Below are 72,089 nucleotides of genomic sequence, written 5' to 3'. Positions count from 1 at the left end.
TTGCTTCCCAGTTGCTGGTATTTAAGACATGCTGCTTAGGATTCAGGAGAGGGTGAACAACCATCAATGTAGGAAGAGGGCTGGGTTAGACTATAGTGGCAAAAAATCAAGAGGCATACACTTTTAATAAAAATTTGTTAGTCGGAAAAGGTGCTCCCAGCTCTCAGTATTAGTAGCTGCTGATAGCCTGATCCTCCATGAATGTATCTAGTCCCCTTTTAAAACCATCCAGAATTGGCTGCCATTGCTACAACTGGCTGCCACTACTACAACATCATTTTAAATAGGCGTTGTGTTCCAAATCTCCCTGCATTTATTTTCATGGATGTCCTCCACTGACAGTTCTCTTTCCATGTTATCTATGCCATGCTTTTATATACGTCTGTCATATCCCCCCCTTTCCCTTCTTCATTCCACTCTAAAAAGCCCCATTGGCTGTAGTTTTTCCTTGTAGGGGAGAGGTTCCAGCCCCCTAATTATTTTGATTACTCTTTTTTGCAGTTTCTCTAGCTCTATAATATACAAGGGAAATCTTATCATAGATTTGTATAAGGCCATGAGTTTGTTATTATTAACATTTCCATTTTCATTTCCCTTCCTAATTATTCCAAGCATGGAATTTGTCTTTTTTATAACAACCTAGGCTGACATTCTTACTGAGCTTTCTACTGTGACTCCAAAATCCCTTAGCTACTCAGTCACTGCCAGCTCAGATGCTATTAATTTATAGGTGACGTTCTGGGGTTTTGTGCCAATGTACATCACTTTACTCTTATACCCATGGCTTTCAGAAATAAAAGAGCCCCAAGTTGGTCTGGCAAAAAAACATCAGAGCAAGTGGGAAACTTTATTTTGTTAAACCAATTAGCTGTTGAGTTTGGATTTGCAAAACATATGTATTTTAATCAGGATCACCAGTTGATTATTAATGATTAGCTAAGTGATTAGTCCAGCCTCCTGTCTTATTTGATGTTTCACAACTATCCACTTGGTCTTCTCCCACCCCACCACCTTTTTCTCCATTTAAAAATGTTGAGGTTGGTAAATAAATAGGACAATTTTTTTAGTTAGAATCACTACTGAGAATTACAAAATAAGATGGTTTTCTTTCCCCAGCCATAAGAAGGTCCAAACAGAAATTCACTTTCCAGAAATGACAGCCTGATCTGACTCAGTTCCCATAGGAAATAGCCATTATTTGATCAGTTTCCAAGAATTGTATTCATCTATGAACTGAACCCTCAAAATTAACTTTCTATATATTGATTTCCATCACCTTCAATGCTTTCAGGTGCAAGCCCATTGCCAAATGACCACACATGATGTGTACATGTGTGTGAACAGCTCTCCTCTAATTCTTGTTCTCAGTGTAAAATTAAGCCCCTTTTATGACATCTCTCCTATCATTTCATGATAGAATTTCAAATTGAATTAGCTTTCTTGCATGCTTTTTCATTACTCTCCTTATCTTCATTTCCCTGCTTTAAAAATACATGTTGCAATATAATGTGGCTCACCCCTGAGTTTTCTTTTAATTGTCTTGAACCAGGAACCTTGTGATAGGGTTTTTTCAATTATCTTTTTGTGCATATATACCAAGTTGTTAAGGCATTATTATTATGAACTTTTAAACTATTATACTTTGGGTTTATAATTTGAATCCATGGCTATGGCAAGGTAGGCACATTATTAAAAGAACATCAGAAGAACTTATCCCAGAGAGCTATGACTAATGAACACACGTGTTGCCAATCATATAGCTAGTTCTAGAATGCAGGATTTTTAAAACATAAATATGTGGTTCAGAGCCATATTTAAGGGTTGTGTTGAGGGTATGAATGGACAAACTCTTCTCCCATCCACAGCTTGGACACAGCTGCAATTTCTATTATGAAAACCCATTTTCTCCAATGGGATCTTTTCTCCCAAAGTCAATTGGGAGGTGGTGGGGACTGCAACATTCCTGTTTGGTACGTGGCATCTTTCTATGATCATAGGGATGCCCACCTCTCCTAATGCAGTGAGTTTGACTGGATGCACCCAAATCTCTGGCCCATTCAGAATGGTACAGTGCCGGGGCAGATATTGTAATATGCCTTGCCTTGAAAGCACAATCTTCTGTTATCTGAACTGGCTGAAGTTTTGACCTGGGAATGGCAATGATCCATGGGCACATATGGACAAGCCCCTGATCACAAAAGAGGGTGATTGGCTGAGCAACATGAATCTAGAATGGCCCCTTGGAACATCTGCACCTTTGCACAGCTTTATTGCGTCTCAGTCACAAGTTGGCTCAGGCATGAGGCAATTTCAAGGACAGGCAGGTTGTATTATTTGCACAAGTACAAAGAAGCTGGATTAGTATTATTACAGGTCCTTCCATGATGGTGTAGTATTCTTGCTTCCAGGACTACAGGACAGTCTGCTAGGCCTCCTCAACCTTCCTCTCATACTAAAGCAGGACCAGAAATGCTAGTAGTTGAATGGCTTATACTGTTTTGCAACTTTCATCTTCTTTTACAGAATGCAAATGTGATTCTGTCAGACTTCATTAAGTTAATAGGATGTTTAGCATCATTGTCCAATGAACAGACAATTTTAAAAAATGGGCCCCAAGCGTAGTTACAAATTGTAAGGGGAAAGCAGAAACGGAAGTGCATATTGGTACATTTTCAACAAATTGCAAAAAGGGAGGAAGGAAATTCTGTGGCTGGAGTTGTACAAACCAGTCTGCTAAATTGTATACAGATCCTTTATAGTTGTAGCCCATCCTCTCAAATGGCAATGCATCAAAAGGGTTTTAAACCTTTGAGCATTAACAGTTCCCATATGTTTGGGAGGAAATAGGATATCATTAGCCATATACTAGTGCACTTAGAGTATTACTTTTTAAATATTTATTTTTGGTAACTTTAATTTAAACTTTACTTGATGAAGTTTATTGACCTCTCCTGTCGTTTCTGTAAAAAGAAAGAACGAAACTTTTAAAGATTGTCTTTATATGCATGTAGTGCTATGAAACTGTGATCATTATGTGACATTCAAAAATTGTATTGTCTTGTAAAATATGTCTAAAATGTCTACAGATTTTAAAGCAATGGACCCTCCCTTCAGATGACAGAAATAAAAAATATGATTATTAAAAGTGAGTATGGGGTTCATGTCATATTTATTTCCTATGCATATTTATTTCCACATACATTTAATTATTCCAAAAGCAACTTGCCCTGTCCCAGTGGCTCAAAACCTATAACAAGAGTTACAAAAACAATGATTTTGTATGCCAAATATTTAAAATTATAAACAAGTATATGAATATGAATGTAGACGATCATTTAAAAACTAAAAAATATCCCTAGTGCTTTCTATCCTTTCCCAAATGAACCCACAATTTTATTTCCATCACATCATTAAATAAGCACATTGATAGCTTGGATAGAGAAATACTATGCAAGAAATGTAATCTTCTTAAGCAGTTCACTGGGCAGTTTTCACAATGTAGGAAGAATGCGGCCCCCTATGTTCAAAGTGTGCATAAGTGTGAAGGGCATCAAGAGTAGAGGGTTGTCCTCTGTGGGCTTCTCCAGAGGTACATGATTGGCTACTGTGAGAAGCAGGATAGTAACCTAATAAGATACACAATTCAATGTAGCTTTGATTCATAGGCATTGTCCACATAATGGCTATAGGTTTATATGAAATTTCAGGGGGGTGTTTGGGGTCTACCCATTCAATAGTGCTAGAACGCCCTTCTGGTTATATAAAGACAAGTTCAAACTCATAGCAACATGCATTTGATAGGTTTTATAGTGCTATATAATATCATATACAATTTCTTATTAACATCTAATTTCAATTTATCAGTTTATAAATGGGGGTTGATAGAGTGGGGTAATCAGTACGTGAGATTACTCATAACTTCTTAGTATAGTTGACAGATCACAGCTGAGCAGCAAATGGCATTCCAGAAGCTGCTGAGCTTCAATTCCTAGCAGAAGGAAGCAAGATCAGTGTTGAGGATGCTGGGACTTGTAACTCTTCAACATCTAGAGTGGCACAAGTTAACAGCACCTGTAATGACACCTTTCTTCATTTTGTTTCTCTAGAAGCTTTCAGTCTTCCTTGTCGAATAACTTTCTTTTCTCTGCAGGCAAAGAGTGGCATATCCACACAAGAGAACAATTCTTATAATATTTACAAAGCAATCATTACAATTCTAAATTAAAATTGCATGCTTGTATAGCTTTTATGAGCTTTCACCCAGCTCATGTTTAAAACAAACTAAAGGAGCCTTATTCACCTTGCATTATTTCTAATCTGAATAATTTCAATATCATTTATCTCTGAAACTTCTTAAGAAAATATTTCAGTATATGAAGTAAACACAACATATTGACACTTTCTCGTCAAGTGCAAACCACTTCTGACAATATTTTAAGATGCATAAAGTGATCAAATTAGCAAAGCATTTTGCAGCCTTTAGTTTAAATGTAAAAGTTAAATGGGAACCCAGAGGAAGAGTTCTACCCACCTGATAAATATCTGTGTACCATATTTGTTAAGGAGGTGAAGCTAATCCCATGTGTTCACCAGCCTGCTTCCTAAGGCAATGTGACTGATCATGATTCTTATACTGAAAACGCTTCACTCATATAAGACGGCTTACATTGGAATGACTTGTATGCATCAGAAATAGGACTTGGCTTGCAAGGTGTTAAGATGGTAACATTAACCCCTTGTTAATGTTTATTTGTTGGATTTATATCCTGCTTTTCTTCCAAGATCTCATGGAGGCATACGTAGCTCTTCTTCCTCCAGTTTTCCACACAACAAGATCTCTGTTGGGCTGAGAAGTGATTGGCCTAAAATCATAGCACTGTAGCTCTATATCCCTTTTAGGCTATGATGATGCTTTAAAGAAAAAATATTATTGCATTATAAGAACTGTAATTCTATAATACTTTTTTAAAAGGGGGGAGGACCTGGTCATTGCCATTAATCATTTTGCTAAAATGGCAGTGAGTATAACAATGTACTGCCTTTAATTTCAATGAATATTCTGTATAATGGTATAATACAATATATAATTCTGTATTTCTCCAAAAGGAACATGACCCTAAATTAATTCCACCATATATATATGTGGAATTAATTCCACCATATATACACACACACACATACACATACATACACACACACATTTATGTATCTATATCTATATCTAGAGAGAGAGAGAGAGAGTGCAAGAGAGAGAGAAAGAGAGAGATGCTAGTGATAAATAGAGATTTAAAAATTCCAAAAAGACAAAATTGAATGTGATGCCCATTGTCCCCACCATGTGAATTTAAGTTTGCTGCTGAAATTAATCCTGGAGACTCCCAACCACTGATATTACCCGATAAATGTGTGCATTATGATACATTTATATGTATGAGTATATACTAACCAGAATCCACACTCCAAAATAAGTACAGGACCAGGAAAATATAATTTTATATTTGTTTACCTAAAATTATGTACCTGTGAAATAATAAATCCCATACATAAAATGAAGTGGTCCCCTTCTGCATATAACAACCATTCTCTCTCATACAGTCAAACTACTTTCATGGAGAGAAACAAGAATACACATAGGCAAACAGCAGAAGGAAGTGGGGTTAAGGTTAGGGGATGGGATTAAGGGAAGGGGACGGGGAAGCTGTAATGTGAAGTGGTGTAAAGAGAAAAGGGGAAACCAAACTGGATGGAGATGAGGTAAGAAAAACAGGGAACTGGACAGAGGAGGAGATAAAAAACAAGAAACCCTGTAGAGGCATTATTAAAAGGGTTAAATTCACCAGGCAAGCAACCCCACCAAAATCTTCAGGTTAATCTTCAATCCTTTCATGCTTTGTTGCCATTTGCACTTCTTATGCCTTTGTTTTTAACAGCTTCTTCTATTCTCTGCAAATGCAGAATGATCCTTGTCCAATTCACAGGTAGTTATTTGGGGGAAAACTTTTATTATCCTATCAAATAAATATGGTAATAGGTGAAATTTTGCTATTAGTTTCATAATTGTTAGGATAGCCAGAAAAGTATTTGAGTACTATTTGAAATGTACATTAAAAGAAAAATAATAAATAATAAAACTAATACCCACTGGTAAATATATGCTGTTCTATGACAGTTTTAATTTGCTAAAAAGTCACTACTCACAACAAAACCCTTCCAGTTGAAAGAGATGGTAAATGTGATGGAATGGAATTATGAAGGCCAGGCTCAGGGAGATAAACATTTTCTTAGCTCGCCAGAACTGCGTGAGAGGAACAAGAGGATGAGACTGGCACCTCCCTGAGGAATTCACACTGTTGTAGCTGGCTGACCTTGGGAGCTGGGGTTTCAGTCTGGGAAGATTCTTGCTAAAGGTTGTAGCTAATAAGCATAGCTGGACTGAATTTGCATTGTCTCTTGGAGTTCCTTGGGCTAGGCCTGACATCAATCTTCCCACTGGATCTCCAAAATGCCCCCTGAATGCTGTGACAAAATTCTGGTAGTTGTTGAGCATTGGATCCCCTGTCTCTATAAGGGGGGTAGCCCACTTGGCTGCAGCACCCTTTAATAAACTCATCACAAAAGCCACTCTTGTTTGATCTGTAGGAAACTTTCCCGGTCTGCCGTCCATGAACAACTCACATTGTGCCAGGAAGGTTCTCATCTGCTCCACCTCACCTCCGTACTTCTCTGGCATGCTACCAGGTGAACGTAGCAACACCAGCAGTGGGGGAGGTGGTGGCTGGGCTCCTGGTCCGAGCTGCTGTATTAATTGCCCCATAGCTGCTTGTAGGTTATTAATTTGTGCATCCACTTGCTGTTGATGCTGTAGCAGGGCTGCTGCCAATAACTGTGGTGTCAAATTAGCTCCCTGGGGATCCATTGCCATGATTCAAACTCCTTCGTCTTGAAGGTAGTATGAGTCTGGGAAGATTGATGTCAGGCCTAGCCCAAGGAACTCCAAGAGACAATGCAAATTCAGTCCAGCTATGTTTATTAGCTACAACTCTAGCAAGAATCTTCCCAGACTGAAACCCCAGCTCCCAAAGTCAGCCAGCCACAACAGTGTGAATTCCTCAGGGAGGTGCCAGTTTCATCCTCTTGTTCCTCTCACGCGGTTCTGGCGAGCTAAGAAAATGTTTATCTCCCTGAGCTTGGCCTTCATAATTCCATTCCATCACAGTAAAGCAGCATAAGGGCATTGTGTGAAGAGAATGTGATGGGAGATATATCACAATAACTACAGTATCCACTGATGATGTGGAAAATCAGCTGCAATTGTTGTATCACTGATTTATTAGCACTAGGAGTCATTTGTCCAGGTTATATATCTAACCCAGCTAAATAAAAAGAACAATATCTTTCTCCACAGGTTTCCCATATTCAACCATGCTTCCCACAGCTAAGCAGCAGTTTAAGTGGTAATTCAACAGCCTCATTCTTACCCTCCAAACAGTCCATCAACTTGTTGGTAACATGGGTTGAGAGTATAATCCAAGGTGGCAAACAGAAAACTTTAAGCTGCTAAAACAGAGATGGAAAACCTGTGATCTTCCAGATGTTGCTGGATTACAATTCCCTCACCTCATGTTAGCCATGCTGGTTAAAACTGCTGGGAGTTATTTTGTAGCATATCCGGAGGACCCTTCCTTCCTCATCCCTGTGATACAATATCAAGTCTGCTCTGATTCAATAAAACATGGGTTTCAGTTGAATTTTCCTGCCTCTGCTATCATCTCTAAGTAGTTTGGTGAGTTTCTGCTCCTGCCTTTTGAGAAATGGGCCGTCAACTTCCTAGCCTTCCCTGAAGTTGTTGAGTTCTCACTCTAATGATGCTTCTATCACTACTTCTCTGATTTCAGCCAGCAACCAGAAAGCAAATTTCAGCTTTCTAAAGCACTGAAAACCCCCCATTTACTCCATAACAGTAATTTAATTGTGGAGAAATAATTTTAGTCTTTCTTAGACAGACTTCTCCCTAGAAAAACAAGCGACTTTCACAGGAAAGATTCCTTATTATAAGAATGGCCATTGATCCGTATAGTTCAGTCCTGTCTGCAGTGATGGAAATATTTTTAGTTCCCAAACTCCCACACTAAGCCTTAAGGCTAATAAGCTTAGAGTAGGACAGATGGCTCTAAATCCTAAAATTAGACACTGATATTTAAGCAACTGTTCATTTCTATGCAATGAGTTGGCTTTGGACTATTATATATCTTTACTGTATTTTTTATATATGTACAGTATTCTGTCTTCTCTATAGAAACAATTGAAGATTCCAGCATGTGGCCTCCTTTTATTCCTCCAGCGCTACAATTACATATTTGAACTTTCAGAAAAGAGGACATTGTGTTAGTTTATGCACTTCTCCCCCCACCACCGGCACTCACTCTGCTTCTTAAATCCTAAAGGGATAGTTCCAAGAGAACAGAGTAATAATAATTGGAGCTGAAATTGTCTTTCCCACTGTGGGAACAGTGCGGTCGTGGGCAGCTGCATACATGGGCAGGTCAGGGCCGAAGGCACTTTGGGCAGATCAGCAATCAGTGGGACATGCATCGGCTCCATATTTCCCATATTTTATACACGAAAAACCTCTTTTGAGCAGCTTTCAGTTCTTGATTCGTGCTAATTAGCCTTCCAGGACAAAAGCGGTTTTCGTCTTGATAGGATATCTCAGAAAAAACAATGAAACTGAATTTCTTGAAAATCAATTGGATTTTTTTTTTCCGATGTGCACACACTACTTCTGAGCAAAGGGTTAACCAGATTTGCTCAAAGAAGATTGAGGAATCCATTTTATTTATTTATTTATTTTATTTAGCAGACTTGTCCCTGCCCATCTCCCCCCAATGGGGGACTCTGGGTGGTTTACAACAATTAAAACAAATAAATACATAATTAAAATTTATAAAAAGAGAAAAACACATTTACCCAAAATGGAAGGAGGAGAAAAAATCCAAGAGGCCGATGGAAGCAACACCAGGCCTCTAGGGGGCTAGCCAACCCCATTTCTGATGACCTCCCTCCCCGCCCCAGGCCAGATGGCAGAGCCAGGTCTTCAAATCCCTCCGAAAGGCTGAGAGTGAGGGGGCCTGTCTCACCTCCGGGGACAAGATATTCCAAAGGGTGGGGGCTACAGCAGAGAAGGCCCGCCTTCTGGACCCCGCTAGTCGGAATTCTTTTGTCGAGGGGGTCCAGAGCATGCCCTCTCTGTGAGATCGGGTGGGACGGGTTGAAATCGTGGGGGCGGAATCCATAAGTTTTCCTCAAAAGCAGAGTGGTCCCCAAGGTAAAGACTACCTCCCCTCCATTTTAAACTTTTTGCAGATGGCTAAAATTGGCAATTAACCCTAAATTATGTTGCAGAAGCAGCCTAAATACTAGGCTGTTCTCCCAAGGCTGTTCTCCCAAGGCTTGTTGGATCCTGTCAGCGGTTTGGGGTGTTTTTTGGGAGGGGGCGTCTTGTGTATATGGGATATGGTGGTCCAGATGCTTCAGATTCTCTGTAATTTTTCTGTTTTTCAGCCATAAGCTACCCAGCTTTGTTCTGGAATCAAGCAGCCCCCGGATCTAATAAATAACAAATCCTTGAGATAGAATAATTTAATAAAGTCATCAGCAATCCAAACTGCATTCTTTAATCAGTCAGGTACCTAGATTAAGCAGTTTAAAAGTATGCAATTATAGGATGCTCCCAATTATTCATATACTTATTTTAGACATGCTAATGCAGACTTAGCTAAATAATAAATAATTACTTCAATTTATTCATTTAATCAACTCAGATATTTTTAATGGGATGACAGTACTACCATATATAAAAACAATTCATACCAAATCTTTAAAAGGTCAAGAAAGCACTACCAATTACCAAATACTTAACCACAATAGTTCCTCTTGATTTTTAAAGCCATGCTCCCCAAGTCATTTGTTGATGGTCTTAATATTATGTTGCACCTATGCACTTAGACCTCACCCAAAGCAGCAATATGGCAGGAGACTCCATATTCTTTTAAAAGTTCCTTAGTAGGCAGGCCTCTGAATGTGAGAGTTAGCTTACCAAGCATAGCTTTTCCTGGGAAGGAGATTAGGGTCATAGCCCACGTATTACAGAGCTCTTTACACAGAGACATCCTGCTTCTCAAGAGATGACAGTGAGGTGAACTGTTGAAGCCAGTGGGATAGAATGTGAAGAGCAGTGATGGGAACACAAGTGGAAGTTGGCCGATTAGCAAGGATGGGGCTTCTGCTTTGATTGGTGATCCATGAGGGTCTGATGGTGACAAAATCATGCTGCTCTATATTGGTAACTGGCAGCACCATGCCCAGTCATGGCAAACCAGCAAGTAGTGCCAACATAACTGCCCCAAAGAAGCCCAGCAAGAACCACTATCCTTCTTTTTACTGACTATTGTGTTGGACCACAAAATGTTGCCACCACTGTTGCTCCCTCAAAATTCTGAGACGTTTGACAATGGTTCTTCCCCCCCCCCCCCCAGTTGGATCAAGCATTTCTGGATCCTATAGAGAAGGAATCATTCTGGCTGAATTAATTACTGCAGAGAATTGCATAGGACCTATACATTATTAGCCTTATTCTTGGGCAAGGTCAGGAAGGGCTTTTCTGAATGCATTCTAATGGGACAACCCCAAGTCACCACAGAATGCTAAACACCAGTGAATGTTTGTGTCTAACATTTTACCTTCCCTCATTGGCCCTGTATAATATTGCTCTAGGCCATTGCAGGTATTACAGTTGCAATGCTCCAAAGTGATGTTGCGTTGGCAGCTGGACCTAACTGCCCAGTATGGCTTGGCAAGATGGGCTGGGGGAGGGGAAGTAAAGAGGAAGACTCAGGACTGGCATAACTGGTGGACGTAGCTGAAATTGTCAGGTCCAGATTGTGTTCTTAAATGCCTAGTTGAACTGAGATGACATATTCTGTTAATTTCTTCAATGGTTGATGTTATGACTTAAATTAAAAAATGGAATGGTTCTCCAGCAACTGCTCCAATATGGGCAATGAAAAGATAGTTTCAGGTGTTCCTGGAATGTTCCCAGGGATTGTAAATGAAGTCAAAGGTGACTGTGGCCATGGGACAGATGCAGATGTTGGCTGACAAGACAAGGCAGTTGTTAGGATAGATTTCTATTTCAAACCTTCTAAAGATGACAGTTAAGAATAACTGTTAAGACACAGACCAATCTAGTTAAATGCAGAAATGGACAATATTATATAAAAACTAATTTCCATTATCTGGGCTTCCATTAGAGGCCTCTTTGCTGGCATGGTCCACAATGCCAAATACTGCAATAAATTAGAGGCATTAAGATATTAGTTGTTATGGTCTGGAAAGAGGAGTCTTAAAACAGTGCTTTCCCTTTTGAATCCTGAAAGTGATTTGCTTAAGATGTGACCTGCTGGAACTCTTTGGCGGTGCATCAAGATAGGCATTACCTTCTCTAGATGACATGCCATTATACAATCCCTTAAAGTGGGTGATGGGGGAATAAACTAAAGTCTAATGGAATTTAAACACAGCAAAGGTTCCAGTTTGGATAATGGCAAGAGTCCCAACACAGCATGAATTCTAGAATGAATATTTTAATGGATAGAATATGCAAGAATGGACAAGAAAAGTTTAAAATGAGCTTTAAAGCATGAGAAAAGAAGACTGAACATGGGTATCATATCAAATTCATGAAGTCTTGTCACATACAAAAAGGTCAAAATCAATTCTTTATTATCCCAGAAAGCAATAAAACGATTTTATATTACAAGAAATCAGAGTCTGGTTGAACACTGGAAAACACTTCTTAAGAGTAAGAGGAATTTAGCAGTGAAACCTATTATTGAAAAGGTAATGGGTTCTTTTTTTGCTAATGCATTTAGGGGCTGGACAACCACTGTGCTGGATGCTTTAATTTGGATTTCTGTACTGAGTAGAGATCAGATCTGGTGACTCAGTGGGCCCTTCCAAATCTTTGATTCTATGAGATATATCTTTCTGGCAAGAAAGAATTTAAAGAATGCTGACAGATCCATGTAGCAGATAAGTCATGGTGCACTCAACACAGCAAGATAACACCATTTTGTTGACCTCTCTTCTCAAGCATAAACCATCTCAATAATTTCAAGGAAGGAAAAGTAAAAAAAAAAGACAGCATCAGGAAAGATTCTGTACTATGCTAACAGTTAATTCAATTTTTAGTGTCTTCCTCTCATTAAAAGAAAAAAATCAAAATAAGCCTTAACGATGCCACCATGCTTGACAGAGGGTGTAATATTATTAGTTCCCACCTCAAGTATTAAAGTCAAGTCTTCTCATTTCCTGAATGTAACCTTGGGTGTAATGTACCTCTTCACACCATAAGCCAGAGTGGTTGGAGTCCTCTAATTAGGTTCTCCTCCCACAGTTCCTTCCTCCTGCCATCTGTCCTGTATTACATGATACATCCTTTAGTCAGCAATGCCAATAGGATGGCTACCACCAGCCAGAGATGAATTCAGAATTACAGCAGTCCAAAACTACTTACCTGCCACTGAGATGTATGTTGTTGTTGTTGCTGTTGTTGCTGCTGTTTTTTCCAGTTTGTCAGTCAACTAGAAAGTTAACATGGAGAAATTAATCTCCATTTCATAGGTCTGTGCACTGTTCTTGCTCCTAGCTTACTGTTGGGAAAACACATTTGAACTTTTGCCAGCATTAGTAGGATATCATGAAGATATGACTCTTTCAGATCTAATCCAGAGATCTCATAGTTACTAAAGATTTCAGTATTATGTGTAAGGTTTGCCCCGTTCGACAGAGAAACTCCCGTGACACGTGTGGTTCACAAAAGAGGTTTACTCATGCGTAACGTAGCAGTCACAAGCAAAGCCAGGACTGGCTTGGTACAATTGCATCACTCGTTATATTCCCCCCTTCCCGTGCTTTCTCCGCCCCGCGATCGCGTTACCGCTGCGGATTATCGGCCCCCCAATAATCCCTCTTGATTGTCCATGATGGCAGGTTCGGTCAGGGTCCATTGTCCTTGATCGGCAGTCCCCCTCCGGCTTGGGTTGGTCCCCCCCTGTTACGTGCAAGCCCGAGGGTTCTGTGTTGCGCGGCGATCTTGTTTCGCTGCCTGCGGCCCTGTTCATTGTTGGCTCGCGCCGTTATCAGTGTATAGTTAAAACTTCCGCTGCGGTTTTCCGGTTTGGCTGGGCGCAGGTGGCCCATTAATTAGCGGCGCTTTCAGTTCCTCTTTCCCTCGCTAGCTGCCGCCGGTGGAGTTCGCGTGGTCTGGCTGCAAGCTTCCCCGAAGCCCCGTGCTGACCGAACCTGACATTATGTACATGTTTGTTTTAACCTAACTCTTCAGCTGCTCACAAAATACGCAATGCTTAAGGTCTAAAATATGCAATGCATAAAGAAGCCCAGGCAGCCATTCTTAAATATAACTTTTTAAAATCTTGTTCATCTGTCTCAGGTGAAGGAGGAATATGATGAACCAGACCTTCCTACATAGCAAATGAGATAGGCCTCTTTCCATTTAAACTCCCTCTGATGCAGCCTGATAAAATTTGCAATTAACATGTGAAGTCTCCCTTCTTCCTTGTCTGAGGACTGCCATCTGACTCATTTACACTATACTTGTATCTCATTTACACCAGGAGATTTGGTTGAAAATAACTCTTTTTTTTAATATTTATGTGAATTATACATATAATACTCTTCAGACTGAGAACCAGTTAGGTGTAGTGGTTAAAGGCACCAGGCTAGAAACCAGGAAACTGTGAGTCCTAATCCTGCCTTTGGCATGAAGCCAGCTGGATGACTTTGGGCCAGTCACTCTCTCTCAGCCTAGGAAGAAGGAACTGGCAAGTCACTTCTGAAAATGTTGCCAAGAAAACAGCACTGTCCATGTAGTTGCCAGAAGTCACAAAAAAGGCACACACAACCTCTTTAGATTGAGCAGTCTCTGAGAAACCCCCACCCAGGTTACTTCCTGCCTATACTCAGTCCTTGGAATAAATTGGGAATGCTAAAAATCAGAAGGCAAGTAGCATTACCCTCGTGTGGAACTTTCAGATTAAAACAGCACAATCTCAAGAAGTGTACCTACTAAGCCATTTTGTGATTGGTCTGGGTTTTCATGTTTATCTACAGCAGAATGCTGAAGGCTGCACATGGGAGGAGAAGGTCCTTCAGGAATCACAGCAACCTCCATCTCTCTGTGCTGCCCCCCCTCCATGCACGAGGCAAGGACATTGCCAACATGTTAAAAATTCAACAAGAGCAACATGATACACTATCCTTGATTGGCCCTCATCAATAGAGAACTTAGTAGACAAAACTAAAATAATGAGAATTTTGGAGAAAAGTGGCCATGTAATATTTATTTACTTATTTATTTATTTATTTATTTATTTATTTATCTATCAAATTTGTCGCCACCCATCTTGTTGAACGACTCTGGGCGGTTTACAAAATAGTTAAAATCAATTAAAATGACAAAATTACAATAATAAATAGAAAATAAATAGATCCAAGAATAATTGGCAGTCACTCAGGGAGCATCATCAAGGTGCTAGCCATCCCCAGGATTGGGTAAGGTTGTTATCACCCCATGCAAGCTGGCAGAGCCAGGTCTTTAATTCTTTCCAGAAGGCCGGGAGGGTAGGGGCCTGCCGCACCTCTGGGGGGAGAATGTTCCAAAGGGCAGGGGCAACAGCAGAGAATTCCCTCCTCCTGGGCCCCGCCAGCCGACATTCCTCACTGACAGGATCCGCAACATGCCCTCTCTGCCTGACTGGGTGAGACGGGTTGATGTGACAGGAGTGAGATGGTAATGCTGGAATTCTTGACAACAAGTAGTTCCTTCTATTGAAATCTGCCGCTAATCATTCTAGATGGAATTCTTAATTTAAGGGAAACTATATTTGAGGGTAGCCAAATGCATTATTTTAGATTTCAAGAAAGCAGATTTCTCAGAGCAACGTTAAGTTGAATTCCGTGACAGGAGAAGCTAATGGGAAATGGAGCCAAGAGGAGTCTTTAAAAAAAGAAATAATAAAAATGTAAGGAAGAATGTGTTTCAGTGAAAACAGCAATAACCAATGTGCCTCTACAAAAAACTTTACTGAAACTGAAAATCAAAAGAGCCACATATAGGAAGTAGAAGGATGGCATGTCACCAAGAAAGAGTACACAGAGATAACTCAGAATTAGTCTTTTGTAACCTGCCCTTGGAAAACTTGGATTTGTAGGTTGGCATACATTTTCAAAAAAAAAAAAAAAAGTTGTCAAGAGTACTAAAGCTCAGAATGAGCAGAGATTGGCAAGAACTACAAAGATTTCTTCAGATAAGTTCAAAATAAAATGAAAAGAAACAGTATACCAGACACTCAGTGAAGAAGGCAAATGGGAGACAGAGAAGGCCTTAGTGTCTTTACACAGTCTTCTCTTAGAAGAACATTTGCATTGCCCTTAGTTGTAAAGAGCAGGCTGAAGGGGCAGGACTCTAGTCTGAGCTAGAAACATAGAGAATATTACTGATCATGACCTCCTCCAACTTTACAAGTGACAGAGGACCCTAATAAGACATATAAAAGACAACAGGGGGTTTCAAGATGCTTAATCAACTCATTTCATTTGCCTTGATGAACAAAGAGAATTATGTCATGCCTGTGATGTAAATCTCCTTGTTAAGGCAAATCTAAGTTGTCACTTGCAGGCTTGTTAGAAAGCTATTAAATATAGACCAGGTGGAACATCTATTAAGTGGATCAATAGCTGGTTTGAAAATTATATTCAAAACATACTCAAAGAATGCTCATCAATAGTTATTCAACAAACTGGAGTGAAGTATGAGAAAGAATGCCACAGCATTAAGTCCTGAACTTGGTATTCTCCAACATTTAACTTCTGCACGCAAATCAAAGTGCTGATTTTGACCTTTAAAGCTCATGGTTTGATGACAAGGCGTCTCCAGGAATATCTCTTTCACCTGCTTTCAACCTACTTGTTACCAAGTTTTTAGAGGAACCTGTTAATAATAATCACCCATTTTCATGAAGTAAGGAGGCAGGTGGAGACTGAAGATGTTGTTTCTCTGTCAGGATGCTTATATTTTGGAACACTCAGCTCCATGAAATTCTAGTAACTCCTATTTAATTAGATTTTAGGAGATTATTAAAAAACAGATTTGTTCAAGAAGGCTTTTGGTGTCTGAATACAACCAACTAATTATTTATTTCTTGTCACTTTTGCTTGTTTGTTCTTTTTAGAACTGCTTTTAATCTTGTGACTTTAACTTTGAACCATCTATTTTCATTGATTATACCACATAGTTGACATTTTATTACAAATTACTGATTGTACCCATCCAAAAATCAACTGATTGAGGTGGACTAGAACTGTACAAATAAATAAGTAAATAATTTTTCATTAATGACTTGGATTAAGAGGGATGCTTTTACGGATTACACAAATCTAGACTGTAAATCTAGACTTAAGAAGAAATAAAAGTCAGAATGTTCGTGATCGGTTAGAGAAGTTGGTTCAGAATAGCAGAATGAAATTTAACAGAAGCCAATGCAAAATTCTTCACTCAGGAAAAATAAACCAAATGTGTAAGGTACGGGATGGAGGATATTTGGTTTGGACATAGCACTTTTGAAAGGGATCTTATGATGATAGTTGATCACAAGCTGGCTGTGAGTCAGGAGTGTGACATGGCTGCCAGAAGGCTAATGCAATGGTAGGCTGCATCAGTAGAAATGCAACTGCAGGAGTGTGGCTAATATTCAACCCAGCCTTGAATTCTCCCTTCTGTCTACATTTTTTTCCTATTAGAGCAAAGCCTATTTTCTCAATTTTATGTCTCAAAAATTTTGTAATACACAATTATGAAAGATAGCCCAAATCAGCTTATTTTTCATAATATTTTTTTACCAAAATATGTCTCTTTTCTTCTGCATCCAATGCCTCTGCTGATCTTTCAATTATGGCTTTTCTTTACCTTTTAGGTCTTAGGAGAAGGGGAAGCTAAGAGTGGTGGTGTACTAGATGACCAAATAAAGGCTCTTTTCCATCCAGGAGCGTCAACAGGGGGATTGAAAAAATCAAGATGGCAAATGCATCTGCAAGAAGTTTGTTTAAAAGTGGCCAGGCTTTGATCACATCATCACAGTCACCATCTTGACTTTTTTTACCACTCTCCCCCACCTCCCACTGTTTCCAGCTGCTTTGAAAAGAACTTCAAGGACTGGAAATCAGTATTCAAGCTTTGGGATGCTTGTGTGATAATTTCTCCACAAATTTACAGAAGTGGAGGAGACCAGCTCTTCCATATTGGATCTTTCTCTCATGAGAAAAAAATCTTCTGAATCTATAAGCAATGAGAAAATCCAAGTTTTTCACAACTGAAGTGTGAAAACTTGGAAAATCAGAATTGTGGTTCAGCTATTATAGGCTGCAGGATACCAGAATGGAAATCATATTTGCTCATTTCATCTATTTGTTCATTTATTTATTCATGCAATGGTTATGCTGCTCAGTTCCCAAAAAAAGTCTCTAGAGTGGTTTACAATAATACAAAAGTAAAGGGAATTAAAAGCAGGGGGAAAACCCCCAAAATTCAAAAGCAAGAATCACCAAAAGCAGGGAGGGGACCCACTATTTACCTCTATTCTGAAAGTCACTGACTTACACATGGAATACTTTCCCCAAGAGTGGAGAGTTATGACAGCCTGAAATTATTATTAAAATAACTTACTACCCCCACCACCCCAAAGAACCAATTATAATAGTGTCCTTTGCCATGAAAGTGCTGGAATAAAGAGGCATTTGGCTGCAGCCTTTCTATTTTATGCCTTTAGGGAAGACAAGGATCTCATGTAAATGGTGCTTTTCATTCAAGTCTTGTATTTTGGGGGGGGGGGAAATGCTGCCAGAGCATAAGCTGAAAAGAGGTTACTAATGCTGCAAAGCTAAGGATTCTTGTGTTTCAGGTCATTCATCTAATGCATATCAGTGAAAGAAAATTAAAAAAAGATTTGTTTATTCATGATGGCTGTTTTTCTAACACAATGGAATATGGCTGAATAATTCTTTCTCTCCTCCACCCCTGTATGAGATAACAACTTGGTGGCCATCTTGTCTGCATAAAGATTTCTCCTTTATACTTATCTCTGTTCAGCTTTTTAACTCCTTATATTTTATTCGCTTCTCAGCTGTTCACATTCTATTCTACTCTACTGCTGTTTACTAGGATAGTGTTTTAATAATAGGTGTTATAATTCTGTCTAAAAGGAAGAGAAAACTGGATTTTGTTAAAAGTTGCTCCACGGGGAATCCCACTCTTATAAATCTTGCAGTTTTATGCTAGGCTTGAAGATCCTGCTGTTATTTTGAGCTTTCTTTTCTTTCTTTCTTTCTTTCTTTCTTTCTTTCTTTCTTTCTTTCTTTCTTTCTTTCTTTCTTTCTTTCTTTCTTTTTTAAGTTATGGGGTTGGAGTTTTTTGGTATAATAATTATTGTTGGAAACTACTGGTTATTGATTTGAATGTCAGTCTAAGTCTGGTCCCCAGTCTTATGACGTATGGGGTCTTTTCAAATGAGTATGTGCCAGCTTCAAACCTATCCTCTATCCCTATGTTTCTCGACCTCAGCAATTTTCAGACGTGTGGACTTCAACTCCCAGGATTCATGCTGGCTGGGATATTCCAGGAGCTGAAGTCCATACATCTGAAAATTGCTGAGGTTGAGAAACACTGTTCAATCCTATCACAGTCCTGAAATTCTGCTGGGCTTTCACTCTGATCAGGCTGTATGCATTGCCTTCTTCTGTTCTACTGGGGCATTGCAAAATTGCCCCCTACATCAGTGTAATATCCTTGTGGGACAACTCAGTAGAGTCCTTGAGCCATATGCTCCTTTATTCTGTACAACGTTTATCCATCCTATCCTGAAGACATTTCTTGCTTCACCTGTATGACCAGTGTTTGCACATACCTTCCCAGGCTGCCCAATTTTGTGTCTGCATTTGCATCATCCATCTCTCCTTGTGCCTGAGAATTTTTGAAGCATCTATCTTCTTTGTCAGTGTCCAGCTTTCACAGCTATATAAGAAGCACCATCTTGCAGATATGCTAGAAATAACAAAATATTTTTAGTCCCACTTGTACTATTTCTGATTCTGGAAAGACAGATACATTTCTCATCAAATTAACCCAGCCTCTTTTTCTACGCAAGAAATTACCAAACTAATTCAAAATCTTAAGTCTGCAGCCATTGATGGCTTTACTGATTAATCTTACAAATATTTAAAAAGTGAATTAACCAATTATTTTAAACTGCTAGTATTCTATTGGAAGAATGTGATTTACAGTCACCAGAACAGATCAATATTACTGTTAAATTGATTCTGATTGATTGTGTGCCATTGAGTTGGTGTTGACTCTTAGCAACCACATAGATAGATTTCCTCCATGATGATCTGCCCCTGCTTAGCTGGTCTTTCAGGACTTCCAATGGAGCACCCATTAGAACTTTAGAATCTGTACATCTATTCTTGCTTGGAGGATCAATTATTTTATTACTAATTACTGAGCAATTGATAATCAGGCTTCGTGCTGGGTTGGTAGATTCAATTTAAATGTCCATTTGCTGTGTTTGTTAGCATCATACAGCAAAATTTCTTTTAGCATCTCTCAAATATTTTCAAAGCATTTGATAGCCTAGAACAGCACTGTCTTTCATAAGTATTTTTAGTGATGGGTTTGTGGGAGATTTTTTTTCAGTCTTAGAATGTTTCTATATAAGCTCACACATTTGACAAAAGTAATAATAGTCAGAAATCTAGAGCAATTGCCTTAAGGAGAGGGACAGGGCAGGGATGTCCTTTCTTCCCTCTTTGCAATTGCCATGGAATCGAGAAATGATCCAAAATGACACTGCAATACAAAGGCAACACTGAACTTTTCCATATTCATATTTTATTTCCTGCAGTATCAAGCTTGATAATAAATGCAAACATCTGATCTTTTCTGCTTATCAGTGTCAATAAGCTTAGAACAAAATTTGGGGGCTTTTTTCCTTTTTTTTCCTTTTTTTTGGAAAAGATCAATAAAATTTGCCCCAAGCTGTAAGTTAAGAGAAATTTGGTACAAAATATTTTACAGATGGTACATAAGTCCACATGTAATTGCAAAAATAGATAAATAATATAACAGTAAACGTTGGAAATGTTGTAATACAAAGGAACATTTTATCATATGTGGTGGCCATGTAAAAAAATTCAAAAGTACTGAAAAGAAATACATGGCAATTTTTAAAACAATGCTTGAATTGAAACCTCAGTTTTTTCTACTAGGAACCTCTCCAGAACAAATAATTTAAAAATATCACAACCTAAGCTCCTCAAGACTTTATTCCAAGTCCCAGATAGTGTTTCAAATGCAATCCTACATTGTGGAGCTGGCAGTAGTAAGATTGAATCCAGTGCCTGGATACACATTTTCATATATTGCACTAAACTGCTTTCTCCCTGGCAGGTCTAACTCCCAATTCCCTTCCGATAAATTTGTTTCCTCTTAGGCCAAGATGTTACATAAAAAAATGGAACTTCTGGGTTTTTCCTTAACTAAAGTGTGCATGCTAGGCAAGAATGCACTGCAGAGGTAATCAAGCAATGCCTCCTGGTCATCGATATTCAAACAGACCTGATGTCCCTCCTCAAAGAGGTATTTTTAAGTAGCCCTCGTACCCCTTTTAGACCAGCCAGATATCCAAACCAAATTACTGTTCCCAAACTAAGGCCCTTAACCTTGGCATAGCTCAATGCCCTTCCATCAGTGGTCTTAGAGGGGAGATACAAAGGCATCCCATTTAAATCCAGATTTTGCCCATGTGGTAAAGAAGTCATTGAAACCATCAAACATGTTTTATTATACTGTCCATTTTATGTTAACACTCGCTCTGAGATGTTAACCTCACACCTACTTAAATATCCTGGTCACTCTGACCAGATTTACTTAAAACTTTTACTTTCTGATTCAGATGATTCCATGGCCAAATTTTGTCATGTAAGATGTAAGATGTGCAGCACTCTGACTGATACATTTACCCAACTGGTTAGTCAGTATCGGTTTTATGTATGTAACTATCCATTAAATTCAATTTGCACATATATAATTCTGCAAAATATATTTTCTAGAAAGTGATCAATGGTTTGATTCCAGTCCCTTTCAATTATGATATGATCCATTGACATACATACACTTTGTAATTCTGTAGCATAGTATATCAGAGAAAGGGAACAAGCATGGTATGGTATGTGGTGTGGTGTGATGTGGTACAGTATAACATAGTGTATCAGAAAGAGAGAGAGAGAGATTTCACTATAATGGTTATGAGGTGTTGGATTGCCACTGCACGAGGGAGATCCAGGTTGTAGGCCATGCTCAGGCATGGAAGCTTACTAGATGTCTTTGAGCCAGTCCCTTTCTGTCAACCCAGCCAGCCTCACAAGGTTCTTGTAAAGAAAATTAGGAGGCAGGATCACTATGTACACTGCCTTGAACCTCTGTATAATTTAAAAAGTAGGCTAATCTTACAAGTAAATAAAAATCATCATCATTGGCTTTGGCTTTGATCCAGGTCCACCTGGCTCCTACTTTGGTGGAGGACGGGAGAAGAACGATGGCCTGCTTCAGGAACGGGTGCTGGAAGTTGTAGTTCAGAAGGATCATAGACTGTCCCTGCAGCTCTATACAATGTGCTTGCCTAGGAAATGTACCAGTTTTAAAGGCCAGTTACTCTACGCCAATAGCGAGAGGCATAATTCAAACAGTTTGTTCTCTTTAATTTATTGAAACACTGGTGGTGAATTAAAATATTTTTTTTAAATGTCATGTTTTATGGTTTGGATATGTAAAGGTTTTATTGAAAGCTTTTAAGATGATAGTCTACAAGTGAAGTGTCACTGTAAAAAAATACTCTCTTCCTCATTTACTGCAATCCAGCATTTATATTCCCATAACTACTCCCCTCTGATTTATGCTCCTCTGCAGGACTGTTTCCTTTGTTTAGACTTCACTTTGGCCAGATGCCTCTCCCAAAGGGAAGAGGCATCTGGCCAAATAAGGTGCAAGTTAGGAAGCCTGTAACAATGTAAGCAAAATCCACACGCACCACTCAAGTCAAGACCTCTTGTATATATCAATCTCAGGGTAGCAGACACTTGCTAAGAGCCTCTCTACCACTGGAGAGCTAACTAGAATAATTGCATAGAATTTTTTGTGTTGAATTGATGGGTGCCTTATACTTGTTATCACTTTACTTTTAAATGATTACAATATGCTCACATAAGGCCATCCTTGTGCTAATTCCAGAAGTATGCAAATGGCAGCCGGGTTTCTGAGTGAGGTAGCCACATATGACACCAGGGCTGAAGCAACTGAACTAACACCTATTTATTATAAACCAGATTTAAGGTACTGGTGGCAACAACAAATCATAAATACTAGCCAGTACTCCGAAATTGCAATATCTGGCTATTTTCACTTAATTGGTTCTTTTTTTTTTTTAATGGAAGGAAATACACTTAATTATCACACGCATGTATCACTAAAAGTGATTCCAACAGGGATTGGCTTCTCAGAGCATCTATGAACATCACATTTGTTCTTCTAGGCTAGGGAATCATGTACAGGTAGTCCCAGAGTTAAGAATGCCCAGTTTAAGGACGACCCATAGTTAAGAATGGAGTCTATTGTAGCAAAATTCAAGTTAAATATACACTGATTTGAGTTAAATACACAATGGTTCGAGTACACTACACAATATTACTTATACAGTATTATATATTAATACCGTTCCAGGTTACATACAAATTAGACTTGAGGACAGACCTTGGGAACGGAACTCATTCTTAAACTGGGGACTACCTGTACAGTTGTACTGCAGAAAGGCAAACCTTTCAAGTTAATTTTACAACATAAAGCAACTGGATGGAATTTCTCTAAGCGCTTGCTCATTCTGCTCATCGTAACTGTAGCTCCAGCAAATAGAATGACTGCCAAGAAAAGCACCTGGAACAAAAGGTTAACAATGCCTGACAGTATGATATGCATCCTCTGGACTAAAAGATATGCCACAGAAATGCAGTAGAGAGAGAATAAACTCATTTATAGGTAATGGAAACCACCAGCTGAATAATGCTGTCTGGGCATAAGAGCCTAAATTGCTGCTAAACCCCCAAGCCAAAGCAATCTCTTTTAAATGGTCTTCCAAACAACAATTATCTCTGTAGCTGAGTCCTACTATGAATCAAAGCTAGCTAAACAGTGCTAAAATGTTGTATGGAACATTCTTCTGCCATTTATTTGATATGACTGCTTCTCCCCAGTTACATCTACCCATCCCATCAGATCTGGCAGAAAGGTGTGTTACAGGTCCCATCTAGTAAGGAATGTCATTGGACAGGACCCAGGAGAAGAACATTTTCTGCTGTGGCACCTGCCCTTTGGAACATCATGTCCCCAGGACCTAGATTGCCCCCTACCCTTCTGGCTTTTAAGAAGGCCCTGAAGACATGGCTGGGCCACCATGCTTGGGGATCTGGTGGTAGCAGTGAGCCTTTCCAATGGTTATACCGAACTGGATGTATTGATGGTATTTACCTGTTGACTATGATTATATTTTGTGTAAAGGCAAGGAGGGAGAGATGTACTTTCAGACTTGCAAGATTCAGTTAATATAATCTTCCAATAAAGTTAGTACATCTGGGTGTGCTTCTTGTCTGGAATACCTCACAAGGCTAACATCAATCCTGCAAATCTGAAAGTACATCTCCACCCCTCACCTTTACAGTCCAAGAAACTAGGGAGGGTCCATTCTGAGACATTTGCCATGCCCCCATTGCTTCTGTGAGCTAAGCTGCCTCTTATCTGACTGTTGTGTAGTCTGCAGCTCTTCCTCCTGTGTCCCAAGGTCATTTCCACATACCATTACAGTTTCCTTCAACAACATCCCATAAAGTACATTACAACAATCTGGGAGAGAATCAGCATCAGAGGATCAGTGGATCATAGAAGCCAGGAAGAGGCAAAGTTGGTATGAGATGCAGGACCAAAAAAAGACACCCCTCACTGCCACACTCACCTATGGCTCCATAAATAATTCTATTTATTCTGAAGTAACCTCAGCAGACTGGGTTCCACTAGAATGTGTATTTCTTAGCTATACATCAAGTAATTTTCCCCAAAGAAGAGCATTTGGTATACTTAAAACTTACTGGGAAATTTGAAAACCAGTTTATTAACTAAGCCATCATGCATCTGTAGACTCTTCATATTTTTAATTCTAATATGTGATTTAACCCCCTTTGCAATAAAAAGAGAGCGATCACAAGATGATAGCTAACCTGTCTGATACTATAGTGCAGTGTTTCTCAACCTCAGCAACTTTAAGATGTGCGGACTTCAACTCCCAGAATTCCCCAGCCAGCTGGGGAATTCTGGGAGTTGAAATCCGCACATCTTAAAGTTGCTGAGGTTGAGAAACACTGCTATAGTGTATAACTCCTAATGCCTGGTCACCAGCAAATGTCTGCTGATAGATGTTTCTACTTTAAGATCATTAATAAGTGTTCAAGTTGAGATAAAAAATGAAATGTATGAACTGAGATTGTAGCAAAAACAGCAATACTATGGCCAATCCAACTCTCTGGGTAGTGAGCAAGTGCCATGTTCTGCATGTGGCTTGGCAAAGTAAACTATTTTTATTGCTACATGCAAAAAGTAGGCAGAAATGTATATTATGCTTTTATAATTTGATCTCTTTAAGATCCCAGGAAGATAGGTGGCAGTAAAAGGGATAATAATGGGGAGGACATGAAGTGATTTCTAAGGAAGTTAGTTGTCTAATCATCCTTCATCACTCTGGATACTTCTCCCCCAACCATTAAAGAAGATGAACTCCACCTCAAATTGAGTGGAGTGCTTGAGTTTCTTGTTTGTGTTAAGTATGTTTCTATCCTTTACAGGACACAAGATATGAAGTAGCATGCAGGCGTGGATTTTCTATCAACCTACAATTATTTATTAGGAAGGTAATCCATATCCTGAGAGCTAGGTTGATGTAGTGGTCAAAGCACCAGGGTAGAAACCAGGAGACTGTGAGTTCTAATCCCCCCTTAGGTACAAAGCTGGGTGACTTTCTTTCAGCCTTAGGAAGCAGGCAATGGCAAACCACTTCTGAAATCTTGCCAAGAAAACTTCAGGACTTGTCCAGGCAGTTGCCAGGAATCAATATGGAGTTGGAGGCAAGAAAAAAAAAATCTATATCCTGGAGATTCCCCAATCCTACTTTCAAGGCCATATTGATGTATGTAAAAGCAGTATGCCTGTGGCTTATCTTTAATATTTACCTAGTTTTATAACCATAATATTGAGAACCTCAATCCAAGAAGCATTAACCTGCCACCATTGATGCTCTGGAATTTAAACAGCATGCCAAAATGTCCTTTCTACCACTCTATCCAATGTTTTAAATTAGAATACAGGATGTTAAAACAGATTAGTCAGCCATTGAAGAAACTCAGAATCTGCCTTAATGGTTAACTCTTAATGGTTAAGTTAGACATGAGTCATTTGTGACTGATTAAAGAGGATCATTCCAGAATTTTGCTGTCTTCATCGTGCTGTTTTGACATACTAGTTTTGAAGCTGTCACTTAATTTAGGCATGCTTGCTGATACAGGAAGCAAGGACAAGTTGTAAAAAGAGAATCCCCAATCATTTGAAATGGCATTTTAATGAGATAAATATGACACCAAATTACTCCTGCATCTGAATGTGTTTCCACATTTTGGGATGAGATCACACATAGTAGTCATTTGGTAATTTCCATGTCAAGTGAGGACTTTTTAATGTGGAACAGTCATTGGAGATCCAAACCCATAAATGAAGCAGCAACATAATTTGATATTATTATTATTATTGTTGTTGTTGTTACTATTACTGCTATATGACTTCCTTTATATAGTTGGAGACAACATGTACTATTCTCCCCTTATGCATTTTATCTTCACAATAATTACTTGAGGCGAATTAGATTGAGAGGCAGTGAGTGGTTTAACGGCATGGCTGTAAGGAAATTTGATCCTAGCTCTTTCAGCCTTAATCTTATTTCTCCACCACACTGATTTTTTACCTCAAACTCAATCACTGTTTATATACTTTTTATTATTTTTGAGAGAATAAAAATGATACACCTTTTGAAAAAAGAGTAAAGAAAGTAAACAAAAGTAATAAGTGAAAAAGGTGCAAAGAAAGAAAGAGAAAAGAGAAAGAAGAAAAGTTATAAAGAAGCAGCTTCCAATCTTCTTAACAGCAGTTACAAGTACATGTATATTTTACCCTCCCTCTCTAACGTTACCACATAATTTCCTTCTTTCCATAATCTACTCTTTCTAATCATCAAGCCCATAAATCACACATTCGTTTTTTCTTTTCTCAGCAAAAAGTCCATAAGGGATTTCCAGTCACTAATAAATATGATTATTGTCCTTTCTCTAATCAGACAAGTCAATTTTGGCATCTCTGTTAATTCTGTCAACTTCACCAGCCGTTCCTCCATTGTGGGAATTTCAGAGTCAAACTCAATCATTTTTTAATGAAGTAGCTCAACTGTGTGTGATCAGATAATACATTCTGCCTGTGTAAATCAGGATGGATTTCCCTGAATACCTGTGATTTCAACCATGATTTCAACCTCTATTTTGTGATATAATTCAACAGTGGTCACTAGAATCATACTGCTCTCTCATAAAAAATTGCATTAAATCTAAATTTTTAAAACTTTTAAGCCAAACTATTATAAACACCATTAAATTCAATTAAGAATATTTTACAAGGGCATAATTCATCCTTGGGCCAAAAGTCTTTAACTCTGAGAAGAAGCAAATTTATAATTTCTCTAATAAGAGAAGTCATTCAGAGAAGGAATAGGAAAGGGTTTCACTGAGATTTATAGAAAGGGTAGATAACTGTTACCTCATCTGAACCATGGTGTGTAGGTGGGTGGAAATATGTGTGTGACTTTTTAGCTTGACTTAGCTATGTGATATTCCATTTGACAGTTTGTTTTGTTTATCAGTAAGGTAATAACTCCACTGAACACTGAGATACAAAGTTATTGATTTATTGAGATAAAGTGAATGAGGTATACATGTTCATGATGCAATTCAACATTCTAAGTTCAAATACTAACTTGAACCACAAACTTTGGTCTCAAAGGAATGAGAAGAAAATGCAGTGATGTGAAATATTTCTCTTTAGATAAGAATTAATGTTGAAATGTTGCTTAATTCAGAACTGCAGGTGATTCCCTTTGCACCAAATGAAAGACTAGCATCTCTCTGCATTTCAACATTCTTGGTGTCAAAGAAAGGAGTTTTGCAGCTTGGCTCCAGGGAGATTTGACTATTTATTTTCCATGCATTTTGTTTGCTGCTGTCAAAGTCAAGTCTTTTGGGTTCAGCTTCTTGTAAACGGTTTTACAAATTGGCAAAATGTATTAGGGCTACCAGATCTGGGCTATAAAAATCTGGATCACTAAATGGCAGAGAAAGAGAAAGACACACCCAAATCTGGCAGTCTCCAGATTTTTGCAGCCTAAATTTCACTGCTATAAAATGTATAGAACACTATTCCTCAGTTTCCAATTTGCTCCTATCCCGATCGCTCTGAACTTAAGGACTAACTACCCCACTATCTGCCTTCAAGCAGACCAGAAAATTATACAAAATTCAATGTAGAGGCAAGCCCTGTTTTGAAGATGGACCAATCATTGATTCTCCAGTTCTGATGTCTAATCAGCTATTTGACCTCTGTGTCTATTTCTGGAAGTCCAGAAACATGTGAAGCCTGCTAAAGAATATGCCTTATGTTTTTTTTAAAAAACAGCCTTTACTGCTGCACTGGAGAAACAACAAATATTGCCTTTTTTCATCATTTAAATGGTGTATAACACCAGTTGTTTTCTTTTTATCCCATTTTCCCTTGCAGTGGAGAATTGTATGTCTCATGGCACTTTGGGTACATTATTATACTGAGCCATTTCTTTTGGAGGAAAATCTAATTAACTGTATCTGCCTGTGCCCAGCTTGCCAACTGCCTTGTTTTATAATTTCTGAACAACAACTGATGTATTAGCAGAACTGTCCTACAATAATGAGTGTATGCAAAGGTCAAGGTGAGGAGCATATCTAATTCTTCCTTTATTATCAGAGCAATTACAGCAATGTTACCTACATGCCTCGAATCTTGTCTAAAATTAATTGTCTTAATTAACCTTCACTCTCTCAGCATTGCTCCCTTTAATTTTAGCCAAATCTCCTGAACGCAGTCACTGGCTGTGTTCACTTAACACACTTAACTTGGTCAGATAAAGACCAAGAAGCTGCGTTTGTAAAGTATGGAAACTTTGTTAGAATTAAGTTTGCCAAGATTTTAGTGGGAGGCTTTTTTTCCTTTCTGGTGATATAACATGTTGTTTGCATCCAGCCTTTTTGGTTAGTTTTTCGTTTAATATATTAAATTCAGGAAATTGATTAATACAGTTACCAAATTAAGTGCATTGAGTTTAGACATCAAATTAAGTCATGTGGTTTCTTTGATTTTGGTTTAGACTATATAGTGAACTACAAACTATGTAAACATAGCTTGTAAACTATGGTTTATGGTATAGATGTGTGAAATTAGTCATTTTGGCTATTTACTGGATTACAGTAAAAACAGTACTTAGTACAATGGATGAACCCAACTACTAGCTAGAAGAAGGATACGCCCAGGGACTTAAAAGCCACTTGATTGTAAAGCAATGCTAAATTATTTTATTAAAATTAAATAAACTTGTCTCAATGCATCTTTGTCCTCAGTCTATTTTCATGCAACTGACCTTCATTTAAAGGCTTTCTATGAACAATCCGTTCTGATCTTTGGGAAGAGGGATGTATCCGTTTCCCAGCAATCTGGTGGATGAGGAAGAAGAGTGGAGATGGGGTGGGTGAGAATGATGTGTCAGACTGATGCAGAGAGAAGATCTGATGCATTCACTTTTGTCCCTGCTCTTGTTCACCACAGGTTTCATTTCTGTCCACTACCCACCACTGCTATACAGAAAAGCTACAGAAAAGCTTTCCTACCAAAAAAAACTATCTACTCAATCATACAAGATATGCGCATGAAGGCTTCCTAATCTCTGCCATATCATGTGAAGTATGAAAACTCATAAACAATGATTTAGAAAGCTAAGACTGCAGGAGCAACCTACTTTTAACATAAGATATGATTATTCCTAGATACATCTATATTCTTGACTATTATGGATTTGTTCTGTAAAATAAGTATATAAAAAAGACCCTTCCAAAACAACAACAATAACCATCCAAAATACCCTTCCCCCCATTTCAATGGGGCATCTCTGCTATGCAATAGGAATGGCAAACTTACCATTTTTAGTGATATCATCACAGAGCCACTGGAAAGCCAGGTCACAGTCTGCATGTGGCTACAGTGAGGGGATGAGTTTTCTTTCAGTGTCAGAGTTTGGATAAGTTTCATAAAGGCCCCTCTCTCTTTTCTCCCACAAAGCAGGTCCTGTATCCAACTTCCATGCTTTTTGCCGAATAGGAGACAGATATGCAGTTTGTATCATTTGCACTGAATCCTGAATTCACTTATTCAGTGAAATCCATTTCCTATTTTATAACAATAATTACGGGTGAAATATAGTTGTGTTAGTAAAACCAAGTCCAATCATCAGCTTGGTGGAGGTTATTAGCATGTGGCAAGTGTTGAGTGTGCAACAGCTGCCCACCTGAGCAAGATCATTTTCTTCCTCATGTCAAAATCATGTGAAAGGGGCTCTGAGTAATAACCTAGAAGTGAGTCTACAAAAATGATTTTACCGGTTTTTATTGGGCACACCATTATCCCTGCATCCCCAGACATTCCTCCATCATCACAGGCACCTGTAGGAAGGAAGCCCAAATGTGAACAGCCCTTGAGAATTTGGTATTACAGGACTCTAATTTTGTTTTACTAGTTTTTTAAGGAATGTTTATCAAGCCCATCTTGGATTCCTGAGATGTTGTTGAACTACAACTCTCATAAACTCCAATGGTCAATGAATTATGGGAGTGTTTGAGATCACAAGGGAGGAAAACAAAGATCTCGTCAGAGAAAATTTTTTAAATTCCATTCTTTAATCCTTTCCCACTGTCAAGGCAATTTGAAGCCTGATTTAATGTGTATTTATTCAGAAGTAATTTCAACTTTATTATTCTATGTATTTACTAGGTTTACACGTCACTCTAATCATAACTGACTCTGAACAGCTTACAGACCACAACTAGTAGAAAGATTAAAATACGCAGAAATCTCATAACAATACCCACTTCTAAGGACTAACCCACACATTCACCCACCAGGAATAAACAAGGCAAACAACTCTTCAGACCCCAAAGGCCCACTGGAAAAGCCAGGTTTTAATGATCTCATCTTCAGATCTAGGAGGACCCCCAGATTATGGACCAATTCTGCATGACATGTAACCCCGTACAGAGTCAAAGTTGGAATATATCCAGAATTAGATTGCCTTCTCACCCAAAGCCACTCCATCTCATTGTGATTGAGTCTGAGTCTGTTATCCCCTATCCAGATCTGGGACAAAATTTCAACCATATCTCTTGTTTCGCTAGAATCAAAATATATGGCTGGTTATCATTAGCATACTGATGATACCTAACTTTATGCCAGTGGATGATCACTCCCAAGGGCTTCATGTAGGTGTTAAATCCCTGTGAACTGTCAATCCCTGTGAAATTATGCTACAGGAAGTCATGTTTCAACAATGTTAACAAAACGTCCTAATAACAGTTTGACAATAGAACCAATTAGTGATGATGGGTTCCCCTTCCTTGGATCTCTTCAACTGGAGCTACACAGCTATTTGTAATGGATGGTTTAATTTAAATTTTTGCAGTTTAGACAAGATGACCTAATGTTCTATTGCAACTCTATAATTCTATCATTCTTCACAGCCAAGACTGCACTATGGTTGTACTACAGCTATTTGGATATTCACATGAGAGACGGGGGTCCCTTAAGTGCAATTTTTTGCATTTGAGAAAAGAAAATCAAATGCACCTTTCTTTTTATTATTTTTCTCTAAAGGTCAGCTAAAAGAAAAGATAATTGGGACAATGGCTTGGGATTCCCAGCTGAGTTTATTATGGGTTGAAAGAGACAATGTATTTCCTGTGGGCCCCAACTGTGCTTCCAGACACCCCCTTGATACCCATCAGGTACCAAAGGTCCCTGCCCTGCTTGATTTTTTTTTCCTTGAATAAAATATTTAAATAGAAAGTCAGCATACTGCAAAGCAAAGCACCATTCTGACCTCCCTTTTAATTGCAGTAATGCTTTGGGTTTTACAAAGTTTCCATTGAAATACATAGTACAGAACATCCTATGGACCAAGTTAGTCTTATGGGCGTCTTGTATCTGTTTCTGCCCATCACAGCAACCATTTTGTGAACAGGCAAGTCTCTCATGGCAACTATTCTTAGTGTGCCACCATGTGCCCTTTAAATTCCAAATATGTCCCCAAATGGAAATCCAAAAGGATTGTCTGTCCCAGACTAAAGTGGGGCAAACTAAGTGTGGTTATCTATTGTATTCTTTCAGTGGACTCTGGTTAAAAATGGCTCCCATTGTTAAGAAAATCACTCTTCCCCAATAATAGTTCCCTAACTTTGGTGCAAAGTATGCTAGTTTCTATTACAAACTTCCTTCTTTTATGCTTCTTTCATGCCTGCATTTTTCTTATATTATTAAGGGGGATTCAAATCCTTTCAGGTAAATATTATTTCCTGCCAAGCTACTCTGTTCTCTACTGCAATTTATTTTTCTACTGCCTTCAAGGGTTTTAAAACAGAGTGAGGGAACTGAAGCAAGATATCAAGGCTTTGTACTACTGCATTAACTGAAGGATTGTTGGGGGGTGTCTAAGGAGCTCCTTGAAAAAGTGCTTGGCTTTCTCCCTTGCTTCTGCTATTCTGTTTTCTGTTTTGCCCCTTCTTTCTGCTAATATACAAAGCCATGTTTATTCCAACTGATCATAATCAGATATAATGACTAGCAGCTTGAATTGATTTAATTGCTAAGGTCAACATTTGTTGGAAGAAAATATACACATGGACTCTTCATCAAGTTTGGTGGTCAGAACAAAATGACAAAGCAGCTTCTACAGCAAGTAGCCCAAAACTGGATGTTTCAAAATCTGTAATCTAGTGCAACTTTTTCTGCACATCACCTAGAATATGTTTTATGTTGAAATTTTGACTGAAGCATTTAGATGACAGACTAACCAAAAGCAAAGCAAAAGAGAAGTCACTTGGATGGAGGTTGGATGGAGAAGTCAATTGGATGGAGGGAACTTTGGTAAAAGTATCTTTTTTTGATCATGGCAAAATGAGGTATATAGGAAAAGTTGGTCAATGCAAGGATAACTGCTTCTCCATTCTTGGAGTAAAAAGATGCACCATTTAGATTAGCCTTGCTTAATTTGTGGTCTTCCGAAGCATCGGACCTCAATCCCAGCTGGCATGGCTATAGTCATGCTGGCTAGATATAATAGGAATAATATCTCATACTTCTGGAAGATTTTACATTACAGAAATCTGATCTAATCTTTTTTTTTTTTTAAGTAATTTTGTCTCTTGTTCCTGATAAGAACCTTAGAAACTCTCTTATATAAGTGATCCTGTTTGTCTGTCTAGCCCCATGTTGTCTACTCTGATTGGTGTCAGCTCTCCAAGGTCCTAGTCTTTTGCCATTACTTCCTACATAATCCACCCATGGAACTGGAGACACCAGGATTTACCTTCTATGTGCCAAGGCTCTATTATTCACCTGTGACCAATTTCAGAGAATTCTGTATCTTTACGATGACACCAAAACCTTTTGTCTTCTATATCTGTTAAGGCCACAGCTTCTGAAGAACTGGGAGATATGGTGGGCTGGGAAATGGCTAAAAATATCTGGGAAATGTGGTTTCAGCCCAACTGCAGGGCACTACCTGTTGTAGACTTCTAATTCTGAAATATAATTTCAAAAACAATTGTGGTAATAAAGGTTTGTTGCTGTTCCATAAAAAACTGTTTTACTGTTCTAGAAAATAAGTTAAAAATCCTAAAGGCCTTCACTGCACATAGCTCTCTGCACTATATCCATCAACATTTCCTGTTCCACATTTCTCATTCCATGGATACAAATAGCAGTGACATCCTGATCTGTTATAACAGATTCTGAAATCTGAGTCAAATCATTTTGCCTTCTGCTTCAAATTTTGTGCCATATTGCACTTCCTAATAAGTTTCAAATTCCCAGCAGAATTTACAAGTATATTATTAGTTTCATTTGTGTCTTATTTTAAACACTGCAATTTTTCCACCCAAACAGATCTCCTTTTATTGGTAATATATCTATTTTCACATTGTCATTTCTTGCTTCCAGGAAACCTGTATTTTCCACTCTTAATATTGTGGTTGTGCATGTCAAAATGCAACCTGACAGATAATCTGAATGAATCTGTAGCCCTTGCTTCTCTTAACCATCTGTCTCTCTATTATGTGACAGAAACTCAAGCCAAGTGGCTGACATGTGCTAAGAACAAAATTAAATTGTCTTACCAACACTGAATTGACCCTGATTCCATGCCATCTGATGTAGCTTACTTATGAGACTTTTTTTAATAAGAGGATTTTTTTAAAAAGCAGAATCATCTGAAAAAAATGAAATGTCTGAAAGACCTTAATTTGTTTTTGTTTTTTGTTTTTTTAGTATTTCCATGGAAAATGAAGAAAAAGGCAATATTTTTTTCCAATGAAATTTAGATGGACCATAATTAATTTAGGTAATATTGGGAAATTCAGTTTCCCTTGTTTTCATAATTTTGCAAATCTGGCAATATGGTTTTCCTTCTTTTTTCAGCAGATCTATCCAAACTCAACTATGTATATATTTTTCATATATCCTTCCAAATTTTGCCTAATGTATGATACTTCTTCCAGCAAATTATCCTTAATATAACACATTTTTATACATTATTTTCACGAGCATCACCTCCTTCTCATACTTTTAAACATTATTGGTGAATTGCATTGCAAAATTCAGAGATGTACACAAATGATAACTGGGTTTTCTTTTTTGTATGTGTTTAAAAATACACCGTTAGATATGTTTGCATTCAAATGTACGCTAAATGAGTTTGTCACCCAGCCATAGTGGTAAGTAGAGTTGTCACTTACCATTCATCAGGAAGAGAAAACGCATCTTCAAAGTAAAAGACAAAAGAAGTCATGGGTTTGTATACAACTGGCATATGCTAACTTAACAATGAAGATGCATACTTAGTAATAGTGGCAAAATCTGCCAGGAGACCTATGTGTCTCCTTAGTCTGCTGCAGAGAAGCTAAATGTTTGTGGGCAACTCCAAGGCCCCTGCAGTCTCTCCCTGCAGTCTCCCTGAATCTGGACTGAACAGTCCTCCAAAGTTCTCCAATTCTCCAAATTCTCCAAAGATTATCCTCTTCCAGACAAGATACCCAGCCATTCTAGTTGTAAGGACAGGGGGATATATTTTAGAAGCTCAACCACATAAACCCAATGATAGTCAACACAGATAAATAAGTTTTAATTTCCCTTCCTCTCTGGTGACAGTGATTAAAAATATTTTGAAACAAATTTGGGCAGCAGTTGTCAGATATAAGCATTCATGTTTTCATGCAGTCTCACCAGTGATTCCCTCCATCGCACATAAAACATAATCCCTCTTCAAGCATTTACCTGAACATGTGAAGAGCTTCAAAATGGGCACAGAACCAAGCTAAATTCGCTGTCCAGCCCCCTACTGTTCCTGATCAGCTCAGAGTTCTGAAAGAGAGATGTTCTCACATTGATGGGCAGTAATATTTACATTCAAGCAAATGCAGCTACAGCTCTTTGATCTCGCAGCTGGAGGTTTGGAGAGAGAAAGAGGTGGGACCGGCAAGGGCATCCAGTTCTCTGCCTATCTTAAATCCCTCCAGGCATTCAGCAGAAAGCCTGAAATGTGCTATGGTTTGAATGCAATATCTCTTCTTCTGCAGCCAAACTCACGCTTTGTTTCTTGAAATTCTGAACAAGTCTAGCCATCCTGTCTCTAACAGAAGTGAATATGTGTAGCTCAGGGCTGAACTGTGGAGTCCTTGGGGTTCTCTGAGCCTGGTTCTTTTCTTGCAAACATTTCGTTACCTGGCTAGGTAACATCCTGCCTCTTTTTTAAAGTAAGATCTGAGTACGTAGTCACATGCTTCTTGTTTGGTTTCCTGTCAGATCTTTAAGAGTCTGCATAGTCAGAAACTCTCCAGTTTGCTCATCCTTGTAAACAGTAACACTCTCTTTGGAAAGATGTAAGCTCTTCTGTTTGAAGAAAATAAATGTATTGCATTGCCATTTGCTAAATTAGCAAGGCTGTGTTCGTATACAGTGCAAGAGTGCAGAGAGGGGCTTAGAGCCCAAAGGGGGATCAAGTAGGTTGATGTTCTAGATACTCTACATAAGAGACCTTCCCCGTTCTCTTTTTAGAAATCCCAAGTAAGACTGAAAAGTATATCTGCCTGAAAGCTCAGCATGTCAGTGCCATTTTGTGTAGCACCTTCTCACAATTTGGCATCTTCCAGATATTCTGAGCTACAACACCTGTGCAGCATAATCAGCGATCAGAGATAACGGAGATTACTGTCCAAAACCTTTGGAGCATGCCTGATTTAGGCAAACTGATATACTTCTGGTGAGATGAGTGGCTATATAAATTTGATTAATAAATAAAATAAATAAAATAAATAAATAAATAAATGATAAAGTTACATCAAGTCAGGCTGTCTACAGAGTGAGGTCAAAATTGGCAAGTTGGCTGATGCAGCATCACTATTGAAGCCTCACCCTTTAAAATGTATATTCAAAAGGAACTGAGCTTGCCTCATAATGCTCCTTCTACCATCTTGCTGACTTTAACACACACACACACACACACACACACACACCACAAATACTGACTGGGCCAAAACAATCTTTTGGGCTGGGATTTTGAGGATGTGCACGCACAGGTATAGATACAAAATCACGTACAGCCATATACATTCACACCAACAATCCCAGCACACACAAAATACTTTCTCCCTATAGAAGCATATATCACCTTTGCCCCCAATTGTCCAATTAAAAGCACCTCTTTCCCCCCAGTGTAGGTTTTGCTGTAAGGCTTCCCCTTTTCTCTCAGCAGAGCAATTCTTTGAAATCTACCAAACAGCTGATCAGCACAGAACATTTTGTACTGTTTTCCATAATGGTTCCTTAGCCTGACGTTCAGCTTTATCAAACATTCTGTTTCCTATCTTTTGACCTTCCAGAGCCCAAGTAGATGCCTATCCTTAAGGAAAACAGGCTAGCTTGGTAAATCAAGTCACAAGAACATTTCTCTTATTCTATTCTTCAGCTCCTCTCCTATAGGCGTCTCCTAAGCACAGCTCCAAACACACACGGACACCATGAGCCAAACTACAAGGTTGATTTCTCACAATGTACAGTAACTTGTCCCTGTCTTTCCCAAATTGTAACTGGGTTATATCACACAACATTCAAGTCCAGCATGACCAGTAGTCAGAAAGATAGGAGTTGTAATCTAATCATATCGGCGTATCCAAGGTTGGAAAAGGTTGCTTACAACTAGGTTTAAGAACAGGCTGGCTCTTTCTTAAAATAGAGAGGGAAAGGATGATCAGAATAAGTAAAAGGACAAATGGGGACCTTGGAGGCATATACTTCACATTTGTTAATCTATATGTGTAAATGCAGATATACTTTCTCTCCCTACTAGAAAGACTGCAATCTGGAAATGTGGATGCTGGATCATTGTCCTCTGTGGTTTTTAACTGTTGACAGGCAATTTGAAAGCCACAGAGGTGCAGTTCGAAATCTTTAGACTTGAGATGTAACGGTCTTTTGGCAGGGAGGGTGGCTTTTTAGTTGGAATTGCATGTTACTTCAAACCAGGAGGGAGGGGGAGATCTTGCTCCTGAATTTGTGCAACAAAGTCATGGCACCATTAAATTCTCTCCTTTCTTGTGGTTCTTTACCTTTAAAACCAGATTTGGATTATCCCTTGAACAAAAGATGCCCTCAGAGAGAAGGTGCATAGGGCTTTACAGATAAACATCAAAGACAGGACACATCTAAGGAATTTACAGTGTAACATTAATTACAATAATGTTTTTTTCACTTCTGCAATCTGGCACTCTGCAGATTGTATCAGGACTACAATCCTCATCATTCCCAGCAAGAACCCTCTAGAGGTGAGGGAAAGTTGACCTTGACTGATTTGGTATAATAACATCTATGGGTAAATAGTCACCCCGTGGAATCAAAAGGCTTTTTAAAATTAACAATAATAATTCTGTATGAAACCCACCACAGACAAGTTCCCCAGTTGTCTTCATTAAAGTCTGGTCTTCAATCATATTCCTGTGAATACACTTCACCGGGATGCCTTTCTGTATTATACCAATGTGATGGAATTGGAATGGAATCCAACAAGAAACATGGCTGCTTCTTTGCAATTACAAGTTAAATAAGGTTATAGTTTCAAAGCCAAAAATTACATCTTAAAAAACCCAAGTTGTCTCAGGCCACCCATAACACTAATTCCTCAAAGGCAAATTAATAGTGTCAGTTTTTGCTTCTTTGTTTTTGTAATTACTCTAAATTCCATATAAAGCTTAGCTATATTGGTATTTCTAGAAAAGGAGGAAGAAAGGGGAGGCTGAACCATGGGAAAACATTTTTCTAATTGGGGCTGCTAGACATAAACTACCTACCATCTGGGATAAAGAAATAACATTTCAATACTCCATGACACTAATTTGGAGTCCTTTCAAATATCACATATAGTCTGTGGCAACATTGTCCTACAATAAATGTATTGGTCTGCTGCAGTGTTTCTCAACCTTGGGTACTTTAAGATGTGTGGACTTCAACTCCCAGAATTACCCAGTCAGCATACTGGAATTCTGGGAGTTGAAGTCCAGACATCTTAAAGTTCCCAAGGTTGAGAAATACTGATCTACCGCATATTGATGAAAAATATTCAGTGAGGCTGCATTCCTATACATATTAACCTGGGAATAAACACTACTGTATAGCTTCTGTGAAGCTTATTTCCTAGTAAATATTCATAGTATTGCATTCTTCTTGTTTCCACACCATGTGCACACTCATCTAACCAGCAGATCAGCCTCTGCAAATCAAATATCCAAGCCAAGTATTCAAGATGATATCAATCTTCAGGGTTCTTTTGCCCTCCCCATCTATTTCATTACTTTGATGCATTTACTTAATCATGAATGAGCCACAGAGGCTTAGTTCACACACAATAATCCATAAATCCTGGTCACAAAGCAGAATGCTAGAGGTCATGCATCTTCCCAAACCAAACCCAAATGAATCACATTATGATGTACAGATAGTCCTCATTTAGCAACTGCCTTGTTTAGCAACCATTCACAGTTACGATGGTGATGAAAAAATAACTTTGCAACCAATCCTCACATTTACTGCTCTGTAAAGCAGAGGAAAGCTGAAGTCAGATCGTAAGCACAGTTGCAGTTTCACATAGTGACCGCTTCACTTAATGACTGAGTTGCTGGTCTTAATTGTGATCACTAAACAAAGACTACCTGTAGTATGATGGGTGACTCAAACTATTGTATCTCTGAAACAGTTGATTGTTTTTCTGTCTCATACAGAAACACACACGCCCATACACACTTATTCACTGGGAAGGTCACCTTCTCAAGCTGATCCTTTTGTCTTCCAAGCCAGCCTGTGACAATTAGTTTCCATACAAGGACACTTTTTTGGCTTTCACAGGTCATTATCAAGTAATTTGTCTGAGAAGGATGCAACCAGGCCAGCTTTTATAACAATACAGCTACATTAATTACAGATAGAGAGAATATGAAAGTTAGTTTTAGGATACTCACTATAGTTATAAAACATTCACGTGGGGGGTTGCAATATATATATAATAAACAGTTTTCCTAATTGGTCTGTGCAGCAGATGCAAAGCCAACATTCAGTTCTGTAATCTGAGGCAGCAACACAAGCATTATGGATTAGGCAACTTTTTGTAATATGAGAGAGAGAGAGAGAGAGAGAGAGAGAGAGAGAGAGAGAGAGAAATGCATATCCTTTAATTCAGTGTTGTCCAAACTTGGCCACTTTAAGATGAGTGGAATTCTGGGAGTTGAAGTCCACTCATCTTAAAGTGGCCAAGTTTGGACAACACTGCTTTAATTTATGACATTTTCACAGACAGCTTCCTTTTAATGCTGTGGAGGGGACCATTTAGGCTCCGACCTCTTCTTAGTGCAAGAATTTGAAAGCATCTCTTACAGATGGCTCTCCTGCCTCTGCTTGAACTGTCTCCCTCAGTAAATGGTTCCACTGTTGATCTGTATACACATAAGAAAGAAAGTTAATGTGATTAGGTGAGTCCTTGCAAATAAAACAAATATACGCTTCTCAGTGTCTCTGTCTGTGTCGTGTGTGTTTGTATCTCCCTAACACTGTTTTCAGGTAGCATTATGTCTCGCCTGGCTGACCTTCTTTGGGCTCAGATGCTGGGCAGGATCAAGTCTGATTAGGACTTGAACAGGAGAGTATTAGGAAATACTAGCCCTTAGGATTAGGCTGGGAAGTCAAAAGACATCTCAAAAGACAATGGCCAACCATGTCTATATTATTGTCAATGAAACTGCATAGTTGTACCCATTTAATCCCTGGGAATCAACCTTGACTTGAAGGCATCTTTATCTTCACCATATATAGCATGGAGGAATTACCATGCAAGGTTTTTGTTTTGTTTTGTTTAAAAAGCATGAAAAGAGTTTTGGAAGAATTGTTTCTTATAATATCTTTATCAGGTAAACTGTATCTGATACTACATATTCATAGAAAGGTAATAGAAAGCCACTGAAATAAGTGGTAAAATAAACAGAAAGCCTTGCATCTCATTTTATTAGAGAAATTATCCTAATTCCACAATATAAGAAGAGCAAAATCAAACCTGCAAAGGCCACATAAGAGATTCAGTTGCAGTTTTGGAACAAGGAAGCATCTTGTGAAGCTTTCCAATCAGATAGCATTAGCTCCATCTCCAATTTAAATATATGACTTGCAGACTCAAGGGAAAAAAATGAAAAATTGGCTCAATTGAAATAAGAATGGCTATAAACATGGATAAATCTCAAGTCCATTAGCTCTGGCATTCTGCCACACACTCCTTCCAGTAATTCATAATGCACAATTATTAGTATGAAAGGCTACAGGCAAAAAAAGAAATCAAGTAAACAAGCACTAAGCATATAATGTAAAACCAAATTTTTTTACTCTGAAAAGCAGAAATGTTGACTTCAGTACTGAGGAGACTTCAAGGTGGCAAAGGGATTCTACCAGTCAGAGTGTGTTTATGTTTCTTGGAACTGTTCAACATTGATACATTAAATTTTGTCATATATGCATTCTGTTGTTTGAGACAAGAAACAAGATGGCATACTTTCCTGTTCCAAAAAAGAAAAGCTGATCAAAGAACTAGGTGAATCTTATTTCAGCCCTGATGAAAGGTAGCATTCTTCATCACACTCAAGAGCAGAAGGCCACTTTAGGAGAGCAGAAGAGTCTATGTGTACATGCAGCTTTCTTCTCAAAACAAGAGGAGAAACAAAAATCACTGGTTCAAGAGAAACCATGAATGGGTTTCCACCATTGCCCCCATTCTGTAACCTCCTCTTAAGGCAAGTGACTTGTTCTGCTACCACTAGGGCCAATGTTGTTCAAAAGAGCCATGGTTTAGAGTATTTTTATAGCAATAGATGCACGAAAGATATGAAAATCTTCCACTAGTTTACCCCAGCCTTATGTTTATTCCAAGGACTGTTTGGCCAGCTTTGCAATCCTCCATATTCTAGACAAATACAGAGAAATCCTGCCCTCATATCTTTAGTCAATTTAGCAGATGAGAAAAGCTGAGAGAATAAGCTTGCTTTATTGCAACTTCTACAGCGAGTGTGACATTTACTAAGTAACAGAATCTTTGCTTGTTAAAGTGGGAAGGAGGGAGGAATCTTGTCCATTCTCAGTATCCTTTCCTCACATTAAGCCATAATCTTCTGCTTGAAATATCACAGCCATCTCCACAGCAACACCTTTGTTGCCATTAGTAGCCGTACATATTCATAGTAATGTGAAAAACTATGCCCAATGATTACCATTTCTGACATACTTCTGAACATAAGCTAAATGGATTGGGTAACCAACCAGTCACGCAAACAGCTGTCATAAGGCCATTCACAAGATGAGAAGCCTTTAACAGTCACTTTGGCAAACATTCATTTCTGGGAGGGAGAGGGCTAAAAAAGAGGGCTTGTGATCACCACCTTAATCCCATGAGGCTTGCCATTATATGAGCATCATGACTTATAAGCTAGAGCAATAAATAGACTTAAGGAGCATTAAAACTCAGCAGCCACACTGCTATAGAATTGACAGGGTTCTGTCAACAATTGCCTGCAGAATTACATACACTCACTGGTCCCATGCAAAGGGACTGACTGGGCCAGAGAAAGACTTAACTTTAATCTTAGCAACCCCAAATCCACAGCACAATATGATTTTTATTTATATTTTTTATTAAGCATTTTTAAGGAAAGGAGAAAGAGGAAAAGAAAAAGAGGAAAAGACACAGAACAATACAAAAAGGGGGGAAAGAGGCAGAAAAGGAAGAAAAATAAATAGGTAATAGATAAACAGAGAATTTACAATTTACTCTCTAAAAAAAGAGATGGGTAAGGGGAGACATGAGAGCAGTCTTCCAATACATGAAGCAATGTGGCAGGGAAGAGGGAGTAGAATTATTCTCCTAGCACCTGAGGGTAAGACAAGAACCAGCAGGTGGAAGCTCTACAGTGAGAGATTCAGACTTGACCTAAGGAAGAATTTCTTGTCTGTGAAAACTGTTAAGCAATGGAAAAGCCCAAACGTGTGGGTGCTCCATCACTGGAGGTGTTCAAGAAAAGTCTGGACAGCCCTTTGACTAGAATCGTCTGAGGATTCCCACACTGGGCAGGGAGTTGGACTAGAGGACCTCCAAGGTCCCTTTCAACCCTATGATTCTACAAGCATTACAGAATGAGGTTAAAATGTTCAATATTTCATTAATTAGTTTAAGTCAGTGTTTCTCAACCTTGGCAACTTGAAAATGTGTGGACTTCAACTCCCAGAATTCCACACACCTTCAAGCTGCCAAGGTTGAGAAACACTGGTTTAAGTAACCGAATATACTATAAAACTATCCATTTAAAAACTACCAATCATTATTAAAATGCAAGTAATACAGTATAAATCATAAAATTATATTAGAAGTTACAGTAATTTTTGTTCAAGCAATAAAGACTTTTTAGGGTTGACAATGAAGTTATTGAAATGGTAGATCGATTCTGCCTTTTAAGATTAACTATCAACAGTAAAGGAGCAAGCAATGAGGCCATGAAGGCCTTGGAAAAGATATTCAACCAGATTCAAATGGTCAATACCTCAGATACAGTATGCAAAGACCCAGATCTCTGGAAAAGGCTGTAATGCTGGGAAAGGCGGGAGGACAGAGAAGAAGAGGATGACCGGCAGCAAAGTGGATGGACTATTACAGTGGTGACGGGTGCACCATTGGAAGACCAGGTTAGGGACAGATCGTCATGGAGAAAATCTATCTACGTGGTTGCTAGCAGTAGACACTGACTTGATGGTACATAATCAATCAATCAATCAATCAAATCAATAAAACTTTTATATTAAGAGAAGCCCAAATTTCAGATGTAATATAAGCTTGTAGGTAAAATTCTAATCCAAAAAATGGTTTCCATGTTGAATTAAATTCTGTGCCAAATTTACTTTTGAAATACAAAGTTATTTTAGATATTGAGGCCCAGTGATTACTTTCCAATAAGAAGTGTACAGCATCCTTGCAACAGTTACTATATGCAAAGATTATCCAATGTGCTTTGAGGTTTAGTAATATTTTATAGAAAAATAGCAGGTTGTAAAGGAAATTCTATTATAAATCATTCTTCAAAATTACTGAGCTTTACAACATTGCCACCAAGTATTGGAAAAATTATTCGATGTGGTCAAATGGAGCACATTTTTAAAGCAACCTTGCCCCACCCTCTCAAGGGTATTGGGCAGGAAGCAAAGAGAAGCTGGTGGTGATGGGCCAGAGGTCTCTGGGAATCCATAGCAGAAATTGTATAGGGTGAGATTCTTGGCAGAGACCTAATGATGCCAAACGGTGATTGATTGGATGAGGTTTAGTGGCTAGATGGTCTTTAATTATCCCTGAGGTTGCTCACAAAAATTGGTTCCACTATTCACTCAGAAAACAAATCTCAAAGTGATTATTTATGTACTATTAAAAGTATGACTTGCTTGCTGGACAAGTAGCTTTCAAAGCAGCTTTCAATATAATAAAATCATAAAAATTACAGTAAAAGATTGCTAAAATAGCTATTAACCAACCGCCTCAACAGGTAGTAGGGCCTAGTTGACCTTAGCTGATCTTGGAAATTGGGCATGGTCAGGCTTGGACAGCGTTTGGATGAGGAACCATATGGGGATTCTTTTTGCTGAATTAAAAAAAAAAAAGAATCCACGAAGAAGGCACTTTCACAACTCTACTAAGAAAACTGGACTATGAGTCACACTTGACTCAAGGGTGTCTTTACCTTTTCCCTTTTATTAAGCAACAAGACTAAAAAGGAAAATCATAAAAACAGCATGAAGCAATAAAATGGGAAAGTTAAAGATAAAACATCTACTTGTTTGTTTTTAAAAAAACAGCAAAATAATAAAAATTAATAGCCAGTTAAATGTAGTTAAAACAGCAGGACATAGAAAAGGAACAAGCAGGTACTAAGCATTGTCAAAATTCCACCAGAAGGGAGATGAAAAAATATCTACTACTTACTTACAAGATGGTTCCTGGGTCATCTCAATCTTTTTTCTTTGCAACACCATTAGATGGCTACAAAGAGTTTTCTGTATCTATTGCTGCCATCTAGCTGTCATCCAGAGTTTTTCAGCCCAGATATGATACCACTAGCCACCACATTTAAAACTGAATGCAAGGAGAATGGTGACAGGTTCCTACCCAAGCATCTAGCAATGGCTGTTCTTGGGCTACATCATCCAGCTGCTAGCTCCACAGACTAAAGCTGAGTTATGTGAAAAAGACTTGATAGTACAGTACATCTCTAATCTCACAAGAACTGGATTCACGCAACCCACTGAACTAGGCTGAAATGAGTAGTTTGGGATTCAAAGCACTGGGGGAACCCAGCCATTGTCTTTGCATGTTGCCTGAACCAGAACAATTCCCTAAGCCATATCTGGAGCAGAATCCCCCTAGAAATTCGTATGTTGCCCATCCTACCCACCTTCATTTGGTTCAAGCCTTGGATTAAGGTATCTGGCAGGCCCTTTTAGGTTGGGAGTGATGTGGGAAAGTGTTTTTTATCTGTTCCCTTAGGGTAACTGGTGTTTTTCTGACATAATGTTGTTCTCTTCTTGCTTTTAAAATTGTAAAGCTGCCTAGATTAATTGTGGAGTTGGGACATCTAGAAATTGGATGGATGGATGGATGGATGGATGGATGGATGGATGGATGGATGGATGGATGGAAGAGACAGAGACAGAGACAGAGACAGAGACAGAGACAGAGACAGAGACAGAGACAGAGACAGAGACAGAGACAGAGACAGAGACAGAGTTGGGCACAGTGTTTTGATTACCTTGGCTTCAGGTTAAATGTCTTCAGGGTCCTCAGGCAAGAGATGATCTTGCTAAACTGTGGCCTCACAAGAATTGGGGTGCCTTCTCTTTGTATTATCAGTAACAGCTGGGTAGGAGTTTCTTTTTCTCCTTGTGGCAAAACCCAGTCTTGCATCAATGTGTTCTGAGTTGTGCTGTGTTTATTACAGATTATTGATTGCATTGAAGGAGCATCTCAGCATCAATTAAACAAAGCAAATTATTTAGACTCCATGGTTCCTCTTTATCCAGAGGCTAGCAAATATCAAGATATAGCCCCCTACTAGAAAACAAGTCTATCACACCTGATAAAATATTTGGATCAAGACTATCAGCTTCATCTCTTCTTTCATCAATAACCAATAGCAAAAGAGACACACGGTTGCCATGGGAAAGCTCTCATCTCTTTAAAAAAAATGCTATAAGAAAAGCCAGCAGTCTTCTTCATGCATAATGCAATTCTGATCTGCATTGAAAAAGAATAACTACTGCAATTTAAAGATGGAAAGACCTGGAAAAAGAGGCAGGACTGTTTTTGTCCTTCTGCCTCCACTGTCACTGCTCCAAGTCCTTTTTACTACAGTATATGATATTTCCAGAAATGTGGAGGCTGGGGCAAGGAGTGGTGGTGGAAATAGATTGAGAAGAGTAGCATTTTTTTTCTCGAATGTATCTCCCTCTCTCCCCCCTCCCCCTGCCATTCTGATTACAAGTATAGACACAACGTACTGGAAAAGCTGGTAGGGAATTATTAGTTAGGTTGGACGTTAGTTCTTGACATTTATAGGTTAAAAAAAAAATTGTCCTTCGTGATAGCCTTTCCATCTCTTATTTTAATATTAACTTTCTATGTATGATTTCCAGACTTTAAAAAAATAAAGAAAATAGGATTTACTTATATGGGGCTGGTATTAAAAGAAGAGAAGAGAGCTGCCCTCTTGTGGAATATATTAGTAGATGTCACTGCAGTACCAGTTTCAGAGGTGCACATTTTCTCTTTTTGACCTCATATTTCCATTATTCTACAGCACATTCAGTCTGCAATGCCTTCTGGTTCTGATGACTGTGTCCACAGCATTTTGCAAAGTAAATGGCCTGTAGTCCAAAGAACGGAAGTTGAGAGTCAATTTAATAATGCAGAAGACTGCACCATCTTGAAATGCATACAGACCTCTTGCTTGAACATTTTATTTTAAACCTTTGTATCCTGCTTGTTCTCTACTGAGTTCTAGAGAGCTCACTCCTGTAAATCAAATTTTAATAAATGGATGGAAAGGCCTGGTTCAAATGATTGGTATAGCCACAACCAATCTCCTGTAGGAGTGGGAGGGGCCACAGACGGGCAGCAGCCCCACGGGGATAACATAGTCCTGTTTAATTGTATCTCTGCTATGCATTGTGGCACCTCTTTTACACCCCAACAAAAACATGATTGCATCATCTGCAATATGGACTCTGCACTCATGGAAAGAGATACGAACAGACACAATTCCTATCACATGAGCTCTGCCTACTCCAGAGATGATCCCAGGAAAAAAGAGTTTGTTTGCACAGAAAGGACTGGAACACATTCACCTTTCAAATATCTGAGTAACTTTGCAGCACGTGATCTTTAGAAGGGTCATGGACTGCAAAGAGACCTAGAATTATCTTTCTTCTTCAAGTTCAGCACCACCTACTAAGACAAGCCATTTTACAGACGCTTTTCTTATAGAAGCTCAATTTCAAGAATTGGTTATTTAGAGACAACTAGAATAGAGGCGAATCTTTTCCCCTGAAGTGTCAATTTTAAGCATTAAATTTCTTCACAGCTGTGTTCCTTGTACATGAAGTTCTAGTTGTATGCATTTACTGTTTCAAATACACAACAATAATTTCCCAGGTAGGTCAATACTGAGGAGCAATATTTGCAATTGCCTGGTTCTGGCTTAGGTCTGCTGGCTTCTTACCTAAAATGTACACACAGAAGATAAATTATAACATCAACATTTTATATACATGTGCTAGAACATATATTGGAATCTCATATTGCTAATCTGCTTCATTGTACATTAACAGTTTTCACACATACAGATAAACAGAAGAGTCTTGCATAAAAACACTCCATATCCATAAAAATATGCTGCATTGAAAAAACAGCTCTTTCCATTGCCTGACTATCCAATGGCCGATAGTTAAAAGTTCTAAACAGTCTTTATCAAACTACTCAAGTCTAATGCCCTTTAGGTGAGTTGGACTTCACCTCCCAGTACACACTATCTATGTAATGCACAACTTGGTCCAAAGGGTTTAACTATTTATTTAATATTTCATATTTGTCACTGCCCATTTCACTGCAGAGTGACTCTGAGCGGTTTACAGCAAAAACTGTAAAAATTTACCTCCTTGCAGTTGAAGTCCAATACTCTGGAAGACACTAAACAGGAGAAGGCTTATCTAGAACATGCAGAGGTGTATCTAGACATACTATAAACTGTATGTATATATGTATATAACAAACTTCCTGCACAGGAAAAAACTGACTGCTGCTTTTTGATTTCAGCATTGCAAAGAGAAAATATTCCCAATATTTCCTGGTTCAGATGGAGAAAAATCCATACTTCACAGCTACAAGCTCCTCTTCAACAGAACTCAATGCCTGGACTGTAGCCTACAGATGACAAGCCTTTATTGGGAGTAAGTTCCACCTGATCTTAATGACAGTTGGGGAGATGATCCATTGAATAGCCAAGTACTGGCTGTTAGTGGATGGCAGGATAGGGTCTGTTATACCTATGGTAAATAAATACGCCAACCTGGCTCCTTTCATAAAAGGCTGGCTAAAGAAAAAACAGGTGTTGCCACGGTGTCTGTTCAAGGATTTTGTATAGCACCAGCTCAATCTGGAGCACAAACATGGGAGAAGCATTAGTTTGGAATGGACTTCCTAAAATTGAGCATCCATATCTGATGCTTGGGTATCAAGATAGACTTGAGATTTTCATTATGTACTATCCAACCTATTTCACAGTCTCCTTGGCACAAGTGATGGAGGTGGACCTGAGCATGATGTAAAGGACGGTTGCCATCTTTGGTACCTTGGTATTAATATTACCTATTAGATGTCACTCAGTATTTTATAGTTATGTCACATGTGGACCCGTCACAAATAATGTCTGAGTAGCACATACAGTAGGGGTACTTTGGATCTAGTTTTCTATACTGTCTACTTGATCAAACTGGAAACTGCAGCTACTTGTAATTTCTGTGGAATGGAGAACAAAAAGAGATTGACTTCTGAGAATGATGGACCTAATGCTTCTTTGCAGTCTCTTGGGGATTTTCCTTCAGAGTCTCACCAAACCTTAGGTTATGATTGGAAACAGGGGATGGTGGTTTGCTATGTGAAATTTACTGTGAGTTTTTCAGATAATCACACACTCATTCCAACTTAGAAGTACTAAGTTTTGATAGAATCTAAAATGAAAGGAACAGTCTTGTTAATGTTGCTATGGCTACCTGTCAGCTTATATAGCCCAAGCAGACAAAAAGCTTGGGAGATTTCAACCCATCTCTTGTCCTTGTCCATCCTTGCTTTTGAAATTTGCCAGTGCTGAGTTTGGAAATACGGATCCTCTTAGAAGATATGTGAAAGAGCCAGTGATCATGATTTAATAAAGAAACCAAATTTATATTCAATTATTTTAGTAATCATTGTCTACATTTTAATTTTCTTTTGGGATAAATTACTGGAAATGTATGGTGGCTTCCAATTTCAAGCAGTATTGAAGATTCATTTTTCATTTAATTTCAAGCAGTATTGAAGATTCTAAGAGAACCAGTTTTGGTTCTAGTGATTAAGGCTCCAAGCTGGAAAGCAGGAGACTGTGAGTTCTAGTCCTGCCTTAGGCATGAAAGCCAGCTGGGTGACGTTGGGCCAGTCACTCTCTCTTAGGCTCAGGCAACAAGCCGGTCGTCAATTCCTGTCACAACCTTCGGATCAACATTTGGTTGATCCGAAAAAAAGCACCTGCAGGAAAAACACTAGGAAGAAAAAAAATGGAAGATTCTAATCATTTAGATCTATTCCTATCTGCTTCCAAACCCACTTGACAGATGGAAAGAGCCTGGATCACTCTGAAAAATTATTTATGCTGTAGAGCAAATCATGTCCCTCCGCTAGGTTTCCTGCTCTTCTCAGGCACTTTCCATATGATCAACCACAACCTTCTGAACGATTATCTGCTTGAATTTGGAAAGCGCCGTATTAGAGTGTATGAAGGTAAGAAACAATTTTAACTGGAGAAAAGTGGCAAGAAGAGTCAGTCAAACAAAGCAGACTGCAATGTAATCACCAACATTCAATTCTGGGAGCCCTTGCCACAATTTCTGTTTTAAGTGGAAGGTAATGCCCCTGAAATATTTCTAACAGGGCACGTAGGATTGTCTGCGTAAAGCACTTCATAAAAAAATCAGGCAATAATATTCACGTTCCTTAGACTCTCCAGTCTGATACTGTCATAATTTTGAGCAGGGATGGACAACCTCAATCAGAGGGGGAGCTGCTGTGTCTTGGAGCCCTTCCAAAGGCTACCGCACCCATGGGTGAGGACACCGTGGCACATTTCACCCCTTAACCCCCTCCCACGTAGAACCAAAAAGGTCTCAACACACTGCCCCAATTATTTGCAGCCCATCTGCCTTACCCCCGCTCTAGAGCATTCCCACATATCAATGTGTGAAAAGCCAATCTGTTGCAGAAACATCTGACTTCCAGCTTGACCAGTGAGTAAAAACAAATCAAAAGATACCTCATGTTCTTATTCATCAAAATCTAAGGAAGCCACAGGGAGGTGTAGGAGAAGTACAAACAAAAGATGCATCAGGCAAGAATATCCATGATTGAGTTTCCCAGCAGAAGTGACCGTGGAGAGGGGGCGCATCTAGAGATTAACTCATTCTTGTATGCAATTTTCCCAATCTAAATTGCCTCCCTAAAGCTGCCATTAACCTTGTAGGGGCCAAATCAATCATTATTGTCCACGGGCCAATGTTTCTTTGACTGTTTGTTTTGTGCAGAAACTTAAGGGAAGAGTACCAGTATGGCAAGGAATGAAAAGACAGCATATTTTCCAGTTTCACAAATAAAGCAGGTGACTTAAATATACAGGATTAGCTCAGATAGTCAGTTTAGTTGAATACGTGCAGAACAATCATGAAATTCTGTATAAAAGTACAAACCCTGAAATCTATGGCTGGTGGAAATTATACAAAAATATGGATATTGGAACTACAATATACATTTATTCTGCTTTTGCAATTTAAATATAAAAGAGGGGACTGCCTAGGAACAGAAAGTTACATGCCTGGAAATCATATCCAACAATCTATAGCTTCCAAGATTTCAACAGGCATTAAAAGTTCCAAACAGAGTTTTGCAACAGCCATAAAATCTAAAAACTTGCTTTTGAAATATAAGAGGAGGAGATTCTTGGGAAGCAGAGTTATGTGATCAGTATCACATCAGTGCTTTATCTCTGCACATGCAGAAACCATCCAGTGGTAATTATGAGTGATGTTACCAAAGTTCCCTAGGCTCAGGCTTTGATATAAGACTTAGGAGATCATAAAAATCTGAGGACAAACATATTGCAGAAAGATTAGATCACGTTTGCTCCTCTTTTACTGTCTCAAGCTTCACTGCAGCTGCCCCAGGCAGATAAGCTTTGTTGAAATGGAAGGAGAAAAAGGATAAACTCAGAGACAGAACTAGGTGGGCAATATGTGAACACTAGTTCAGCTGAAATATTTCAATTTTCAGAGGAAATTGCTTCATGCACTTCCAAGTCAACCCCGGTTGAGCACTGACAGGGTTATCCATCTGTATTCATCAGCGTCTACCTCCAGATCAAAAGCTTACTATCCTGGTTCTCTCTTGCAGTGGTTCCTCTCCAAGCCCTGCTATTCAATATTCTTTGAAACATAAAATATTGGAAGTGAAATCTAGGGCTTCAGACATCATAAGAATGTTGAAAAGTCCATGCAACAGGTTGCAGCTGTTCAGTGAATTTCTGTGAATGAGAACTAGTGAGGAAATAAAAGTTGATGGCATTATCTGAAAGTCAGATGAACAAGAAGCTGTGGACTGAAGGGCAAGAGCAAGTGTCCCGCTGGCGAACCCTCTTCCAGGTCCCTTTACACCTTGGATTCCCCACAGCCTGCCAGTACAGTAGCTGGTTCCTGTAAAACAAAACAAAGCATGCCATCATACAATATTTCCATTTCTCCAAAGATAGAAGGATAAGAGAGGCATGAATACCAGAAAGCTGCTGCCAACAAGAACAGAAATTAGTAGGCTTGATGTAACTTGTCATAAAGCAACTTCATTGCTTTATATGCAACAGTGCACATGATTATCCTTTCTGGAGTTAAGGGTTCTGAATCAGCATCCTTTTTATTCCTAGCAATACAGAACCCTTTACCATCCAATGGCAGAAACATATGATGAAGAAATTTTGGATCCAATAAAGTAAAAAGCTAATTTTTCTTCACCCCTACATTAGCAAGGTAGTATGTGCAGGCTGGCTTTTAATCTGTTGCAGATTTGGACAGTGATGAAAAAATGCAAAGGTTATTCCTAGAAAAGCATTTCCTTTCTTCCTTCTTTCCCCAGTTGCATGCACACGAACATCTGTTGCAAACCTGCATTCCATAACTGCCATATCTTCCTGCAAATCCTAAGGAACAGCTAATCTTCTGTGCCCAGAAAACCGCCCAGAGTCACTTGTCTGAGTCGAATAAATAAATGAATAAATAAATAAATAAATAAACAAACAAACAAACAAATAATCCTTGCGAGAATGAGGCACTGACTTTTCTAATAGTTCCCAACAGATGCTTTTTGCAAATGTCAGTAGTGCTTAATCAGGCCTGAATCTTTCAGTAGTGTTTCATTAAAACAAAACAAAAAAACCACTCTAAATTTCACTCCATCATTTTAAAGACTGCCTTTTTAAGTACCAGTTGAACACACAAAGATGCTATGGTGTATAAACTGATTGCAGCTCTCAGAATCTACTTCTTAAACCCACATGTACTGAACAAATTGGTAATGCACAAAATGGACTTAGACTCAATTAACCCAAGATATTAAAAATGTGAATTATCTGTGTGGTTCTAACTACACTGAAGGAGTATTTATTTATTTCTATAAACCCTCGGTTTCTCCTAAACGTTTTTTTGGCTCCAGTCCTATTCCCATTCATCACCTAAGTTTGCTATTAAAAGGGATGAGGAAATCTCACAGCCATTCTATCCTTTCACTGAACTCTTTGAATAGATGAATGATCTTCAGACTGTGTGTTCTCCACACCCTCAGCTCTAAAGACTTTTCTCCACTGCTCTCTTCTCAAATTATCAAGGCAGGCAGATCTTCATGTCACCATATCCCCCAGTAGATTTGATCAATGTCTCAAAGCCTATTTCAGGAAGAAACAAGGAGGAAAGGAATATTGACAAATGGTTTCAGTTGCACCAGATAAAACCTCATGAGACATTCCAAACATGGCTCAGCTGATTCAACAAAACACTGATGCCATGCTCACATGAGAATTAAATTAGATGAAGCCATGAAGCCACCTTCATAACTGAGGAACCATTTCCCTGGTGCCTGGGATGAAACTGCAGTGGTTCAGCATTATTATATTTTCTTTTTTGTTTGCTTGTTTTTAGGGAACAAAAGAAGAGGAACAGTATACAAACAGCAAAAGTATAACAAACTCTGAATGTTTGCTTGTCTCATAGGAAAAGATAAATTCCACAGAAAAAGGACAATAAAAACTTTTGGGGATAATTGAGGTGTGCAGAATCTGTGCCTCCATGTCTGCATCAGGGTGTCTCAAAACCTTAGTTGTGGCCCTCAGAGCCTCCAAAAACTGTCTTCAAGTTCACTGTGTATTTATATATGCATTTGATCTAAATTTAATTAAATCAAATTTAATTTTTTGTCCTGACTCTTCTGGAGCATGGTCCCCAATAGAGTAATCAAAGGCCAACTGTGGTCTTCGATCTGAAAAAAAGAGCATATCCCTGGGATAAAGGCTTTGTATTCAAGGAACAAAGGAAGGTTGGGTAGAAAGGGGACATTCCAATCTTCCTCAATCGGGGCACATTCCAGATATGTGACGTGATCCTAGAATTCCCAGCCTGCACAGCCATTGCTGAGAATTCTGGGAATTGAAGTTCACACATCTGGAAAACATCTAGACTAAGGAAGACTAGTCCACACTCTTTAGAGACTCCAGCTGCAAACAAAAGAACAAAGAACAAAGAACATAACGCCATTAAAAAGAATGAAGCAATTCAGAAATCTAGAGTTGCTCTTGCAAAGTTGCTCAGATAATTAGGAACTAAGGTGGTGGGAGAAATTCACCTTAATCAAAAATACATAGGTTTTCCATTTGGAAAGACTGCTTCTCACATGATGGAATGCTACATTTTGAGCTCTTAAATTATCAAAGCTCATCTTAAAGATCAACATTTAGGCCAGTAGTGCTGCTGCCCCCACACAAGGGCATAAAGCAACTCTTGGAAACTGTAAAAAGATGAGAGCAGAAGATGAAATAGAAGCTGAATTGTTCTGAGGCTTGTTTTAAAATATGTTACCCTTCTAAAGGTGCCTGCTAGTACAGGGTTCAGCAATTACAACCAGTGTTTGGCCCTCCTTTCCCATTCCCTAAAGCCCCTCCCCTCCATTCCACTATGCAAGATCTCCAGCTCTGGAGTGCATTTATAGTGATCAAGAATCTACAGAAAGGCATATGAAGGATCCATGCTTGGCCCAGGGAGCCTATGGTTAGCATGGTGGAAGAGAATGGTGGCTGCATGGTGTCTGTAAGGCTGCACAGAGCTTACTGATGGGAATCCTGAGCTCGTGAGAGACCCACGTTTGATCTTCCACAAGGTTAATATTCCTCTGACAAAATCACTAAAGAAAGGAGGAGGCAAAGGAGAAGGAAGGCTACCATCACCATAGCCACAGGACAAGTGGCCACAGTGGCACAAAATTCAGAGGCCAGATGGGAGAGGGCAGTTCTGCAGCAGGCCAAATGAACCCCAGCAGGTCACTGACTTCCCTTCTTCATGCAACCTAGACAATCTGCATGGGAGGTCTTCTTCCAGGTAAAATACTACTTTCATGCCAGATCACCTTCAGCCCACCTCAGCTGTGGCCTGGCATCAAGATGGAGGCTCCACTGTGAGGACATGTCCTCAATGAACAGTAAGTGAGCTATCTTCAAGCCAGGGAAAGGAGCTGTGTGGATGAGACTCAGTGTATCAAGAAAGTGCTGACACAAAGTTCCAATCTGTATACATGAAAGAAGTACCAGCAAGTTTGCAGAAATATTTCAAAAACAGAAAAATAAATCAGGGGAGGAAATACCAAAACAAACCAATAAGGAACATAAAAATGTTTGTAAAATTTGTTTGGCCCATTATTAAAATAACCACTCTAATTTCTGCTTCCAAAAGTAACACACAGATTGGTGTGCAGTTATTCCTTCATTCTTGCCCTTTTCCAAGTTTTCCAATTTGTCACTTAATTTTTTTATCAAAATGCATGCAGTAGCCTTCCCCAAGCAGGTCCTCTTCAGATGTGTAAGACTACAGCTCCCAGAATTCCCAGTTGGTATAGCCAAAATCTCAGCTTAACAGAAAGTTCCCTTTGTGATCATTAATAGGCAAGATTCACTCATGCTTGCACGTCATCTCCAGATGGGACAAATGAAATATGACAAGCATGCATTTAAGCATGGAAGTTTGAGACCTTCTCTTAGCAGCCTGAAATTCTGTATTCAGACTCACCTCATCTCATATTTTTATTACTGGCTTTCTAGGCAGAACAACATTATATCAGGCTTTTTTTAAAACTTTCATTTGAATTTTTACTGCAGTTTATAGCTTCAGCCAACAGATATACTTGCTGCTATTGTGCTCTATCAAAATAACGTTGTAGCTGTATGTATGTATGTATGTATGTATGAAAACAGTGCAGGGGGTGCAGAAAACACCTAATCTTCTTGTTTAACACCATAAATAAACTGTATCTGATGGCGGTTTTGTGCCAGAGACCATGTCTATGGCTTCTAATAAACATAATTTATGTTTAAAGCAAAATTTATTTCAAGTCTTGAAACAAGGCAACTTAAGTTCATTGTAGCAATACTAGTCAAGAGGGAATTAGCCACTTAGCTGTTGTGCATTATGGACTGCCATAGATGAGGTCATAGCACCAGTGCACCTCTGGGAGACAAGGTGTCCACTGTATTGCTAGAAAGGATTCACAGACCAAATTAATCTCTACTTAAAAGTATTTTAAAATATGTTTTAATGATCCAAGTCTTTGAAGATACCCAGATCTCTTGAGATTTCAGTGCTTTCACATGAAAACTTGTGAGAACAATGAAATCTCACAACACACATGAACTTTGGGCATCCTTAGGATAAAGTTACACAAGATCTGAATGCTGAAATAAGGTAACATGGAATGAGATTTTGCACCTTTTCATATTAGGGGGACATCATCCCATCATTCAAGCTCACATGATGTCTTTTGATACCTGAAAAGGTTCGTAATCCCAGATCTAGGTGATAAGTTGCTTCCTATAATCAGGAATGATTCACAAGTACATGTTATTAATAGCCGCCACACAGGAGTATCCATGGGGCAGGGGGGAGGTAAAAAAAATTGAAATGGTGGCCACAATCAAAGCCTCATCTGTTTTTTACATGTGTCAAGCATGCAATGTATGTTAAAAAGGAATGAAGCTTTGATTGCATGGTTGCACCCATCTTGACTTTTTTGACCTCCCCAACCGATGCCCCTGCTGCTGCAGCAAGACCTGATTATATGAATTGCTCATCATGTCCACAGAGTCCTCTCACGCCATCTCAGATACACTGCTTTATCGGAATCAAGACCAAGGAACCTGTCATCAAATGTAGGTTAAACAAGTTTTGCCCTTGCATGTGTGAACAAGCCCACATTATAGTATGGGTAGACTAAACAAATCCTATCATTTCTGTGATTGCATTTTCAGGAGTTCCAGCATGGAGTCACTGGATATGTGCAATAACAATCCCTCTAATGGTTACCCCAGGACTTTTCAATCTCACTCTTATATGTATGTAGTATTTCATTCTTGTGGTGTAAAATCTGAGTGACATGGACTTAAAATGATCCAGTACACATTTCCTCACTAAGCAAAAGACAACCACTGCTCTTACTTCGTGGCTCCGCTCCCATCCCCAGAGCAGTGTAGACTCTTCTGATCCAAGGCTGGATGTTGGCACTCCACACACACTGTGTGTCCTTCACTGAGATACTTCATCCAGTGAGTGTAGGAACTGTTCCCGTGCAGGCAGCCTTCTGTGATGTCTATGAGCTGGAACTCAACACAATACCTGTCACAGAAGAGACCGAAGATGTGACAAGCAGCTTGTGGACTTGGAAGCCAGAATGCCTCTCCATCTCACCTGGCCAATCTTGTCTGGGCTTGGGAGTTAAGCAAGATCAGCCAAGTTAATACCTGGAGGAGATAGCACCAGGGAATTGTAGAGCTGAACAGTAGACTGGGAAGTGGGAAAAAAATATCCCGAAAGAAGATACTGGCAAAGCAGTTTTGTAGTGTTATCAAGAAAACTGCATGGAAATACTCTACTGCATAGTCACCAGGAAAAAATGACATCTTTAGCTTTATGCTATTCCAGTTGCTGATGAACATGAGCAGGAGAGTCTACTATTACTCCCTAGTAGTAACTGGTTGCCATTGTGAGAAAAGAATGAAAGACTAAAGAGGTCAGATCTTTGATTTGATCCCCGAGACTCTTCTTCTTTTCCTCAGTAAGTTCCACTGTATTCAATGGAAATTCAGTGCAAGAAAAGTGTACAAAGAACTGGAATCTTAGGCCTAATTCACACAACTGGCAAAGCTGCAACTTCAACTCCCAGAATTCCCCAGCCAGAAAGGAATTCTAGGAGTTGAACTCCACACATCTTAAAGTTGCCAAGGTTGAGAAACACTGTATTAGACAATAAACTGATTCTTACTGGCAGTGTCCTATCTTTAAAGTCTTCTTTCCCATTGCCCCTTACACCAGGGATCTACAACCTTTCTGAGTAGCATACCCATATAATGAGCAGGGATACATCAATTTTAATTTAAATTTTAATAATGACTTAAAATTATATTAAAATACTTCAGTGCAATGCATATGATTACTCACCATGTATATAATGATTTCTTTTGTCACATTCAATTGGCAACAACCTTTACCCAGGTACTGGGAACCATACAGTACATTGCCCTGATCTCATAAATTCTCTGACTTTAAAAATGATGCAACTGGCAATTCAATGGCTGGATTCCCATAACAACCTAGACTAAGATAAAATAGGGTTCTGTTGTTTGTGGTTCTGCATGTTGTGGGAAAACCATCCATTATCTTTACTTGCTCTATCAGCCAGGCCATCACATTGAGCCGTAATATGGCTGATTTGTTTGTTCGCAGCATCTCATGTGAACACAGCAATTGCATTTTGTTAAACTAGATTTAACACACTGTGTGAATCCAGCCAATATCTACTTAAAAACCAAATGCACTTTTAATTTTAGTACTGTTTTAAAAGTGGGGGGAATGAGAAGGCAAGATCTGCTGGAGGTGGGTTTAGGATTAGGGAAATGCATATAAGACTCTAAAGTCTCTCCCAGTGTTGAGATTCTTGACTACTATCATTCACCATGCAGGACAGCGTGACTAAAAGAGGCAAAACAACAGGACTGTTAATAAATTTCTAATGCTGAAGTATAGAACTTACCCAACTCTTTCCCTCCCTCTGGACACAGCACGCTTTCTTCTTGCTTTCCCATAGCCTCCAGTAGTTATTAATGCTGGGACTGATTACATCAAAGGGGGAAAAAGCACAACAGCCACAGTCAGTGAAAACTGCACCCTAAAACTCATTTACATCAGCAGAACAATAAAGACTGGGATAGTCATGGACTTTAATGCCTTGTCATTGTTCTCAAGTGGGAAACCAAAGAGAGTTTTCTCCCATAATTGCAGACCACCAGTAATTATTCATCATCTGCAGAATTGGAAATTCTTCACCACATTTCTTTCTTGTCAGAACAGGCCTGCTTATTATCATTCTAGTAACTGGGATAAAGGAAGGAAGCTATTTTAATAATCCCCCACAGATTTGGTAGACAGAAATATAACCCAAATAAAATATAAACCATTTGAATTGATCCCCAACCCACAGATTTTATTTTGGTCTCAGCCACATGTTTTGTTTTTTAGGAAAAAAAATATTAGTTTGGCTTAACTAATTAACCTTTTTAACACAGACTAGAAAAGAAACAATTCTTATTGTTTCTCATATAGCCAAACATATTGAGATCAGCTAAGGGAACAGCACTGCTTTCACTTGTACCAAATTCTTCGGTAGGAGACCTATTTATCCTTGTTCCTAAGCCAGAGAGTCAGGTTATGGATTTTACTGGTATAGAGCTATAACTGCCTATCTGTTTTCTGCCTAATTTCTTAGAGGATCTCAGGATCCACTGAAATTTTAGAAGCCAATTCAGGGTTTCATAGCTGCCATGATACCATGCAAGTATTTCCATACGCCTGATATGAGGAACCTGTGGTCCTCCAGTTGTTGCTGAACTACAATTCCCAACAGCCCAGGGCTGCAAAGACAAAGGTGGGATGTTTGTAGCCATCAACTTCTAAAGAGGCATTCTGCCCTAACCGTATGCCATTGGCCCAACTATCTTGCAGAAAATGCTCTTGATCTTGATTTTAGACCAAAGTTTGAAAATGGAGTATGGATCTATAATCTTATTAGCATAAATCATTTCCTGGAGAAATTAGACAGGCAGTGGCCTTCTCCTCCACAAGGACTGTGGATCTGCTAAACTGGTCTACCCCCCAAAGTTTTATGGGTCCCAGTGGATTCCACAGGTGTTGAGGACTCTAAAATCCAACCTGTTCCTTGGTTCACCAAAGAACTGAAGTGATAAAATAAATAGGATGAAGTTCAAATGCAAATGGAAATGATGTTTCATTATGATTACAACCAAACAGGCATAAAAGTGCAATACCATTCCTACTTTGGCTAATTTAATTGATTCATGTCAATAACAGCCATAGCTTTCTCAGCACATGTTCTAAAATGCTAGAACAAATCGTAGAAACAATAGTATGTATGAGCTGGAATGTTCTCATAGTGAACTTAGTCCAACCCTCTGTTCAACACCAGAATCCACTGAATCATCTCCAGCAGGTGGTCATTTAACCTGTTTGAAAACTTCCAGTGTGGAGAAACCACTACTGTTCTAGACAGATTATTCCATTGCTTAACAGCTCTTACCATTAATAAATTATTTCTAATATTCAGCCAGTATCGCATTTCTTGTAATGCTTTTCATTTGTCCTTGCCCTATTCTTGTTCCTGCACAGGTCTGTTCTCTCTTGCGTGAACAGCCTTTAAGGTATTTAGAGTAGAGCAGCAACTTTACTATATCAACAGCAACACTTGCTCCAGTTCTACCATCAACAGTGACCTACGTTGCTCCTAGGCCTGGTAGGAAGGGCCCCATCTACCTGGAAATTCTTTCTCCCTGGTCATAGAGGCCTTTGACAAGTAGTTATGCTATCTAGCCTAGATGTGGCAGGCTGGCTCTTGAAGGGCTAACCCTAAAGGCAGTTGCCTCTTGCTAGGAGCAAAGGGCTAAATTGAGAGCTAAATTATATTTAATACTGCTTTTTGTTTTATGCACCTGGGAAAGCGTTGCAATAACATCATGGTGGAGAAGTTCCAATTAAAGCAATTAGAGGGTGGGGGCACTATGGCACTGACTGAGTCCATGTCAGATAAGAAGCTAAAAGCTGCCTGTCTCCTCTTCCTTATTCCATCACCCAGATGGGCCATATCCAGCTGTTATTTGAAACTATCTCTGTGCTTAGGGGAATCACACCCATCTTTCAAACTGACATTTATTATTATGCAATATAAAAATAATGGCCACAATAAATATTCCAAAAAGATTTCCACTGTCATTGCAGTCTTAAATGTACTTAAATGAGGTTTTGAACTGCCCCCCACCACCACTTACTAAAGGAGTACTTGCACAACGTTCCTTGCTGAGTCCCATACTCCATACAGCCAGCCTTCTCTTCAAGAGGAGGGCAAGCTTCACCACCATTCCTAGGCTCCTGGATCACGCGTCTCCTTCGGATGCGGTAGGTCGCCTTGCAGCGTTCAGCACATCCACTCCATTCACTCCAGTCAGAGACCAGACAAGAGGCCTCTGCAGAAAGAGCAAGAAAGTTACTTCTAAAAGCTGTTATCCAACCTGTGCAGGATCAAGTGAACATCCCAGAGAACTCAGATCATTCCTGCTAAGCGAGAGTCTGAACCAGATGGTGTTTAATTTAGTTAGTATTTTAGAAGCAATGCTTAGTTTACATATTAAGGCTGATAGAATTAACCGGAAACAAAACCTCCACAAGTTACAAAGACTTTCTAAATCTCTCTCTGCTATGCTGATTTTCTAATTACAGAGTAGTTTGTTTCATTTACAGAGGGGATATTCATAAATGTGATTTCCCAGCTACAGGATGAAGCACTACAATCCACATTCTCATAGATATGTATTTATTGCATTTACATCCCGTCTTTTCTCTTCTCAGAGTTCAAGGCAGGGTCCCCCAAGGGGTCCCCCAATTTTATCCCTACAACAACCATGTGAATAGGTGAAGCTAAAACAAGCCATAATGATGGGCCCAACATTACCCAGCAAGCTACAAGGTTTTCTATTCTGTATTTTCAACTTTAACATTCAAAGATTGATCAGCTTTACCACCAAGCCACAAAGTGGTTTTAGTTTAGTGCATTGCATGAACCCAGCCATTGAGATTTGGAAACCAGGGTTTATTTATTTGTTTCTTTTAAAAAATGTATATCCCACCTTTCCTGCAGGAGCTCATGTATACATACAAGCACAGCCATGGTTTCTGTACTCCAGGTTTTATACTATACTATGTATGTATACTGCATGCCTAGCACTCCCTCCTATTTTCCCCATAACAGCAACTCTGTGAAGCTAGTAAGGGTTGCAGTTGCTGTTAGTGTGTGTCCCCCTGAGCTGCAGGGTCAGCCTGTTCTGTGTTGTGCTCATCTAATTCAGCAAAGCGTGTCAGTACATGATGTGAAAAGGGTTTTGTTTTTCAGACAGCTTGTTGCAGACCCTGATGCTGATTAGAGCTGAGAGGGAGTGACTGGACCAACGTCATCAGCTGGCTTCTGTGGCTGAGGATGAACTAGAACTTCAGTCTCCTTTCTCCTTGCCTTATCTACTCCATTCCACTAGCTCCATTCCACCCAGCCAGCTGTGGCTAAGTCAATAAAACTTGGAGTACAGAAACCATGGCTGTGCTTGTATGTATACAGTTCAGTGTTTTATAGTGGTGGTGCCCATGGAGGCATCTTCTGAGCTTTCCTGCTCCAAAGTAAAGCGTTTGGCTGTGCTGGCTGAGAAGTCTAGAAGTTGCAGTCCCAACACAAATAGAGGGCAACAGATTGGGAAAACTGAGCTAGATCACTTTGACCTTTAGCAAATAAAGATGACATGGAGTTTAAATGGGAACAAGAGTGAGTTCACTTAGAGAATTTCAGAGAAAACAAATCAGATATAAAGATCATAGACTACTTTGCACGCTAACATTCCACTGTCCTTTGAAAGAAACATAGAGGTCATTGCTCTTATCCTACCCAAAAGATCATGCTACGCCTACAGAACACCACAAGATGGCAGAGGTAAAGGATATGGTGCTTAAATCAACCCCTGATTGGTTATCAAAAAATAGACTTTTAATGGTTTTAATAAAAGCTAAACCACCACTGTGGAGAGGAAGAACCATGAGAAACAATTTGTTTATAGGCCTTTTGGCATATAAAACATTAATATCTTATAAAGTTTCATGAACTTGTGGTGAATGAAGGAGAGTATAGTTATGACATGTGAGGTACACAGCAGGATTCTGTATTAGGCTTCTTTGATTTTATATCTTAAACCAGGATTCCAGCCCTCATGGCCTTCCTGAATGTGGTGCTGTCCACGTGCATCAGGCCTACAACTTCCAGAATTCCCAGAATATCTTGAGGGCACAAGATTGGGGAAGGCTGCCCTAAAAGGCTGTTTCAATATTTATGGTCAGGCTAGCATTTCTCTCTGGGCTGGGGACAATAGGACTTGCAAAACCTTTATGGAGGGCACCAGAAAATGAGTGCTAGAGACTTTAATGTCAATGAAAAAAGTACTGGATAGAATAAAGGCAGGCAGAAGAAATATATTCAGATCTCTGACTGGTTTGGGGTTGATCAGCAACATTTCCTGCATCTGATTTGATGAACACCAATGAGCATAACTGTGTACTTCTACCAAGACTAATCATGTTGGTTTCAGTCTTGTCATTCCCACCAGCAAAATCATACCATTTCTGGTTTGCCTTTGATTAGGTCCTTCTGTAGCTCCAAGTTCGAAGTTATAGATCTGTAACTGTGTCTTCATCCCTCTGCCTCTGTTTTGCCATTCCCTCCAGTGTCTGCTGAGCCCTATTTTTGTCAGACCAAGATCGCTTTAAAGCTAAATGCACTGTAAGGTGGCCATCCGATGCAAAGGCCTGTAGGTTGAAATCCCAGTTCAGGCTTGAATATCTATATCGGTGTTTCTCAACCTTGGCAACTTGAAGAAGTGTGCACTTCAACTCCCAGAATTCCCCAGCCAGCCATGCTGGCTGGGGAACTCTGGGAGTTGAAGTCCACACTTCTTCAAGTTGCCAAGGTTGAGAATCACTGATCTATATAGTTCCCTAAGTGTTGGTTCCTGGCAACTGCTTAGACTAATCCCTACAGTTTTTTGGCTATATATAAAGGATCTAATAATATAATGGAGGCTACCTATGCCTAATGAGTCCCAATATAGGATGAAAGAGGCTGTACAGTGCCTCCTAGTGGTGAGTAGCAAATATGACAACTCATCTTTTGCACTTTGGGACTGTTTATCCTTGCACCAATGGTTGGGTGTCACAGTCCCATCACTTCTGTAGGGCACCAGATTGGAAAATGCTAATTGCTCCCCTGGGATCCTGGATACACAGGACAGGAAATCCTATGGTGACATATTAAAAACTCCTGGAAGACACAACTGCAAAATCCCACATTTAGCCCAAAGGACCAATGGCACAGGCTGACAAAATAAACAGTGTCCCCGAGCATGGGCTGTTGGCTGCCCCACTGCTTCCCCATCTTCATGTGGCTGCTCCCCTTGTATGGTGACTGTGAGGCTCCAGCATTGCAAAAAAGCTGTTTCCTGGGGATTTCCCCCTCATCTTGTCCTTTCAGATGCTTAGGGACTACAGCTCCCGGAATTCCCCGCTTCTGGGAGTTGTCGGAGCCACGGGGGGGGGGGGCAAAGTTGCAGAGCTGCGAGGCCACTCGTGACAGTGCCTAAGTGGCCCTGGTGGAGCCTCTAAGGCAGGGTTCCTCAACCTTGGCGACTTGAAGATGTGTGGACTTCAACTCCCAGAATTCCCCAGCCAGCATGGCCGGCTGGGGAATTCTGGGAGTTGAAGTCCACACATCTTCAGGTCGCCAAGGTTGAGGAACCTTGCTCTAAGGCACAGCAGCTGCTATCCTACGCAGGTCTCGGAAAGAAAAGCCGTGGAGACGAAGTAGCTCCGAAGAAGAGCGCGGGAGAGGCAGACGGCCGCCAGCCCTTCTCCAGCTTGAGGAAGCGCGCGTCCTTTAGGTCGCCCTCTAGGCCCGCTCACCTGGCGCGCTCCCCGCCCGTCCGCCCGCCCTCTCGGCCGCGCGGAGACGCACCTGGGCAGAACTGCTGGTAGTCGCGGCAGCAGTCCAAGGTGGAAAGGCAAGCCTGGTCGCAGTAGCAGGGTCCGTAGGATCCGTCCGGTCTCCAGCCGGCGCTCACGCACTCCAGGCTCCTGCCAGAACAGCAGCGCCCCAGCGCAGCGCAGCCGCCCTCCGCTCCCGCCGCGGCCAGCAAGGCAGAGAAGAGCAGCGCTCCCGCCAGTCTCCGAGAGCGGCAGGCCACTGGCATGGCTGGCCCGGCCGTTTCAAAGCGAAAGGAGGAGGAAATCAGGCGCGGGTTGCCGTACAGCGCCTAGCACCCCCCTGCGGGCGAGCGACCCGCGTTAAGTCAGACGTGACGTAAGAGAGCCCCCCCCCCGGCCCGGCCAGCCCAAAAGAAGCGCCCCGGGGCGATTTCTTCAAGCTGCTTCTGCTCACGTGCGGAGTGAATCCGCGGAAGAGATCATGTTCCTATTTACAATTAAAGCACCGATCCGGAGCGTCCACGCGTTTCGAGGCAAGGAATCTGAAGGCAGCCCCAAAGGAAAGAGGTCCAGCGTGGAGGGCGCCGGGAGATGCTCCTCCAGACCACCCCGCAAGTTCCCTGCGCTGCCGGCGAGCCTAGCGGGGCGGCTGCTCCCGCCCAGCTGAGGATCTGAGTGGCCCGCGCGCAGGCAAAGGTCCCAAAGTTGATCCTTGGAGTTCGAGACCGCGCGCTCGCCCTGCGATTCCTGCGCGACGAGCCCTCCCCAAGGCAGCGGGCGGATCCCCGCGTGTTCTAACCTTCGCTTTCTCGGTGGTTGCCCGATTCAGCTCAGGCGCGCTTAAAGGAATCCAGTCGGTCAACGCCTTCCAGTTAGCTCTGACCGGACTGCAGGGAAGCTGTTACTCAAAAGTAAGGCATGTTTACCAAGGGAGGCAGTCCACTGTGCAGGGATTTTCTTTTGATTTGGGACAGCGCCAGATGATCCATGTTAAAGACCTTCCCTCTAATTTGGGAGCTGGCAGCGAAGCTTCTGGTGCAAAATTGCACTGCACTGATTGCTGAGCCCTGTTCTCAGTAAGGAGGCCAGTGAGTGGTCTGGAGAAGTTAAAGCATGCTGTGCTTGTGTTTGCCTGGCTTGGTTTCCCTTCCAGCTGGGAGAGGCTCCAGCTGTGTGAAAAGAGAGCACTGGGTGACTGCGAAGAGTGTGGCCTATAAGACAGTTTCCCCGGACATAGATCTAGTGAAGAGCGCTAACCCTGTGCCTCAACTAGCCTGCAGGGACATCAATGTGTGTGTGGGGGGGGGGTGCGCGTGCACACACGAAACAAGTAAAAATGTCAGCCACAACTGCATGACAAAAGCTCTGACTCTTTTTTATGAGTGTCCATGCAAGGAAAAAGAGATGGTTCACTGAACCTGTGGTTAAGATCGCTAGCTTGACTCTTCACACACACACACAGAGGTGCCCTGCTAGCCAGACTGACAGGTTGCAGGAGTGGAGGAGGGCACAGGGTGAAGCAGGAGGGAAGAACTGACCACAAAAATGCTCACTCCTCAGCTAGTGCTGCAAAGGAATAGCAATGGTGGCAGCAAATAGGAAAGGTCAGCTGCATCCTGTAGTGGCCGGTGGGAAAGGTCAAGGAGCCTTGCTTTTATTATCCTGTAATAAAAACAGTAAAAAATACATCCAGGCAAAACCACTTTTAGGCAGAAGCAGCCACAAGCTGGCAAAGCCCGCTGTCTTTCCTCGTTCAAACTGAGCGTCTGAGAGGCTTTCTAAATTGCACTAAGCCTTCATTTAATACCAGCCCAGGGCTCATTCAAAAGTGGGTTAAACCCTTAAACATAAGGAGCCTGCATAAGAGCTAACCAGTATTTTGCATTAGGTGGGCAGGGGTCTCTGCAGGACCCAGGTGCCCAAGCTGAAATGGTCACCGAGGAAAGGGCGTGCCTGTTCCAGCCTAAAGTGACTAATAGGAGCCCAGAAGATTCCATCTCTGGACTACCCCATCAACCACATCGTTGACTAAGCCAGTGGATCTTAAACTATTCGACCCAATTACCCCTTTTCCCAGTCTCAAACTGGGAACCAAAAAACCAGACTCTGTTGTTTTACGGACGTGTCTCAGCAGTGGCAGTCCCCAGCTGGACCCTTGACTCACAAACAAGCCATTACAAATTGCTCTGTTACCCCAGAATATGCCCAAATTACTCCCAGTTTAATAACCTCTGGACTAAGTTTTCTAGGTTGGGTCCATGGCAAGAATTGTGTCAGGAGAAGAGGGAAAACACTGTTTAAAAGACATTGTAGGAAGAGAACTGTTTCAGTCTATGGTAGCCCAAAATCAGAAGGGGTCTTTATTAAAAGGCATACTGTACGCTTTTGGTGCATCTGATGAAATGAGCTGTAGCTCATGAAAGCTTATACCTTCTAATAAAATACGTTAGTTTGAAAGTGTTACTAGACTCTTGATTTTTTGAAAACTTTGAAAGTTGAACATCTAAAGCCATGGGTGGGGATGAGGTAAGGCAACGTTATGTGGTATAGTATATAAACTTGTACTGTATTAGATTTTACTATTATAATTAAAATTCGTAATAAAATTATATTTAAAAGAAGATATAGCATATAAACATGGTTCCTGTGGCATGTTTGTGCCACATTTAGGGGAACATGAGGATGAGCTCTCAGATTCTTTAACTAGATTCTCTCTGCATATGTTAGCCTTCAGTTACCGTATTTTCCAGCCATATGGTCTACTGTTAATCGGAATTGTGGCCTGCGAGATCTAATTTCGTAAAGTGGCTTCAGACCAACCTTTCAGAACCTGGTTCCTGAGGCTAAGTGGGAATTGTGGGATTGAAATCCAAAGGATCTGGAGGGCACCAGGTTAAGGAAGGTTGCCATAAAAGATAAGTGAGTGCATTTTTCTTTAGTATACACTGTGCACTTTTGGAGATATATTCATAGAATCAAAAAAGGTAAATGTTGGAAACAAAGTCAACGGGGAAGCCAGCAGGGACGGTTGCAAGTCAGCCCAGTAAGCCACTCCTGCTGCTTTTTCAAAATTCCCCAGGAGACTCCATCGCATCCCGTTTGCCCACACTCCATAGCGTAAGCATGTCCACAGCACACACACCCCCCCGCTCTCCTGCGGCCTCCACTGACCCACCTAAGGCCTCTTCTGGTCCTCTTGCAGCCCCCGCCGACCTGCCCATGCTCCCTAGTGCCCGCCTGCGGCAACCCCACAGATCCCCTCCCCCACTCCTTACCTGGGACTCCTGCCTCTTCCCGCTTAATGACCCGCACATTCCTGGGGTTACAAAGGCAACTGGGACTGCCGGGATTGCTGTCGCTAAGCGATGCGATCACATGATATTGTGCTTTATGACTGCCTCGCTTAGAGACAGCAGTCCCAGTCCCATTGTAACCCAAGGACTACCTGTAAATGCTTAGGCTGCATACTTCTGTGATGCGCTTAAAAGTAATCCTCATTGAATTCAGTGAAACTAAATTTGGTGAAAGTGTGCATAAGATCAGATTCCCATCTTATTCATAATGTTCTCCTTTAGTGTATTTTTCCACCCATCTGATATCAAATTGGACAATGACAGCCTAGGGAAACTCAGCCCTCCAAAAAGATTTCTTCAAGCTAAGTGAATGAAAGAACAACAAAATGGTAAAGAAATGCAGTGTAGTGTACACAAGTGTAAAGCAGTGCATCTATATAGTATAGATTGATTGAGCTGAACTAGTCATAACCAACCAAGAATGAAGGTTCGGATCTGTGAAAGATGGTCAATTACAATGTCAACCTAGTTTTACATAGCTATTGGGGGGGGGAGAATTTTATGCTAGGGGTTATTAAAGAAGAGATCAAAACTAAAATGCCTACATTATCCTGTCAGTGTGTGTGTGTGTGTGTGTGTGTAGCAGCCTTAGTGGGAATACTGAAAATTTAAAAACCTTTTGCCATAATGTATTTTTAAATATTTAAGATATCACAGAACTCTGTTATTTTGCCTCAACAGTTAGCTCTCTCACATACAATTCGTTCAGGTCACTGCATCTCAAAAAAGACACTGAAAATGGGAAAAAATTCAGAATGGAACAGGTCCACAGTTCACCTTTTCATTGCTTCATCAGTAAATTTTTAAAACTTGGGGGGAAAAACCCAGTTTCATCAGCAAAGTTGGGGGAGAAAAGGACAGGACCATTATTTCACGGTTCTTCCCAAAATAGCCCAGTTTTTCACTGTTCCACTGGTGAGCCTGTAAAAAAGTACATGGAGATTAGCGACTGATAAAGGGAAGGGAGGGCCCTTTCTGCCACAGCACACAGTGGTCAATTGGAACAGAGGGGTCGGTCTACTGTGCAGTGAAATGATGCACACAGGCAAACTAGAGAGCTCTGTTTGAGCTTGCACAAGTCAACAGCACAGTTCTCAATGCTTAGCAGAAAAAAATGGGGCTGGATACAGGTAATGCATGGCATCACGTGTTCCTGCCCTCAGAAAACAGCCAGTGGCCCATACTTGTACTGGAACAAGCTGGTCATGTGGATCAACCCTAAGTAAATTGAAATTAAACTTAATGATTAGAGGAACTCAGGGTTATTTTATGAGAAGAGTGGGCGGTATTTAAAAATAATGTTGTTCCTAATCTGTAGGTGCCAACTTTCTGCTGTGATTGCAAGCATTTTCACCTGGCCATATCCACTCCATGCTCACATCACATTTCACAAATCGCTGATGTGGTTCTCAGGCCAAGACAGGTTGTTCAGTCATGAATTAAACTGATTGACAGGAAATTCAGCATGTCACTAGGGCATAGCACACACTGCCACAAGATGTGTTGATGACTAATAACTTAGATGTTTTTATATAAAAGGATTAAAGAATTTGATAGAAAGTAAGCCTACTAGTGGCAACAATATTTTTCTCATTGACTTTCCCATTGTATCTGATTGATCCGTGAGGGAAGTTAAGAGATAATCAAATCAAATCTTTATTGCTGTCAAAGACCAGCATTGTTAAGAAATGAAAGGTACTTAGTTTGATTCATCAGGTAATTTGTTCTAACATTTGATTTGTTCAAAATCATATAATATAATTAATATATACTATAGTTTTCTTAGCAAGACTGTAAACCACTGTCTTGATTTCTGTATGGAACCTGCTGGCATCTCTTTATAGTTTGCTATTACTCAACCACAATCAAGGGTTAAAATGAAACATAGTAAAGTTTTTCTTATAGATAAATAGTTTATACAAGACCTGAAGCTTGAACAACAGAGTCACTTGGTTGAGATGGGCGGCTATAGAAATTTAAATAAATAAATATTTCTTATTACAGAAATTAAAAGTTAAAACAACCAAATATAGTTTAAAAACACAACAAAGTCTGATTGATTAAGTAAATCACCTACCTCTGTTGACTTGAAGCTCATATCAGTCCACATTTGACAAGAGGAAAAAAATATTTTAATATATTTTAATATATTGAGAATACATTGAGTTTGAAATTCTAGGAATTTTGGGTCCCAAGTTCTGATCCATATTTTTTTCCCATTGACCTATCCAATCAAGATCTTTCTCTGAATTTTAATTTTAACCTTTTCAAGACCCTATGACAGTGCTCCAAAAGAATTTTAGTGACCACTTAATTTGTTTCATATATACAAAGGCAGAGCTGTGCAGCTGTCATTTTATATCAGCCATAAAGACTTTGGTTAAGTTGATTAGTGAGGCAGCTGTCAGGATTCTCCATACTGCCAATGTGAATATTTTGAACACATCTCATTCAATATTATTGGACTGACTCTGAAATTTTGGAAGGGTGTTTCAATTATTATTCTCTACCATTCGACAAAAATCCATAATTTATTTCTTGGTTATATCGATTGTGGCATGTTGTGATTGTTCTCAGCTGCTATTTTATGTTATTCATGTTTTTAATTATGGGTTGTGTTTTTACTCAGTTTTTATTTTATTTGAACTGTTAGCTTCCCAGAGTCATGTATATGAGATGAGCGGCCATATAAATTAAATAAATAAATAAATTTTAATTGTATATTTATTTATTGTTTTAATGTGTTGTGAGCCGCCCAGAGTCCCCCATTGGGGGGAGATGGGCGGGGGACAAATTTAATAAATAAATAAATCAGTCTAAAATAGTTTATTGTGCTTGTTTTATTTTCTATTCTGTTTCAAAGTTTATAGGTCAACTTCAATTACTGGAATATAGTAAAGCAGTAATTGAAACTTGGTGGATGATTTCCCTCAAATTCCAAAAAGAGTTTGAGAATTCAAGAGGGTCACACTTCAGAAATGTTTACCTTTACTAATACAATATACAGACACAGATAGAAGGGAGGAAGACAAAAGAATTCTTTATGAGACCTTACCATTCAGAAGATCTTTTCACATAGCCAGGAATTTCAAATTACACAAGTAAGAAATGAAAACAAACAGCTTTCAAGGAGCCCCAGATTTTCTTGGCAGCTGGAACACACAACACTGTCTTCTTTTGTGTACGTGTTTGTGGTAAAAGAATTATCTGTAGACCTTTTACAAACCCTTTTGCAAGAAATGAGATGAGATTTGTTAATTAACTCCAGTTTGATAGCGTCCTTCCTGTAATTGTCCTGTTCAAGCATACTAGCTTGAAGGTCAAAGAGGTGTATCATGGAAAATGAGTCTTGCCTATCTTAAAGAAGAATATTTATTAGAATATAAATGTTCATGATTAGAATGTTTTATATCATATGCATGGAGTGGGATCTTCAATTTTCACGTTTAATATATATGTAGGTTACACATATTAACTCCAACTGTTACATTTTTTTCTTTTTACATAAGTGTAAAAAGTGTAACAGTTGGAGTTAAACAGTAATAGAATGTAAGTCTTTAACAGTGCATTTAACACTTAATGCAAGAAAAATATCCCTTCACTTTTAATGAAACAAAAACAAAAATCACCTCCTTTCAGGCCCAAGCAGATGGATGTTTTTATCAGTTGCATAAATATATCAGAACTGGATGCTGAAATGTTGCTACCTTCATGTCCCTCAAACAAAACTTTGCCAAATGTTGGTACACTGAGGCAGCCATACTTTATTTGACCATGTCTCCCAGGCTCTCTCCAAGAATGTCAGAGATCTTATTTTGTTACAGGAAAGGAGATCAGCCCAGTTTACTGAGAGAGAGACAAACAAGCTTCAGTAGTGACATTTGCTCGGAAAATGATACTGATTTGCTGAGACCTCACCGAGCACTTTATCTGATCATCTGGCATGCAAACGTTAGTGCCAGCCCCTGCTGGGTTTTCTTTTTCTGTCTTAATTAAGAATGCTGCACAGTGGTGGAATTGCTTTTGACCCAGTTCCCAGTAGTTCTCACTCCAGTGTCTTTTGTTAAATGATTTGGCCGGAAGATCCTGGCAGGTGGGGACTGATAGAAAGGAACATTATTCTCACTTTCACTGCTGCTGGGAATTTGGGGTTGTTAACTGTTCTTTGCTGGTCTGCAGCAGAAGAATTGTCTGGGTGCTCCAGGCAAGATGTTCACGGAATCTCCTGAACTCATGTCAGCAGGAACAGCAAAAATCTACCCCAAAACACACAATCAGCATGGTGCTTGGATGTCTGCAAATGTTTGAGCTTGCATCTCAGTCATGGTGGCCTTGGGGAAGCACTAAAAGAATCCAAAATACATTAGACCATACAAATAAGAAACAGTTGCCACAGCATATGGATTTTTAATTCTCTTTTTTTTTTCAAGTTACTACAGCCTCACATTGAAGATCTGGGATAGAGAATGCCCATGGTTTCAAAGTATGAGGTTATTGATGCTCTGGTGCATGAGGAAGATGCAGATAGAAATAAAATATTATTTCATAAGCCCAGTCCAGATGTCCTACAATTTCCATCAGTTCCATACACTGGAACTTCAACTTCTTCCATGGAATAAGACCAAAATATCTAAAAAACCTTGTCTAACCTACTGTCTTCCAGAGGTGTGAAGGTCAGCTTCCATCATTCTCATTGAGTAAGGCCAAACTGAATGTCCTTGCCTCACCTGAAGACAGTAGGATCCTTCCTATTTGAAACCCAGCAAGGCTGAGAATAAGAAAGG

At 39.7% G+C, this 72,089-nt stretch overlaps 1 protein-coding gene across 1 annotated transcript; it reads right to left on the bottom strand.

Moving 5' to 3' along the window:
- Window positions 1-46,964: 46,964 nt before the first annotated feature.
- Window positions 46,965-64,900, bottom strand: LOC112541880 (somatomedin-B and thrombospondin type-1 domain-containing protein-like). The gene is made up of 5 exons (XM_088153791.1): window positions 63,984-64,900; window positions 60,214-60,408; window positions 57,909-57,987; window positions 56,318-56,494; window positions 46,965-51,271 (listed from the first exon to the last, which is right to left on the bottom strand). The coding sequence occupies exons 1-5, from the start codon at window positions 64,216-64,218 to the stop codon at window positions 51,154-51,156; spliced, it is 804 nt and encodes a 267-aa protein (XP_088009917.1). The 5' UTR covers window positions 64,219-64,900; the 3' UTR covers window positions 46,965-51,153.
- Window positions 64,901-72,089: the final 7,189 nt, after the last annotated feature.

The sequence above is a fragment of the Python bivittatus genome, unplaced genomic scaffold (genome assembly GCF_059951505.1).
Source record: "Python bivittatus isolate LINGU-HERP-01145 unplaced genomic scaffold, Pbiv_v1 ctg000700_np1212, whole genome shotgun sequence".
NCBI lineage: Eukaryota > Metazoa > Chordata > Lepidosauria > Squamata > Pythonidae > Python > Python bivittatus.
Note: the sequence above shows the minus strand (reverse complement) of the source record. Positions and strands in the feature narration are given on the sequence as shown.

Coding starts and splice junctions, on each gene's coding strand:
- LOC112541880 (XM_088153791.1), bottom strand. CDS start 64,218: ATGCCAGTGGCCTGCCGCTCTCGGAGACTGGCGGGAGCGCTGCTCTTC. Junction 60,409..63,983: donor CTACCAGCAGTTCTGCCCAG/GTGCGTCTCCGC, acceptor CTCTTTCTGCAG/AGGCCTCTTGTCTGGTCTCT. Junction 51,272..56,317: donor GATGGGAGCGGAGCCACGAA/GTAAGAGCAGTG, acceptor TTTGTTTTACAG/GAACCAGCTACTGTACTGGC.